The sequence below is a fragment of the Lissotriton helveticus genome, chromosome 8 (assembly GCF_964261635.1).
Source record: "Lissotriton helveticus chromosome 8, aLisHel1.1, whole genome shotgun sequence".
Lineage (NCBI taxonomy): Eukaryota > Metazoa > Chordata > Amphibia > Caudata > Salamandridae > Lissotriton > Lissotriton helveticus.
The window spans coordinates 329,625,107-329,697,195 of record NC_136069.1 but is presented as its reverse complement, the minus strand read 5'-3'; the positions used below and the strand labels follow the sequence as shown (position 1 = coordinate 329,697,195).

The window sequence follows — 72,089 nt, the reverse complement described above, 5'->3', positions numbered from 1 at the left end:
ATTGAAAAACAAATTGGTGGGCTCTTTTATGAATTTCAGACACATCTCAGTTAAGGAGATCATGCAAACCATCATGAAAACCAGACCATCTTCCAATTTCTTGGAACCCATTAACATCTACCTTAAAAGAAATCTAACATTCTACTGCTTCCTATTGGACAAAGTCAAGCAAGGGAAAGTTCCTGACTGCCTCAAAACCAGCCAACAAACGTCTTTACTGAAGAAAATTGGAGTGTTTACAGAGGATCTTAACAACTACAACGAGGTTTCAAATCTACATTTTGTGGGGCTAGTGTTTAAAAGACGTGAGGTGATATAACTCAACCAATATATCAAGGATAACAACTTTCTGACTGATTATCATTCAGGCTTCAGGAGTCGATGCAGAATGGAATCTGCTATTCCAAATATCATACCTGTTGCCCTGAGGATTATGGGCTCCTGTCTGTTCCTTCTTGACCTCAACACAGTGTTTAATATAGTCAACGATCACATGCTTCTGGAAGTCCTGACCATTACCATTTCTAGAGAACAGAGGCCAGATAATAAAATAGGGAACACCCTCTGTGACACTTGCAAGTTAGGACAAAGTTCTCACAAGACTCAGTCCTCTCCCCAGCCCTTATCTTGTACATAGAGCCTCTAATCTCCTGAAAAACACCACTATCTCATTCCACTCCTACGCTGAGGATACTCAGCTTTAGGTGAAAATCTACTCTCTTAGCAATATTTCTTCAGTAGCCACAACACTTAAACAAATTCAAATATGGATGACCTACCATAATCTCAGTCTTAAACCACTTACAACAAAATACCTGCTACACAAGCATGGAACAATGGCACAGAAATGTTGTCCCTCTGGATCACACCCCAGAAATTGTAAACAGTGCAAACTCACTTGACTTTGTACTAGACAAAAATCTAAACCTGAGTCCAGACCAACAGTCACTCTCTAGCAAAGGGGGCACAACCCCAAGTGAAACTAATATGAGGCATTAAGCACCTCATCACACAGACAGATCTCAACTGGTAACTCAGACACTAGAGCTGTTGATACTGGATTATGGAAATTCCATTCTCTGCAGTTTTTACTAAAATCCACATGGCGCATCTCAAAGCAACTCTCCAAGCAGTGGCAAGAAACATCACAGGAGCAAGAAGATATGGCTGCATCACCACTCTATTGGCTTCATTAAAATGTCCACCTATTGAAGCAAGATGCCAGTACAATTTCTCTGGTATTATATACAAGGCCATTCAAACTATAACACCTAGCTAACACAACCAAAAATGAATTCTCTCAAGCAGACATACTTGGGGAAGAGCTGATGCCTTGCTGCTAGAACTTCCAGCCTTCAATAAAGAATACACAAAAAACACAAGCCTTCTCAGGGAATGAGCCCCGGATTTAAATCACCATCCAACCAGCAAACAGAACACTTTCTAGCTTTCAAACATTCAAAAAAGAACTCAGAACCCTATTCTTCCATCCATTTTATATCCACAGAAGTTATCCTACATGTCCCAGTTAATGACATAGTTTTTAATTATTACTTTACTTTCAAAGTAACGCTTTATTGTTCAGTTAATTAAAACTTACAATATTATCAAAATAAAATCACAAGTTAAAAAAAATCTAATAGAAACCATCATTTACATATAAAAATACTGTCATCATTCTTTTTTTATACAAGTTTTTAACTCGCTTAAGTACCCAACCCAGTACCCAAGTAAAAAAGGAGATATTAACATAAACCAGGAATCACGTGCTAATATTTCTAATTCAAATACTTGGTTAGGCCAGAAATCAGAATCGAGTAAAAGATACTTTTCTTTCATCCAGAGCATTGTGCACCTTGTCCATTTCCTATTTTTACAGTGCTCAGCCACCTCAGCGGCCGGTTCTGGGAAGCACGATGGGGTGGGGTGAGTGGGATATTGACAGACAACAGAATAGGGCAAATTATATAAATAAATAACTAAACTTTCATCGTCTGTCGACACCCCATCCCCAGAGCCAAGCCCCACCCGCCCCGGCCCACCATGCTTACCTGCACCGGCCGCTGCTGCTCAGACACCTTATTGGCCTTGTCATTCTTTACAAAACCCCTTAATAAATAAGTTGGTTTTGTATTCGAAAGTGTGATGCAGATAGGGCACCACAGTCACACCATAAGGACGCTAATAGACATGACCGGTACTTATATAGCACCACTCCAACACATGATGAAAATTAGGTCAACATAAAAAAAGTATTTTTGTAGTGACTCTGAAGTCTTCTGGCACTATTGACAGATAACGGATATTTATTTTTATGTAACCTCATGGTACTTGTTTTATGAGTATCAGAAAGATTAAAGCATGAATGGAGCCCCAGCATTTTAAACTATGACCATGAAGTCAAAATCAATTGTCAGACCGGGGTACATTAGTTCACAGATGCACCACACACCCAAACTGTAATGATAAGTTCTTTATTGTTTGGTCAATTAAAACCTTAACAATGTAAACACGTGTAAAAATAGAAGTTAAAACATTACAAAGAGAAAAGTCACTTTACATCAGTTAAAAAAATATAAGAAAATCGTAGAATATCATTGTTTAACAAATTTTCTACCACATTGTTGTCCTTTTTCTTAGATCAGTCCTGATAGCGAACTTTTGTGAGCATGTGCAAAAACTTTGAGAAATTTGATCAATTTACAGTTTAATTGTGTGTCCAATGGATTTAAAAGCTTGCTATTATTGTGGCTCTACAGGACCTGACACCTCTGTCTTTGAAAGTCTGTCTAAGAAGGGTGGTTCGAGCATTGTGTAGTTGGTTACATATACAAATTACGTGAATGAAATCTTCTTTGTGGTAACCGCAGAGTCGACATGATTTTGGCCCTTTATATACCCAAATAGGCTGATCCGCTATTGATGGTAATTTTCCAAAGCGTAAAGCCATTAATTGCTTTTTCAGGTAAATAGAAACTGTCGTGTTTGGATAATGGGCTGGTGCAAGTGTCTTGTAGTTGTTAATCACCACCCAAGCATGCTACCTTGTCCTAAAGATGTTTTTGTCAATTAGTAGTGAATGAGTTTTTGCTACTTTGTTTTTTACTTGTTTAAAGGATTGGTACGGCAGGTTTTTATTCCATAAGTCGTTTGTACAAGTTATAGACAAGGATTTGTTTAGATATTGATTAAAAGATGATTTTCTGTTATTTTTTACTTCGGTCCAGAGGGCTTTATTGATTGGTGATGTGGCCGCATTCAGTTTCAATCTGTACCAGAGCTTTACTGTGGCATTCATTTTCCCTATTGTTTCATTTGTTAGGCCAAATTCAAGACAAACCTGTGCTGGGGACTCTGAACGTTCTACTTGAAAAACTTTTTTATACGTGGAAACTATTAGTTGATTTAGAAGCTCTGTGTCCTTGCCGTGAAAAGTGGCACTAGCATATGTGATCGTAGGGAGCATTTTTGCCGTCATTACCGCTAGTAGTGGTTTATGTGATGGGCCTTTCAGCTTTTTTGCCAGTTGACTGAAGGCGAATATAAGTGTGCTAGTTCTCTGAGTCATGTGCTTTTTAGGTTTCGCCTATTATCATTCGCTTGCGAATGTAATAGGCGAAAATTCAAGTGCTCAATCGACTCGTGAAACCACTGCGGTTTTCTCACAGTGCATGTGACCACAAAAGCGGGTCACGTGACCACACAAGCACGCGCATCTCCCTATTCCGCCTGCCACACTTCTCCTCCCCTCGCTCGCATTCCCGCCCCCCCCAACAGGCTCTCCCGCCCCCATCCGGCTTCTCTCCAAGCGCATCGCGCTTTTGCACACAGGCATTCCGCCTGCCACACTTCTCCTCCCCTCGCTCGCATTCCCGCCCCCCACCAGCCTCTCCCGCCCCCATCCGGCTTCCCTCCGGCCTCTCTCCAGGCCATGTTCCCTCCTCTGCCAGAGTCCACCCCACCCCTAATTTATCTCTCACATCAAAGCCCCCAGGACCCCCTCCCCAGCTCCTGATCATCTCAGACCCCCACTAACCCCCCGTCATCCACATCCTCGCGTTGCAGCACTGTCGTCCCGGGCTGCTCGCCCTCTCCTTCGGCCCTTGCAGACCCCCTTACTGTCCGCCACATCCCCTCACCCCGACCACCACAGAACTCCGCCGTTTCTTCATGGACCCTTCAAATTACCAGATGCCATCACCCTATAACCCTAGGAAACTACCCAGATCCCCCTCTAACTACCCAGACTCAGTCATAACCCTCCCCCCCAGCCCTCACTCACCCCCGCCAGACCTCCAGCTCACGGCACCCCCTCTGCAGACTCCTGCAGTATCTTAAAACCCCCCTCCGCGCATGAACCGAGACCCGATGAGGCTCCGCTCCAGCCTGCCCTCTTACATCCGCCTCCTCTCCCCCTCAGCGCTTGGCGCGCTTCAGGCGCTACACAAATGGTTAACCTAGATATCTTCTCAGAACCCATAAGATCGTTTCCGATCCACTCAGCTCCTCCATACTCCCCCTGTCCGCTCTCTTACAGACTCCTCAGGATAAGTCTATCTACAAACCCTCTCAGGCTCCTTCAAACCAGCTCCAGTCTCACACAGACGCCACGCACCGCAGAGCGCTCAGGTCTCTGAATCCACAAACCAGTCACACAAACCTCCTCACCTAAGACGCTTCGGACAGTCTTAACGTTGACGCCAGACCCCCTCAAACCATATCCGCTCTCATAAACTCCATACAACTCAGACCCCCTCAAACCATATCCACTATACAAACCCCGCCCCAGACCCCCTCAAACCATATCCACTATACAAACCCCGCCCCAGACCCCCTCAAACCATATCCGCTCTCATAAACTCCATACATCTCAGACCCCCTCACTCTTCAGCCCCCTCTATACTAACTTTCACGCCCATCTGTTCCCCTGCTCCAGCACCTCCCCTCTCTCTCCCGGCACACAGCCTTACTTGGATTTCTCCTCCCCCTTCCCAGCCAGATTCCCCCAGGCCATGTTCCCTCCCCTGCCAGAGTCCACCCCGCCCCTAATTTATCTCTCACATCAAAGCCCCCAGGACCCCCTCCCCTGCTCCTCATCATCTCAGACCCCCACCAACCCCCCGTCATCCACATCCTCGCGTTGCAGCTCTCTCGTCCCGGGCTGCTCGCCCTCTCCTTCGGTCCTTGCAGACCCCCTTACTGTCCGCCACATCCCCTCACCCCGACCACCACAGAACTCCGCCGTTTCTTCATGGACCCTTCAAACCACCAGATGCCATCGTCCTATAACCCTAGGAAACTACCCAGATCCCCCTCTAACTACCCAGACTCAGTCATAACCCTTCCCCTCAGCCCTCGCTCACCCCCGCCAGACCTCCAGCTCACGGCGCCCCCCCTGCAGACCCTGCAGTATCTTAAAACCCCCCTCCGTGCATGAACCGAGACCCGATGAGGCTCCGCTCCAGCCTGCCCTCTTACATCCGCCTCCTCTCCCCCTCAGCGCTTGGTGCGCTTCAGGCGCTACACAAATGGTTAACCTAGATATCTTCTCAGAACCCATCAGATCATTTCAGATCTACTCAGCTCCTCCATACTCCCCTGTCCGCTCTCTTACAGACTCCTCAGGATAAGTCTATCTACAAACCCTCTCAGGCTCCTTCAAACCAGCTCCAGTCTCACACAGACGCCAGGCACCGCAGAGCGCTCAGGTCTCTGAATCCACAGACCAGTCACGCAAACCTCCTCACCTAAGACGCTTTGGACAGTCTTAACGTTGACGCCAGACCCCCTCAAACCATATCCGCTCTCATAAACTCCATACAACTCAGACCCCCTCAAACCATATCCACTATACAAACCCCGCCCCAGACCCCCTCAAACCATATCTGCTCTCATAAACTCCTTACAACTCAGACCCCCTCAAACCATATCCACTATACAAACCCCGCCCCAGACCCCCTCAAACCATATCCACTATACAAACCCCGCCCAGACCCCCTCAAACCATATCCACTATACAAACCCCGCCCCAGACCCCCTCAAACCATATCCGCTCTCATAAACTCCATACATCTCAGACCCCCTCACTCTTCTGCCCCCTCCAGACTCTCATGCGTCACAGCTCTCTCTCAGACCCCCTCACCCCACAGAGTCCTAGGCCCTTCCGACTACAAATCCATCTTCGAACCCTCAGAAGTACTTAAACCCATGCCCTCGGGCACTCTTGATCTGCACCCCACCCCATGTACACCTCCACAGACACCCCAAGCTCTCCTTCCCTCCACTCTGCCGGCCGCCCCGGGGCTGGGATCGGGTCATGGGCTCTGCTCCCTCGGAGTCCCCCCTTCACAATCCTGTAACCCCTGTTATTTAGACTGACGCTAATTACACATTGGATTACATATGTGGCAGCAACAGCACAACACTTTCTTTCCCTTGTAGCGCAGCGTAAACTTTTTCGTGCACTTGAGGGGGGCTCTGTACCATCGGATGGTTCTCTAGGTTCGGAATTCAACACATGATAAATGGCACCTATCACAGGTTTTCCATTTCCAAATGGGGGATAGCATGCACATTTGGTGCTTTGGACACCAGAATCTGTATGTCCTGGGGGTAAACGACTTTTTTATTTACAATGACATTACTTGATTAATGCTTCACGAAGGGAAAAAAACCAATAACATTTAAGTATTTAAGTATTAATTATTAAGAAAAATTAAAAGCCATTGTTTATTGTAATATCAATACATCTAAGTCACGTCAATACAAAACATGTGACATTACAAATACAAAAAAGTGTCACATATGCTAAAGTTAAAAGTATTGGCATTGTCAATAACAATATATAAATATAAAATGTCATTTACAAAACCAATAGCTCCAACTTTCCAAATGCGAAACCTATTGGCAACGCCAGTGCTTGTTTGCTCTGTGTGGTTTTGGAGGTTGTCTATATAAAATCCCAGATATTTGTAGTTCTTTACTTCCTCTAGTTGGCTGCCATTAAACCAGATGATTTGTTTACTTATCTGCTGACTTCCAATCGCCATTTTTTTTGTTTTTAATGTGTTAATCTCTAGTTTGTTCTCTGAGATGTAGTTTGGCTTTTCATTTAAGACTCTTTGAAGGCCGATCTTTGTTAGGCTCTTTAACACCACATCGTCTGCATACGAGAGGTGCGTGAGTGCTAGTCCACCTAGTTTCGGTGGATGAGATTTAGTGCAGTCTACCCTATGTGCAAGGTCGGATAAGAACAAATTAAAGAGATGGGGCGCCAATACGCAACCCTGTTTGAGGCCTTTTGTAGTGGTTAGCTTTCTTGATAATCTGGTGCCATCTCCTATCTTGATTCTTATCCATGTATTCGAGTAGAATAATAGTATTCCCTGTAATATCCTTTCGGGAATATTCCAGGTTTGCAACTTTTTCCAAAGGAGGTGTCGGTCTACACTATCAATTGCAGCCTTTAGGTCTATGTAGAAGAGGTAAAGTTGTTGGTTCCTCTGTTTGCATTTGTTTGCCATTAAGGATAGGGCTAAGATGTTTGATATTGTCCCTATAAGAGTAAAACGAAGAGTTCTCCCAATTGCAATTTAAGGTCCAGAGGAGGGAGGATAAATACAAAGCAAAGAAATACCTCTGATCAGACCTATACGTTTTTTCCAGTTACAAATTTTTTTCACAAATTATTTTGAAAAGGATGCTAAATATCTGACAAAAACATTCAAATTATTCAAAAGTGTTATTTTTATTTGTCATTATTTTTCATTTATTTTGCTTTTCTTATAAGAAATACATATCAATTTGTGTACATACAAAGTTGGCACTTTCTGTGAATTACTCCAAGCAACAATTTACAAACGGAAGAAGAACCCCAAAAGACTATTCATACATTCATATCATTCGTTTCAGCATGCATACCATAGCATTCGCTACCCATTCTTAAAAACACTGTTTGGACATATAAAACATAAAAAAACAAATTACATACAATAAGTCCTATTTGAGAGTCCCCTGTGGGTTGCTACAAGAGAATTTTTTTTTTAGGATCTGTACATTTTGCAGCTAGTGCAATTTCACTAAATATTTGTTTCCTTTTCTTTGTCTTTTATCCACAAGTGATTTTCTATATGGGGGTCTCAAAAGCGTACGGCCAACGTACGTTTCGGTGATTGTTATATTTAGTTCACCTTCTTCAGGGCCACAGTAAACTAGACAAAAACATACAACTACATACATATGATATTAAAACCAAGGGGTTCTTGAGTATCTGAAAGAAGAACATATCATAATGCAAATTAATTTCTTTTTATGCATCCTTGTAATAAATCGAACTGTTTATTTGAACATAGTTGTCGTTGTTTTTGCATGCTATAGTATATGGGACAGGTAGAACCTATTGGGGGGACCAAAACTGTAATACAGAGCTTGAATTGGGGGGTGGGGATGATCCAGCGGGCTTTTGGAAATATGTCATAAGCAACGCTACCCAACTCTACTATATACACCATCAATCAATAAACTCTCATAAGGCCCATAAATCTAACATGACATATTATAACCAACTGGATCATGTGACCTAATTAACCTATTCACAAATTATATACATTTATATACAACCATGGTAAATGAATGCATCGTACTTCACAAACCTACAAGCTAATTAAGCCACTGTGGCGATAAGATCTAGCTATGAATAACCTATACCTATGAAAATAACAAGGCCATCTTGTTTTCCAAAGTAAGATTTTTATTAGCTACTCATTTGGAAAATTGTATTAGAAATTTTATTAAAGCATTTTTATTTGAATCATTGCAAATAGTTATGACAATTTTATTATAGATCAAAATTATTTTTGCAAATGAGAATTATCAGTTTGGCATTTTTCAAAACCTAAATCCCTAGCTAATGCTAACTATAAGGAAAAATAAAGAGTAAAGTCTTTAAGGGCTCTTACGTGTTCCAAGAGAAGTCCAATAGCGTAACGCCCTCATCAAAAGGTCTGCAAGGAGAAGCATAACTCTTCCACGGGGCAAGAGTTTTTATACCTTTCTACGCTAAGCTAATCTAAGAAAAATAATTTTTTTCTGCTGAAATTAAAGCCTCATTGGTCCAAAAGTGACAGGCGACGTGTCACCACATTTCAGAATCAAAGTTACGTCATCTTTCTTAGAGACCTTTGTCTCTAGTTTTCGAACAACGCAGTTTCCTCCAGTTCGCAACAATTGCAACAAATGAAGTTTTTAGCTTCCTCGGATGCGTGAATGTCACAAGCCTTTTGCCGGTTCCTGGCCTTGGCCTTGTTCAGCTAAGAGAATGTCATCTCAGCACGACAAACTTTTCAGACCGGAGAAAACTGTTGCCATCATGGACTCACTCTGGCTCCAAGCAGATTTTAGCAAGCACGGAAAATTTCACTAGGCCCAAAACCTTTTTCATGAACTATTGTATAAACAAACACAAGAAAATAATTAATGCGAGTAATATAATTTGTTCTGTTGCCACCCTCCATTGCTAATAATTAACCCATTAGTCTAAATTACCTAGCAGAAGCAAACAAATAAAGCAGCATTTTATATCTACCATTCTTCTTATTATCCAGCAAGGTTCTTTATGCACCTATAGAGAATAGAGTGACACCGCATAGACAGGGAAGCAAAATAAGCACATGCCATTTATTCTAAACAGCTGCAGTTAATTTTTGACATGACAAATAGACACGATTAATTTATTATTTTTCACAAACAAGGAAATGCAACATAATGCACCTTTATGAGCACACATGTTAATATCCCGCGTTTTTCATGTGTAGATGCAACTTAAACTAGGTTGAATTAATACATACACAGCACAACTGTTAAATCATATTATTTTATTTATGGAAGTGTGACTTCACGAGTTGAAATGAAAAACATTTCCGAATCTCGCTCCATCAACTCCCTCATCTGGTGATTAACCAATCACCACCCCACACCCAAAAATGTATTACATTTTTTATTTCAAACGACAATGGTTCAATTTCATTCTGTTAGTATTTTCTAAAGACTTGTCTCAGCAAAATCCTTACAACTTTCATATTGAGCTCTGCGCAACTCCTCAAGCTCTATCTTTTTCTCTTGCTCCTTTTTGATTTTGTAAATTTTTTTCTTTTCCCTCATGTGCTTCTTTCTTTTGTGTAACATGCAACTGATCTTTGTCAAAACTATCACAAAAATGATCACAAACAAAGGTGTTAGAATCTTGCCAAGAACTGATCCACCAATCTCTTGAAACCAGGTTTTGATAGCTCAGAATCTTTTTGAAAGACGTTCTGAAAAATCATCTTCTTCTAAGGGGACTATTTCTGAATGCATCTCTGTGATGTTTCTAATGTACATTTCAATATTCTTACTCTCATCTGGAATGTAAGTACAGCAATGCTGTATATGTAAAATGCCACAGACTCCTCCCTCTTTTGCCAGGAGTATGTCTAAAGCAAGGCGATTTTGCATCGCCATTGATCTGACCGCAATGACCTCCACATCCACTAACTGAAAACCACCTGCTGTGTCAGTGGACAATCTGTCAACAATTGTGGACAATTTTCTGATTCTTCCTGCATTCAGTGTTATACCTACTAAGGGTATCACTGCCTCAAAGATGTCTCCCAAAATTTCTGAGAAACTTTCTCTTCTATACCTGTTTGCATGACCACTGATTTCAAAAGAACCTTCTGCATTTCTGTCAACATGAAAAATCCTGGGGAACACAAGACCAACAAAACATGTCCCGTACCAATGGTCTGGGAGATTATAATAAGCCTTATCTCCACAAACAAAATAGATCCCAGGAAAAATTGGATCTCTGCCACCTTTGAATCCCCAACCCCCCATGATTTGATAAGTGTCCTCACAATTGCTAGCTCCTACAAAATAATTATCAAACAGTGTATTGTCTCTCCTAATGCAAAGCTTGCCACTAATTGGTTTGTCTATGTGAATTGCAACATTATCAAAAGATTTACCATTAAGCTTAGCATCCTCTTTTTGCCAAAACTTGGATTTGGTCTATTTGACCATCTCATTTCTTTTGTAAATCGCCCTTCTCGCCTCAACAAGGTTCAGGAAAGTCTTTTCCTCAGCCCTCAATTTGCAAGTTAAATTGTTTCTATAAGCGTACTCATAAGTCAGTTCATTAGTGACTAAAAAGAATTCCCTCATCTGTTTAGCTTTTTTATGTTTATTTAAAGCATTCTCTATTTTCAGATTAGCAAAAATCTCATCATAGTTGGAATAATAATACTCCAGACGACCAGTCTGGTAAAATAAGCTAGCTATCACACTGCATGTTATGCCATAAGTAAGAGGAAGCATATTGTATGTCACTCCCTCAGAAACAGAAGCAGGCAACTTCACACAGATATAGCAATCTTTGACACCCATTACCTTAACGTACTCTCCCAAAAGCCTTGAAAATGTATTGCTAGAAAAATCACCAACAGACCTGTCCTGATGAACATCTGGTCTGTGATCAATAACCTTGTTAGCCTTGTGTATTGCACTATGTTTGTCTTGACTAACTGAAGCTTTGCTTGTCATATTGACCTTGTACCTCTCCTTATCGATCCCGAAAGGAAAGATGACAGCTAAAACTAACCAGAGCAGAATTAATATGAGCACACACACCAGAGTCATCTTACAGCATTTCTTGAAAATGGAACACTTTGAAGTACCACGCGCCATTACATAAGGCATCTTTTTTTTTATAACTTATTTACAAAAAAGAGAAAACAAAAATTTTCAATTTTTTTTTAAAAAACCTCACCCCCCCTTGTAAATGTTTTTTTTTTTTTTAAACCCTCTAACAATTTTTCTTCGACCTTGCGTCACAAGTTTTTCCTTCAACTAGATACACCTTCTTCGACCTTGTGTCACCTAACACAATTTCTTCAGCCTTACGCCAAAAACAGAAACCTAAACTTAATCCAAAATTCTAACAGGTTAGTACTTCAATCATTGTCACTAATTTCCTCAACTTCTTCTTCCTGACTACTGCTGTTTATTTCAATTACAGGTGGAATTATTAAATAAGCCCACTCAGGAGATTTATATTTCTGGTTCGGTTTTAAAATTCTTTTTGTCTTCCTAGAAATCACTTCTATTTTCTTTCCTTTCTCAGCCTTCCTTTCAGGATCTTCCTGACTCGTTATTTCATTTACCTGCTCCTTCGATCTCTTCACTAGCCTGACCCTCAACCCTCCTTTTTCAGTCGGCCAGGTCTCTCCTTTTCTCAAGATCTTTCTCTTTGGCTCCAACACATTAGATTCTGTTTTCCACGATCTTTTCTTCACTCTTTCCCTCTGACACTCTTCATCACCTACTCCAGAGTCACTGTCAGAAATTTCAATCGTTATTCCAGGATCTTTTCTAATCGGCAGTCTCACTCCGTTAGGAACAGCACTCCTTCTCCCATCACTGGTACTCGGTAATTAGCCTTCCTCCAATTCTTCAATCACCTTTAACTTCCCAGATCCGGACTTCTTGTTCCTGCTTTCAGAGCTTGTCTTCTGCCTTTCGATACTCTCCTGGTCTTGCTTCTGAACTTGATCAGACTCTTCTGTTGTTTCTTTTTCTTTTCTCGGATCCTGATCAGGTTCTTTCACTTCACCTGTTTCTTTGATTGATTCTTCCGCTGATTCTTTGTCTAGCAGATTATCTTCATCTTCAGAATCTATTTCAATAATTTTCAAGTCTTTTCCAATCAAATCTCCATTCACAGATGGTTTTCCCAGATGTCGACCTCCCTGTCGATCTTCAATATCTGGATTTCTTTCTACTTCTTCTTCAGAGTCTGAATCATCTGTCGTATCACTCTCTTCATCAGAGTTTTCAGGTGTAGGTATTGGAATAGTGTGACTTGGATGTATCCACCTCTTCAATCCTCTACACTTCACTGCATTCGATGTAACAAGGATCACCTGCCTCGGTTTTTGCCACCTTGGGATCAAACAGTTCCTTCTTCGGTGAACTTTCGTTCTGACCCAATCTCCAGGTCTCAGATCATGTGTCTGCACTTTGTCTTTTGATTGTGCTTCAGTTCCCACCTGATTAGACACAGAAGTCACTACGTCAGACAGACGCTTACAATACTCCAAAATTGCACTGTCATTAATGCTTAACAGTTTTCCTACTGGTACATAAGCTTGCCTCATGACTCTACCCATAAGGATTTCGTGAGGACTCAGACCTGTCTTTTTATCTGGTGTACTTCTCAAAGTCATCAGAACAAGTGGAAGAGCATCTGTCCACTTTACACCTGTATCAAGACACATTTTCCCAATTCTATTTTTTATTGTTCCATTAATCTGCTCAACTACTCCAGATGCCTCTGGTCTGTATGCACAATGTATTTTCTGCTCAATGTGTAATGCTTCACAGATCAATTTCATCAGTTTGTTATCAAAATGTCCCCCTCCATCACTCTCAATAGTGACTGGGAAACCATACCTTGGTATTATCTCTCTAAGAAGCAACTTTGCCACTGTAATTGAATCACAATGACGTGTGGGAAATGCTTCTACCCATCTTGAAAACAAGCATACAATCACCAAAACATATTTCAAACAGTTGTGTATGGGCATCTCAATGAAATCCATCTGTAATCTGGTAAAAGGACCACCCTCCCGTCCTATGACTCCCGTTCCCACAACTGATTTCCTGTTTGGGTTCATTTGTTGGCAAGTCAAACACCTCTGACAAAGAGATTCTGCAATTGTCCTGAACTTGGTATTAAACCATGTCTCTTTGAAAAGCCTGATCATAGAGTCTCTTCCAATATGACCAGGGCCATGATACATTCTGGCCATGTCAGCAATCATGCAATTTGGTAAGACTACTCTGCCATCTTTGTAGGTCCAAACACCATCCTCATCTCATGGCCTACATTCTGCTCTCAACCATGTGTTTTTCTCATCATCATCAGCTTCATTTTGCAAGTCACTAATTTCTTCCCATGTCTCAACAACAGATGTTAGCATCAATGAAACTGAACCAAAGTCCTTATTCTTTCCCCGATTGAGTGCATAATCATTTTTTGCACACAATTTAGCAATTTCGTCAGCATAATTATTGCCTCTGGTGATAAAATCCTCACCTTTTTGATGTGCTGCGCATTTTACCACAGCAATCTCTCTTGGCATTTGAATGCCATCAATTAACCTTTTGATAAATCCTGCATTTTTGATTGGAGAACCTGCTGATGTCATATAGCCTCTCTGAGACCAGAGCTGTCCATAATCATGCACAACTCCGAATCCGTACTGGCTATCTGTAATTATGGTAACTCTCAAATCTTTTCCTATTTCACAAGCACGAATTAAAGCAATTAATTCAGCCACCTGTGCTGAACGAATTCCTTCAAGACACGAAGCTTCTTCAACATCTGCTACTGTGCAGACCGAGTATGCTGCTTTCAAAACACCTCCCTCTGATCTTAGACAGGAGCCATCCACAAAGAAGACATAATCCGATTCAGGCAATGGTACATCTTTAATGTCCTGCCTTGGCTTGGTACAGTATTCCATGACATCCAAGCACTCATGTTCCACGTTATTTTCATCAATATTCTCAGTGTCAGGTAACAGTGTGGAAGGATTTAAATTCACACACCTTGCAATTGACACATTATCTGATCCCAGAATAATTTTCTCGTATTTGGTCAGTCTGCTGTTTGTCAAGTGCTGAGTTTTACTCCTTGTAAGGAGAATTTCAACTGAGTGAGGAACATAGACTTTTACAGGAAATCCCATAATTATTCCCTCACTTTGCTCCAGGCTAACACTTGTTGCAGCAACTGCTTTTAAGCAACCTGGCAAGGCTTTTGCAACTGGATCAAGAACTGCTGAGAAGTAAGCAATAGGCTTTTTCATGCTACCATGTCTCTGAATTAACACAGACAAAGTACATCCTTCTCTTTCACTACAATACAGTTCAAAACCTTTCTCGTAATCTGGCATGCCCAGAGCTGGAGCTTCACATAAGCTTCTTTTTAATTTTTCAAAAGCTTCCAACTCAATGTCAGTAAGAACAATTGGATCTTTCACATCTGATTTCGTCAGTCTTTGCAGTGGCTTCGCAATTACCGAAAATCCACTAATCCATTGACGACAGTAACCAACCATTCCCAGGAACATTCTCACCTGTCTTTGTGTTTTTGGAGGTTGCATTCCTTGAATCATTTTGATTCTTTCAATTGTCACCTGTCTCATTCCCTTTGCAATTCTATGACCAAGGTATTTTACTTCCTTTTTACAAAACTGCAACTTTGCAGGAGACACTTTATGTCCCTCGTCTGCCAAATGATTCAAAAGTGTTATCGTGTCTGTCACACAATTATCTCTCGTTTTTGCTGCTATTAACAGATCGTCAATATACTGCACTAATGTCGATCTGCCTGGCAGATTCAAATCTTCCAAAGATCTCTTTAACAGTTCATTAAAGATAGAAGGACTTTCTGTATACCCTTGAGGGATTCTGCACCATGCGAGGGTCCTACTCTGGAACCGGAAAGCAAAGATTTCCTGACTCTCTGGATGCAATGGAACAGTAAAGAACGCATTGCAAAGATCAATGACAGTATACCATTCTGCATCATGCGGAATCTGTTAAAGAATGACAGCAGGGTTTGGAACAACTGGGCAACAAGGAACGACAATCTGATTAATTTTTCTCAAATCCTGAACTATTCTGTACGTTCCATTTGGCTTTTTGATCCCCATAATCGGTGAGTTACAAGGACTGCTCTCAATTTCTTTCAAAACACCTTGCTTGATGAATTTTTCAATTACAGGAATAACACCCTCAATCGTTTCTGCCTTCATTTTATATTGAGGAATGTTTGGAAAATCTATTCCCTGCTTCACTGTGATTTTGACTGGATCTACATGTTTCATCAGACCCATCTCATTTCCAGTTAAATCCCAAATTTCAGATTTAACTGTCTCTTTCAGTTCCTCTGGTAAATTTTCTTTATCAAAAGTAGGAAACAATTTCTCTTCTTCTGCCTACATCATTAGCATAGTCAGTCTGTACAACCTATCTTCCTCCATGGTTTGTAATTCAATACCACCAGGTGAGCAATATATTCTGCAATTCATTTTACACAATATATCTCTCCCAAGTAAATTCACTGGACTGCTATTACAAACTACAAATCTGTGTTTGTCTTTGAAATTGCCTATTTCCACATTCACAGGCTCAGTAAGATCAGTCTTCATTTGTTGATTGCTAACTCCGACTACTTGGATGGTATCCCCAGAGAGAGGTAGGTTTTCAATTTCCACTGATCTAACAGTAGAACGGGTAGCACCAGTGTCCACAAGAAAAGTGATCTCTACATCGTTCACCTTCCCATTTACAAATGGACCAGACTGGTTAACCTCAAGAGTGGCTCCAATTACACACTCTTCCCCCTCTCTCGGGCACCGTCAGAAGCAGTCATCAGAATCGCTTCCTTGGTTTCCTGTTAACAAAAATTGTCCTGATGCATTTTGCAAATTTGGTCTTTGATTTCTTATTACCTGATCACATCCGCTGAATCCAATTTCTGGATTGAATTTTTGACCTCCCCCACAGTTAGGGAAAGGAGGCAATGGGATCTGATTCTGCTGCTGGGTCAACTGCTGTTGTAGCTGTCGCTGAAGACTCAGTTCATTCATTTGACGCTGCAGCTGCAACTATTGCTGCAGATCAACATCATTCTGCATCTGTGGGTTAAATGATGCGTTTTTAAACTTTTTGGGTGGGTTTTTGCACTCGTTTCTCCAATGTCCAATCTCCCCGCAGTTAAAGCAAGGCATCGTTTGTTTTAATTCTTCAATTTTTGGATTAAACTTTGGCTTATTTGGATTATTGAAATTATTTTTAAACTTTCCTTGACCCTGATTCTGATTTTGCACGAAATTTCCATGTTGCACAAAATTCCCATTTTTATTTTCAAGGCTTGCAATCTGTTGCTCAGCTACTTTTACCTGTGCCCACATTGCTTTTTCCTTTAATTTCTTTTGTTTAGCCTCCAACTCATCACTGCAGTATTTTGCCTTTCTCAAAATATCATCAACTGAATTTGATTGCCATCCGACAATATTATTCCTGATCATTTCTCCAATTTCTGGTCTGAGACCATATACGAACCTGTAGATAAAATGGCTCATATCCTTTTCATCTAATTTTTCATAACCACTGTATTGTTTGAAAACCAATAATAATCTTTCATAGAAGGAATGAACTGATTCTTTCGGCTCCTGGTTTGTCCTGTCTATTTTAACCCAATCTACTTCCTTTGGGGCAATTTTTTGTTTCAACCAGTAAATCACTTTTTCATAAAATTCCATGACCTCGGGTGCTGGAGCACCTGTATCTTTAACTCGATCTGGTTCAGCTTTTGGCCAACCCACAGCAATTTTACATTCTGTCCAGAGATCTGATGGGACAACAATGTCGAAAAAGCCATCCAGATCAATCCACAGAACTTTTGAAACTTTAATAAATCTGTCTACCTGTCGGTACCATTCCACCGGTTTTTCTCTCAGCCGAGGAAAATCATTAGTAAAGAGTAGAATGTCCTGTCTTGTCCAAGGAACATGTACATACCCTCCACCTGCAATTTCTCTCATCGGAAACTGTTTGGTCAGATTATCCAACCTATCCAACCTTTCATCTTCCTTCTTTTTGGTCCATTTCACTCTCCATTTGCTCAAGTCATCCAATTTCTTGATGTAAACAATCAATTCTTTTATGTGTGTAATTCTCCCTCCTGTATTGAAATTTTCAATGTCTTTTTCTGTAAAATGTAATCTGTAATGCTTTCCCAGGTTTTTCTGTTTATTTAAATCAATTTCTAATTCCTCTGCCAGTTCTTCCAACTGATCATATTTATTTTTTATTTTCCATTGCATACTTTTACTGATGAACAGGAGTTCATCATCTCGGTAATATTTTAAACTGTCAGGACCAATTGTACCAATTATTAATTCTTCTTTTAATTTTGCAACATCAAGTTTTGAATTCGATGCTCTTTTCTCAGGAGACTCAGCATCTGACTCTGCACCCATTGGTGTCTGGTTAAAAGAACCTTGATTAAAAGTCAAGTCAGGGGGCGTGGCTCCGCGAGCGGCAATGGCGGTCGCAGCTTCCTAGAGCTCCCGCTGGCCCGTGATTCATCCGGCTGATTATCCTGGCCCCCGAGCCTACACACCGCAGCCCGAGTGAGGCGACTGTTGCTGAGGGTGCCTGGGATCCTCCGGTGTAGTCCGCGGAACTCCCGATTCCTCGGACCCGGCTGGGCAGCGCTGAGAAGAGTGCGGCCTGGCGCACGGCGAGGACGCAGGGACCTCAATTTTGGCGCCTCCCGGCCGGGAGGTACCCGCATGGCTCGGCTGACCTGCCGATTGTCCGGCGCCTGGACTGCCCTAAGGAACAAGGGACGGCCAACACCATCCTCTGGGAGCCCGGCTGGAGGCTTAGAGGTCCGGGAGGCCGTGGGCCCGCCCGGCTGGACACAGCGGCCTTGTGGATCCAGCGCAGCCGGGGCCTCGAGTTTCGCGATCCTCGCCCGGGGCTCACTGCGGGCCGTGACCACATCTGGGCCTTGACAGTGCCTCAGCGCTGCGTCCGGCGGGAGGCCTCCCTGCTGATCCACTATACGGGGCGGACCGGAGTGTGGCTGGAAGGCAGCCTGTGGGCCATCCCGGTTCTGGCGTTGCCCCGTGACAGACGGCAAACTGCGGGTACCCCCGCCTGGGTCCCCGGACATTTGCAGGAGTAGTAACCGGGCCTGCAGCACAAGGAAGTGAGACACGGTCCGGCCAGCGGAGTGGGGGACGTGCAGGCCGCTGACGACGAGGGAGTGGATCCTGAGACCTGCCTTGACCTACCTGAGCGGCAGCACCGGGTCAGAGGTACAGGGGTCGAGCCCAGTAGCGGGGGGAGAACTGTTGTGTGAGTCCCCATTGGGCTGGACAGACGGAATAGAGGATCCTGTGCTGCCGCGATTGCATAGACTGTCAAGGGCCCACAGGTGGTCTACAACCATGACCAGGGGAGGAGGTGGCGGCCTCACCAAGCAGCCGACCATTGATAAATTTACAGGACCCAATGGGGGCCCCGGACCCTTGGGCGGAGGACAACAACAACAGCAGGGCGGGGGGCCGGACAACGCCGCACTTATGGCAGCCATCACCCAATCCAGGGATATGCTAGATGCCAAAATAGGTGCGGTGGGTGCAGATGTTACCTTATTACGCCAGGATTTGCGGAATGCAGTAGCGCAGATTACGGAAGGTGAATCCAGAATCTCGGTGGTGGAAGACGACGTGGGCTCCCTGAAGAAGAGAATGGCGGTGATGGAATCTCGCAACTTGGCCTTTGCGTTCATGAAAGATTGACGCTGTTGCTGTACGAGCTAGTATAGTCTGGAAAAACATGATCTTTCGTTTCTCATATAGGATAGCTGCCTGGTTCTAGCCTCCTTCCAACTGCTTCCCGGTCGTGAAATCTCAACAGTCTTGCCTATCACTGCCCTGGGCCGTTCACCCTCAGCGGCCTTAACCCAGAGGCCGCTGGAGGGTGAACGGCCCAGGGCAGTGATAGCAAGACTGTTGAATTATCACGACCGGGATGTCATTTTGAAGGAGGCTAGAACCAGGGATGCTATCCTATATGAGAACCGAAAGATCATGATTTTTCCAGACTATACTAAGCTCGTACAGCAACAGCGTCAATCTTTCATGAACGCAAAGGCAAAGTTGCGAGGTTTGAATCTCCAGTACTCTCTGCTGTACCCGGCTCGTCTGAGGGTGATTTTCCAGTCCAAAACGCTGTTTTTTGACTCTCCAGAGGAACTGTTTAAGTGGACTGACGAAACAGTAGCACTCGGGCCGCATGCTCAGCCGGGACTGAACCCGGGCTCTTCGAGGGGTTCATTGCTGGAACGTGGAGACCGTTCGACCAAGAGTAGGAGTAACCGGAGGTCCAAATCACGGAAGCGGTCGGTCTCCGTCTCCGGTATACAAGATAGCGGCAGAACTGAAGACTCGGACCAATCTGGGAAGGACCACTGAAGGTCTCAGGTACTCTGTGCTCCCTGTTTGGTGGTGTAGTTCCGGATGGCTGGAGACGGTGCAGTTGAGGCCCGGCGAACTGGATGCCTTATTGATGCCTCAGCGTCAATTCGCGACTGAGTTATTGACCTTGAGGGGGGTGGTGGAGCGTGGCTCGGGGGCGACCGACTGAGGGCTGCCACTCTCCTACTAAGGTGGGAGTTGTTAGGGGAGGGGGGTAGTGACAACTGGGTTTCGGGGAGTTGGGATCCATTGGCATGGTTGGTCTTAGGCCCTCCGTTTTGGGCTTGGGGTTGCCCATGCCGCGACAGGTACTTCATAGTTTCGTGAGGTATAGGGGGGGATGTGGGGTGTGGGTAGCGGGGAAGGGGACAGTTGAGGAGGGGGGGGTTGGGGGTTGTGGGAGAAAACGGATGTTGCCTATCCTGTGGTGTTCGGGTCTTGGGGTGGGTGGGGGGGACTGCACGTGTTCTTTACAATGATGCTGATGTTGGTGCGCAGTGGGTGGTGTTGGCGCAAAGGGCCTCCTTGGTGGGTCCCACTTGATTATGGCTAATACGTTACATAGACTCCCGGAGGAGTCCCTGCGAGTGATTACTTGGAATGTTAGGGGGATGCTGGACAAGGTTAAACGTGGGGCAGTTTTGCGCTGGGGAAAGAGAGAAGTCGCTGATATGCTCTTGCTCCAAGAAACTCACATGATGGGATCAAAGGTGCTCAGTTTGCAGCGGTTTGGTTATCATCAGGTTTTCCACGCCGGGTTTTCCAGGGGATCCAGAGGGGTGTCCATTTTAATTCATCGTAGGGTGGCCTATGTACATGAGAAGCAGTGGGTGGACCCGCAGGGTTGCTACCTCTTTGTCAAGGGCATGGTGGGTACAGAGCCCGTGGTCTTTGGGAGTGTATATGCCCCCCCCTACAGTGGGCCCTGGCTGAGAGGCTGTTCACGGTGTGGGAGGACATCCCGGAGTCCCTGGCGGTGGTCGGGGGAGACTGGAATGAGGTGATGGACGTATGTATGGACCGTCAGAGGCGTCAGGAGATGCTTGGGCCAACCCCCCCCCCCCCCTACTAGGCTACATGCTATGAGTGAAGGTATGGGTTGGGTGGATACGTGGCGACATATCCACCCTACAGCGCGCGAGTACACGTTTGTATCTGCTGTGCATGGTTCCTTCTCACGATTGGATTATGTGTTTGTGCCCAGGATATGCATGTGCAGGGTGCGAGCGGCAGAGATCTTACCGAGAGGACTGTCTGATCATTCCCCTGTGTCGGTTAGGGTGGAACTCCTTAGCAAACGTCAACCCTTCAGGTGGAGGATGTCCTCGTGGCATCTTCAGCAGCCTGGCTATATCAAACACCTTCGGTAGGCTATTGACCACTATTGGCGGGAAAACCTGGTGGATGATGTTGACACAGTAGTGGTATGGGAGGCCTTGAGGCCCACTGTGCGAGGGGTGGACATTGCGTGGTGTACTGCGGCCCGTCGTGGGCGTCGAGAGGCAATCACGGCGGCGGCCGCGCTGGTAGAAACCTTGGAGCAGCAGAGTCGAGGAGGAGGGGATGAAGTCGGAATACGGCTGCTTCTCCAGGCACAGCAATCCTATGCGTCGGTCTTAATGGACGAGGCCAAACTGGCGTGGCTGGCCACACGGAGTAGAATATACCAGTGGGGGGATAAATCATGCACACTGCTCCATAGACTCTGTCAACGCAGCCTTCAGCCCGTCACACTTCCAGGCCTTACTGCGGACGACAGGGTGGTTATTACTGACCCGAGCGAATTAGCGGCGAGCTTTGCTAGCTACTACACGACACAATATGCCCCATGTGACCGCTTATCTGTAGACGAAGTGGCTAAATTCATAGATGATTTTCCTCCTAAAGCAGTGTCAGATGAGACCAGGAGGGCCCTGGATGCTCCCCTTACGGCGGAGGAACTGGGGGAGGCCCTGGGACAGCTTAATGTAGGTAAGGCCCCCGGGCCGAGCGGCTTCCCATGTGAGTTTTATAAGAAATTCCATGTACAACTAGGATCCCACTATCGTCGTGCACTTGAGACGGCACGCACGCGGGGCAAGCTGCCCCCGGATTGGCGTCATGCCGAAGTTGTGGTCTTTCCGAAACCAGGTAGGCCCCCGGATAAACATGACTCCTATCGCCCCATTTCATTACTTAACGTAGAGGCCAAGATACTGGCCAAGGCCCTGGCTAATCGGTTGCTCCCTTATATAACAGACCTAGTTCACCCGGACCAAGCTGGCTTCATGCCTCGCAGGGCAACACGTCACAATATTCGGCGCGCATGGGCCGCAGTAGATGCCAGTGGGGCCACAGGTGAGCAGGCGGCCTTGTTGCTAGGCGATATCAATAAAGCCTTTGACTCGGTGAGCTGGACTTACCTTTTTGCGCTCTTGCCCCGCCTCAATTTAGGCCAGATTTTTCTGTCATATGTCAAGCTGATCTATACTGATGTCACGGCTGCGGTACGAGTCGCGGGGGCGGTGTCGGAGACCTTTCGCATAGGACGAGGAACCCGGCAGGGGTGTCCTCTATCCCCATACTTGTTCGCTCTCGCCATGGAGCCCCTGGCCGCCTGGGTGCGCATAGATGCACAGATGGGAGGCTTTGTGTGGACCGGAGGCCTATCGGATAGAATCGCGTTGTACGCGGATGATGTCCTCTTCTTTCTAACTGACCTGTGACGCTCAGGGCCGCGGGTGTTGGAAATAATGCGTGTCTTTGGGGAGGTCTCGGGCCTTTACCTAAACCTGCGCAAATCCACCCTGTGGGTCCTTGGAGGTGGTGCTGCGACGGACCCCTGGACATCGGAACTGCAGGTAGCAGCCGGCGGTTTGAAATATTTGGGGGTGTTTCTGTCGGAATCGGTGAGCCTTACATGGGAACGCACCGTACTGCCTGTTTGGGAGCGGGTTCAAGCGGATGTGAAAACGTGGTCTCGGATGCCCCTCAATATCTTTGGTCGGTCCGCGATTTTCAAGATGGTTGCGCTTCCACGCCTTCTATATCAGCTACAGAACTATCCCCACCCCATCCCACCCCAATGGTTTCGGCAGGTAAACTCAGTCTTGGGACGTTTCCTGTGGGCTGGTGGGGCTGCCAGGGTGGCGCTGCGTACGTTCTTCTTATCTACGTATTGCGGAGGACTTGCCACCTCGGACCTCCTGTCCTACTATCAGGCTTCCCACTTGCTCATCCTAAATGACTGGTGGTACAGCGACAGGAGCGATCCGGCCTACGCTCTAGAGCGCGCATTGATGGGCGATAATACGCTCCACACGCTCCTCTACTCAGCCCGGCTGCGGCGGACATTGCCTGGAGTTACGAATACTGTCTTCGTTGTGTGGCGACAAGCGTTACGCCGTATGGGCTGGTGGGGTAGACTAACTGCAGAAACACCGCTGTGGCATAACGGACGACTCCCTGAGCTTGCGTCACTGCCAGGATTTGACGGCTGCGACGCGATTGGGATCTCGTTGCTGGGACATGTGATGTCCGGAGTCACGCTCAAATCGTTCCAGGAGCTCAGTGCAGAATTCCACATGCCCCAGACCCAGTTCTTTCGCTATCTGCAATTTCGACATGCACTGGCACCCAGCATCGCCAATCTAGACTCGCTTCCCGAATTTAGCCCGATTGAGGCGAAGGTGTTCATGGGCGACCTCGGAGATAAAAAGGTATCCCGTGTATACCAAACGTTGGTCACTCACTGCTCCTCTACACTTCTTCCCCTGAGGACGGCCTGGGAGGCTGACATTGGCCCCATGGATGAAGATGATTGGCGGGAGGCCCTGGAGTCCCCGCGAGGGACTGCCATCGCAATACGGTTCAGGTTAATCCAATTCAAAATTCTCCACAGGGCGTACTACACCCGTGAGCGACTGTGGAAGGCAGGGCTGATTGAGTCGCCGAGATGTTTGCGTTGTGGGGCAGAAGTGGGTTCTTTGCTCCATACCGTATGGTTGTGCCCAAGAATAGCTGGTTTCTGGAGGGGTGTGTGGAACTGCCTGTCTGAAGTACTGGATTGGGAACTTCCATGCACTCATCGTCTGGGGCTGCTTCACATCCTTGAGGGGGTTGGGGGGAACATATATAAACGCCACTTATTGCTATTGGGGCTCGTCCTGGCCAAAAGGGATCTGGCACGTGCTTGGAAAGACGAGAAGGCCCCTCCCCTGTGTGCATGGAGAGCTGGATTGGACTTTTGTATGGGTCTGGAACGACCAATATTCGAAGCACGAGGGTGTCCCCGCAAGCACTTCAAGATATGGAAGAGGTGGGCTGACTATAGGGAGTTGCCACTGGATCCCCCGGTGGAACCCGAGGAAGATCCCTAGGCATGCACCTTCATATGGGCCTGTGAAATGCGTCATATCTACCGCACCATGATCAAACAATAATGCTCCTTTACACACGTGCAAAGGGTTAGGGAGGGATAACCGGGAGGGACGGGGAAATGGGTGGTGGGAGTTTGGGGGGTAGGGGGGGGGAGTTCCTATTGTTCATGTTTTACCATATCCTTGATTGGACTCAGGTCCTGTGATGTAAATTGTATCAAAATGCCTGGTGGTGTCTTCTGACTGTGGGGTGCCACATTGATTGCTCTGCCTAATTCAATCAATAAAAAAATTTGTTGTGAAAAAAAAAAAAGTCAAGTCAGGCATCCTTGATTTTTCACGATTTATTTCAGATAAATCTGAATACAATTTTTCAGCTACTTTTTGAATTTCTGCATTTAATGGAATTGTTAAACCAGGCTGTTTAATTTCCTTTTGATCGAAAACAGGCTGAACAGGACCAATCGTTACTGGAACTGTCACTGCTTCCATGCTCTTTGTTATCTGCTGAATTAATTTTTCTTTCGATCGCAAGTATTCTGAAGTATTTTCAACTTCCTCATTCCTGTCAGTTCTCATCTGATTTCTAGGGGCTTCCCTTTCCATTGAAAAACTTCTATTTTCAATATAAACACCAGAATTAGTTCTTGTCTCAAACTGTTCTGGAGTTCCAAAAGATTCACAATTATTTGGGTACAATTTTGGGGAATCATTTACTGGGGGTGCACTAGGAGTGGTTCCAGCAGAAACCGTTGGGGTGGACCAAGAACGAGGCTGTCTCAAAGGGGCATTTTTATTATTTGTCGTAAAAATTTCTTCTAAGACTGGATCCTCTGATTCATTTTCTACAATAACATTATTTTTCTTTTCAGCTCTCTTTTCACCTGGAGACCCTAAAACCATTTCCCTAATTAAATAGAGACCATCACACATATCTCCCTGTCTCCACATACGCATTCTGTCTTCATGCGTTTCTCGTTTGTAACTCGGTGTTTTTAGAGGTCTTTTAATCCCATTTGCTTCTTTCTGAAGTTGAAACATCTCATCCTCCCATTCAACCAAAGCCTCAAATTGTGTCGGTCTAGGCCGTGGTACTAGAGCTGACATTTTCTCTCTCAGATTTCTTAAAACCTTAACATTAAATGAACCATCATCCGGACAAGCCAATACGCCGTCGTCCTTTGTGTAATGCTTCCAAACATCAAACCACAGAACAGTATGGTAACCATATTCACCTTCCATATACCCTGCAGGTGTCTTGTACTTATGAAGTAATTTACCACCTCGCGTTTGAATTTTCTTGTCAGGTGAAATAAAAAATTTTAATTTTTGAAGTATCGAAGTCTTTTTCTCAACATGCTTAAAGTAATAAGTCATTTTTAAATCAAATCTGCTTAATCAGAAATGATCGTAAATCTTTTCCTGGTTGTTCCGTAACACCAGCCAATCCGTGCGCGAAACACACCAACAAGCCAATCAGGTTCGAGCTACGTCACCACCTTGCTCGACCAGTAAAAACAGAGCTTCTCACCAAAGCCAATCAGCGTTCAGCTCAACAAAGTCACGTGAGCCAATCAGAGTAAAGCTTGTGACATATAGTACCCAATCCCTGCGCGGACCATGTGACGTACACAGCCGCTGCGGTTTCTCGCGTCTCACTCTCAGCGCTCACCCCTCCTTCACAAAAACTTCTTACAGCGCCATTTTAAAGACGCTTTTCTCAATGAAAATTCGTTTAATCAACAACAAAAAGAACAAACCATTTGTCTGTTTCTCTAAATAAGGTGATAGTTTTTTCAGACACACAAGAAATTCTTTGCGTGGAATAGACGACGCTATTCTCACAGAATATACATTCGCCGATAAAGTATACTTTTACTCTACCCTTCAAACACGTAATAACGAACGCGCTTCCCTCTGAATGCACATAAAGTAGCAATTCAAAGTTTGACTCGAACGGAATTACAAAATCATTTACGCACTTTCAAACGGAAAGTATCCCTAACCACACACACATGAAATCCTGGCGAGACTCTAACCCTTCACTGATAACACCAATCGTTAGCAAAATAAGCGACGTTACCTTACCCTTCACTCAAGCTCGAATTAATTCTATTACTTTTCCCACAGAGAGTTTTAGAACGGGCACATTGTCCCTATACTCAATGCTTCGATTTCATAGACAATCCTCACTATGCATACATTCTATCTGACACACCTATATCCCTAGCACGTGCTGCGCGACCACAACACTTGTGATACACGACGATATCACAACTCTGAAACAGTTCAAATGCACTGTGTGACTTGTAACTTTACACTCTGGTCACACTACTCTGTACCGGTACAACTAGGATTTTTCACGCCGGAAAAAAAAAAACATTCGACTACACATAACGCAAATGAACAAACTCAACATATGTTAATCATCGATCCTATGCAACTACCATATAACATATCGGTTACCATAGCAACCATCAAATCTGCTACCAGAAAAATTGATCCAGCGGGCTTTTGGAAATATGTCATAAGCAACGCTACCCAACTCTACTATATACACCATCAATCAATAAACTCTCATAAGGCCCATAAATCTAACATGACATATTATAACCAACTGGATCATGTGACCCAATTAACCTATTCACAAATTATATACATTTATATACAACCATGGTAAATGAATGCATCGTACTTCACAAACCTACAAGCTAATTAAGCCACTGTGGCGATAAGATCTAGCTATGAATAACCTATACCTATGAAAATAACAAGACCAGCTTGTTTTCCAAAGTAAGATTTTTATTAGCTACTCATTTGGAAAATTGTATTAGAAATTTTATTAAAGCATTTTTATTTGAATCAATGCAAATAGTTATGACAATTTTATTATAGATCAAAATTATTATTGCAAATGAGAATTATCAGTTTGGCATTTTTCAAAACCTAAATCCCTAGCTAATGCTAACTATAAGGAAAAATAAAGAGTAAAGTCTTTGAGGGCTCTTACGTGTTCCAAGAGAAGTCCAATAGCGTAACGCCCTCATCAAAAGGTCTGCAAGGAGAAGCATAACTCTTCCACGGGGCAAGAGTTTTTATACCTTTCTACGCTAAGCTAATCTAAGAAAAAGTAATTTTTTCTGCTGAAATTAAAGCCTCATTGGTCCAAAAGTGACAGGCGACGTGTCACCACATTTCAGAATCAAAGTTCCGTCATCTTTCTTAGAGACCTTTGTCTCTAGTTTTCGAACAACGCAGTTTCCTCCAGTTCGCAACAATTGCAACAAATGAAGTTTTTAGCTTCCTCGGATGCGTGAATGTCACAAGCCTTTTGCCGGTTCCTGGCCTTGGCCTTGTTCAGCTAAGAGAATGTCATCTCAGCACGACAAACTTTTCAGACCGGAGAAAACTGTTGCCATCATGGACTCACTCTGGCTCCAAGCAGATTTTAGCAAGCACGGAAAATTTCACTAGGCCCAAAACCTTTTTCATTAACTATTGTATAAACAAACACAAGAAAATAATGAATGCGAGTAATATAATTTGTTCTGTTGCCACCCTCCATTGCTAATAATTAACCCATTAGTCTAAATTACCTAGCAGAAGCAAACAAATAAAGCAGCATTTTATATCTACCATTCTTCTTATTATCCAGCAAGGTTCTTTATGCACCTATAGAGAATAGAGTGACACCACCATAGACAGGGAAGCAAAATAAGCACATGCCATTTATTCTATACAGCTGCAGTTAATTTTTGACATGACAAATAGACACGATTAATTTATTATTTTTCACAAACAAGGAAATGCAACATAATGCACGTTTATGAGCACACATGTTAATATCCCGCGTTTTTCATGTGTAGATGCAACTTAAACTAGGTTGAATTAATACATACACAGCACAACTGGTAAATCATATTATTTTATTTATGGAAGTGTGACTTCACGAGTTGAAATGAAAAACATTTCCGAATCTCGCTCCATCAGGGACACCCAGTGTTGTGACTTACATAGTCAATATGGTAAATAGGATAAATAAAGTAAAGCATTTTAAATCTCCTGCTGAAAGTGTGAGGTTGAGAGACCAGAGTAAAAGAACAGACCTTCACCATGTGTTAGATGAGACCTATATCTTCATAGGGTTTATAGAGCCAAAGATTGTTAGTGAGAGTGGCAATAAATTGAGATATAATATAATACCTATGTTTCATGTAGTGGCGGTATGGACCAATCTCCTGCTATTAAATGTGGCGAAATGCTCAGTTCATTTGGATTTAGCTGCAGGAGAATAGATGGTATTCATGAGACATATTGTAGAGACATATTAAGATATATTTGAGCGCCTGTAGCCATACACGTGTGGGCATGAGCCTCTAAAGATGTTACCTGATTCCAAGGTAGGTTCTGCATATATCGAATTCCGGCTGTTACGTCTGAGTGTTTAGTTATTTGAGAGTATTTCCTGTCGGTTGACCTAGGAAATATTGATAACATAAGTATAGGTAAAAGTTTTTTGGATTTTGTCAGCATGGCAGTAAGGTTGGCACAGTCACTGTGTGTACCTGGTTTATTGTGTACCTGTTTCGTTATCTGCCAGTGTAGTAGGTCAAAACGAAGGCAGGCTGCACTTCTTCTCCAAGTTTTATCAGTCTCAATGTGTCACTTTTTGATCTGTGAAAGTAAAGTTAGACCCAGGTATTTTTACTGGTGCTTGTGAAAACGGCTTGTAGTTAAGTCTCATGAATACCATCTATTCTCCTGCAGCTAAATCCGAATGAACTGAGCATTTTGCCACATTTAATAGCAGGAGATTGGTCCATACCACCACTACATGAAACATAGGTATTATATTATATCTCAATTTATTGCCACTCTCACTAACAATCTTTGGCTCTATAAACCCTATGAAGATATAGGTCTCATCTAACACATGGTGAAGGTCTGTTCTTTTACTCTGGTCTCTCAACCTCACACTTTCAGCAGGAGATTTAAAATGCTTTACTTTATTTATCCTATTTACCATATTGACTATGTAAGTCACAACACTGGGTGTCCCCACCCCCCAATTCAAGCTCTGTATTACAGTTTTGGTCCCCCCAATAGGTTCTACCTGTCCCATATACTATAGCATGCAAAAACAACGACAACTATGTTCAAATAAACAGTTCGATTTATTACAAGGATGCATAAAAAGAAATTAATTTGCATTATGATATGTTCTTCTTTCAGATACTCAGGAACCCCTTGGTTTTAATATCATATGTATGTAGTTGTATGTTTTTGTCTAGTTTACTGTGGCCCTGAAGAAGGTGAACTAAATATAACAATCACCGAAACGTACGTTGGCCGTACGCTTTTGAGACCCCCATATAGAAAATCACTTGTGGATAAAAGACAAAGAAAAGGAAACAAATATTTAGTGAAATTGCACTAGCTGCAAAATGTACAGATCTTAAAAAAAAAATTCTCTTGTAGCAACCCACAGGGGACTCTCAAATAGGACTTATTGTATGTAATTTGTTTTTTTATGTTTTATATGTCCAAACAGTGTTTTTAAGAATGGGTAGCGAATGCTATGGTATGCATGCTGAAACGAATGATATGAATGTATGAATAGTCTTTTGGGGTTCTTCTTCCGTTTGTAAATTGTTGCTTGGAGTAATTCACAGAAAGTGCCAACTTTGTATGTACACAAATTGATATGTATTTCTTATAAGAAAAGCAAAATAAATGAAAAATAATGACAAATAAAAATAACACTTTTGAATAATTTGAATGTTTTTGTCAGATATTTAGCATCCTTTTCAAAATAATTTGTGAAAAAAATTTGTCACTGGAAAAAACGTATAGGTCTGATCAGAGGTATTTCTTTGCTTTGATATTGTCCCTATGCCTTGCCTGAAACCGGTCTGATTCACTGGAATAAGATTGTGGCTGTCTGTCCATTCCTTGAGGTCTTCCAAAATGAGTGTGGCATGATATTTGGCTTCGACGTCGAAGAGGGCGATTAGCCTGTAATTTGATGGATTCACTCTGTTTCCACCTTTATAGATGGGTGTCAGTATCGAGCCCTGCCAATTCGACGGAATATAATTTAGGAGCTCTATTTCATTGTATAGCTTGAATAAATGCTTGCTCCAAAATGATGGATCATTTTTAAAAATGGCTTGTGGGATTCCATTAGGTGCTGGCATGCCATCACCTCTGCCCTTCTTTATTATGCGTTTTATTCCATCAAGTAACATGGAAGACTAACTTTTCTTTGCGTTTGGAGAGTTGGTGCCTATTGTTTCTGGAGTTTGGGATTTTGCTTCCATTGGCTTAAGACCTGGGGCCTTTTTTACTCTTCTATAACATTTACTGTCCTCCCCTGCGTTATTTCTATCACTATCTCGTTGTATGTTGGTTTCAGTTGTGTTATTTTCCTCTGAGTGGTCCTTGGTCTATCGCGAGTTGCTGTATCTGTAAACTTTGTGGTTAGAAATTTCGCCCAATCATGTTCTTGAATGTTTGATGATAACTTATTCATGGGTCGTTGTAGTTTGTTTATGATTTCCCAAAATATCTTTAGTTTTTTAGCACTACTGAGCAGTTCGGCCCAGAATTTATCATTGCTTGTTCTTTTTTCTTCCCATTGCTGCTTTTTATAAGTTTTTCTCAACTGCCGAATCTTGTCCCAGGCTATTTGGTCATGACAGGTTCTTTTTAGCCTCCTAATGGCCTTTTTGAGTTCGCTTTTCAAAACTCTTAACCTTTTCAGTGGTTTTTGATATATTTCATTTCTGATTTTTTGTTCTGTTGTTGTCTGATTGTCATTAATGTTGTGAGATCCAAGGTGAATTTTTCCCATGCTTGGATTTCGTTCGAGGCCTCCAGTTCGCTAGCTGTATCATCATCTTTAAATTGGACTGTAGTGTGTCTATCGTTTCGTTTGACCATTTTAAGCGTTTTAGGTCAGTTGTGTGGATACTTCCTTCTATTTTCGTATTCGCTTGGTGTTTGGCGATTTTTAACCTACACTGTATGTGCTGGTAGGAATGATCACTCCTAGTTGTGTACTCTATGGAGAAGTGTGTGAGATATGGCAACAGTGCTACTGAGATAGCTGTACAATCCAGTCTTGATCGAGTCTGTCCTCCATGAAAAGTGTGTTTTGGTGGAAAATCATCTGATGTTCTTCCATTTATCACTCTCAAGCCAAGAAATTCCAGGGTGTTAACTAGTCGCCGACCTTCAGGGTCCGATGTTGTTCTCCTTAGCTGATATTGCTGTGGGACGTTCCAGTATATATTGTCGGCTGATAGCTTATCGTCTTCATCCGGGGTGTGTATTAGATAAGAATTAAAATCCCCTGTCAGTATTATGTCCCATGTGGGGTATGTACACCTTATATCTGTGATTTTAGTGATCAACTGGGCATTATGAGCTATTTTATTCTGTGCTAGTGGATGTGCATATGTATTAATCAGCAAGATGGTTTTTGTTCTGCCGAAGGTCCCTACGGTAAATTTTATCAATTGAATATTTGGGTCTGAGGAGATAATGTGCTCTGATTCCATTTTTAATGCTATGGATATATACTGCAAGTCCTCCTTTAGGTCGTCCAAAATTTTTGGTTTTTATTGCCGGAACTGTGCCGTGTGTGTATTTTGGCAGGGGGAAATCTTCTTGTGCCCATGTCTCCTGCAGAGCAATTATGTCACATTTTTCCCAATTGTTAGGATGACAGCCATTTTCTAGCCATTTTTTTGCCCCCACAGTGTTCCATGAAAGCAGCTGTATATTTCCTAAGCCTTGCTTGTCTGATGTTTCTTCCAATGGTCAAAGTCCTTTTTCTGAATTAAGCGCTCCTGGAAGCCAACTCCATTTGTCCTGGCATGGGTTTGTTTCGGTTATTTGTTCATTCAGCTTTTCTCTCTTCAGCAAAGTTGGAAGGTTGCTGCCTATTGCTCCTTTAAGAACTGTAGTTTTATACTCGTTATTATTATTTTTTTGGTTTTGTCCATACTTCTTGTTGTAATCGGAGTTTATGGTCAAAGGGCCTGGATAACATGGTGCTATTGGCCCTGATAGTTTAATTCCCCATGTTTCAAATTGCAAGTTAGAATTCATGATGAGCTGGGCATCTTCTTCTGATTGCCATGTGGTTAGTGTTTGCTCTGTGTTTTTTTGATTTCCCTTTATTATAAATTCGACAGCCAATAGATTTGACGAATTTATGTGTTTTAAGGCTGGAATGTTTGCAGTTAATTTCAATATGTTCCCCCTGTTTAGCGTGTCATGAAGCCCTTTCGACTCGTATTCCAGTGTCACGAGAATTTGCTGCTCCGGAAGTTGGTGCTGTTGCTCTATTTGTAATATTCGGTCCTCATCCTCCTAAGCGGCTATGATTTGTTTCTTTTCGTCTTTTATGTGGACTCTTAGGTTTACATATCGGATCGTGTTTCCCGTTCTGATGTTATGAGCTGGGATTTCCTATGGTGTTATGTTCTCCTGATTGAACTCTTTGTTGAGATTGGTTGCTGATTCCTGCCCAAAGTTTCCTCGTCGTTCTCACTTCTATTGACCATTTGTAGTTTTAGTTGCCTTTTTTTGTTCAGGTTAATTTCTCCATCGTCGAGATCATGTGCAGCAGAGTATTCTATTTTCTTTCCTGTCGGGATGCTGTTCCTGAGAGCTTCATGTTTTAATTTCTCTATTTCTTCATACTCCTTATTTGATACTCGCCATTCAGCCTCACTGGTTCTTTTTAAATCATGTTTGTTTTCCGGATTTCTTTGTCTATTTGCGGTCTTATTGTCTGCAATTTTTCGAGCAGGAGCATTATGTACCGGTTGGTTCCTCTCTGTTTTTTTTTTATTGTTTGTCGATCTTCCGGTCTCCATTGTTGGGAACAGTTCCTTGCCTACTTTTTTCTGTAGCAGTGTCCTGTTAATTTCCGTTGACTGAATCGGTTGTTTATTCCCTGATTTGTCCTCGATGGGTGTGAGTTTTGTCTCTGATCCATATTTTTTTTTCCTTTTCTGTTTTTGATCTCCTGGAATCCCCCAAGATTGGTATGTAGTACCCGGTTTATATCTATTCCATTTCCTGGTGACTGTTTGGCCTCTGCAGTTTTATCTTTATCAGCCTTTTTGAAGCTTCTAAGGCTAATCGAATCTTCATCTGAACTTGATGTTGGATTAACCTGGCGTGTTACGGCCTTGTTCCTCCCGGCCGAGCAGAAGATTAAATAAACCTTGGTGGTCTGCTGATTCGTTATTGATGTCATTTTATTCCTTGCTTTCCAGTCTCTTTTTTTTGGTTCCGTGACAGCTTCAGCACTCCGGGTTCATTACTTCAATACTTTCCGATGACTCGTCTTGACTTTCTATTTTTCGGTGGGCCTTTCTCGTTTGATCCTGCATTTCTTCTAACTTATGATCAATTTTAATTTGGTTGAATTCTTCTTTTGGTGGAGGCTTACAGAGTTGCCTGGTATTAACTATGTGTTTTTTTTAACTTCAACTTTATTATCTCTCGCTTCTAAGTTTGATTTATTAAAGAATAATATCTGTTCTAGTAGTGCTGGTAAAAGACTCAGTTTATCAATTATTGGGCTGCAAGCAAACTGAACTGAGTATTTGGATTGCGCTCTTATTATAAAGTTGTTCATGTTGTCCAGTTTTGTGTTTATTCCTGCAATTTGTTGAGCTATGATGCTCATTAAATCAATTAGAATGTCCATTTTTTCTGTTTGCATATTAAATGCCTTTGTAGTTGTCAGTAAAGTTTGTAATACTGTTTTGAAGAGCTCTAGGAGGCTGCTTTGATCACTCATTATCTCTCCTTTTTGAGGCTGTGTTTTTTTTCTTGTTTGGGTACTTGATCTTGGATTTCTGAGTGACCAATGTCATTTGTCATCCTAAAGGTATTATTGTTGTTGTTTTTTGAGTGGATTTTTGGGCTTGTGAGTCCAAACAGTTTTGTATGCTATCATTTATCGTTTCTCCGTCGGGACGCTTAAATCGATAACGGACATTTGTGAAGAGTTTTTGATAGATGCAGACCTAGGAGCGTTCTGACTGAGTCAATCTGCTCTTCAAGGTCATATTGGTCTTGGTCCTTCTGATGGATTTTAGCCGATATTTTTAACCTTGTTGTCGTCTCGTTGTTTTTTCCTGACTTTGGAGAGGAGGACATCAAGTTGTCTTGATGTATTATAGAGTTCGTGAAGGGGTAGTCAAATTTTTCCACGCATCCAAACTCTTTTTGGCAGAGCTGTTGTATGTCTGGTATGCCTAATGATGTGTACTTGTGAATCGCTCTCCCTTCCTTGATCTCTCTTAGGTTATCTGGAATTTTTGTGATTTCGCCCAGGAATAGTTCCTTGCTTAAGAGCTTTTTCTCTTTTTTTTTCTTGTCTGCACTGACTTCCGTAGTCACCACTTCTGGGTCTACTGTTTTTAAGCTTAGCTTATTTATTTCCTCATTCGGTTTTTTGCGGGCTCAATGGCTTGATTGATTCAATTGTATCTTGTATGGCTTCATTTTGTAAGTCTGTTTTTTTGGTTGAAACTATGGTAGTTTTCTGAAGTGCTAATGGTGTTATAAGACCTTGCACCTCTGCTGATGTTGAATAAATTACTGATCCGGGATCTTTAAGGAGTGAGAATCTTGCGTCCAAAGCTAACTTCCTTTTATTTTCATCTTTTTTTTTCTGAACATTGTTATTATAGGGGATATTAGTGGGCTATTTTCCTTAATTTCCAAACCTTCAGTTTCAGTTTTTTTTATTAGCTTTTTTTGTTTACTTTGTTTTTCACTCTTAGCCTTCTGAGTTGGGGTTTGCCTGACCTTACCTGATCTCATTTCTTTGTACTTTTTTTATTATGACTGATGTAGTCCAGTGCAGTCCTGTGAAGGGGGTGTGGTTGTGTGTCTGAGATGTTTTACGTTTTACGTTTTTCTATACCAGCCCTCTTCCTCTCCTTCACCTCTTTTTCACCACTTTTCCTCCGTTTCAATCTTTTCTCCTCTTTTCCTCGCTCGTTTCCGTATCCCCCTCTCCTACTGGTCACAACTCCCTCTTAATGGGACCTTCCGGACCCCCCCCTGGCGACAGGGGGCTCGGGGCATGGGCCTTTGGATTTCTATCTGCATGCAACATTTGCCCTTCTGCATGGTCTTTCCTGGTAGGTCTGCATCTTCTGACTACTCCATTGTGTGTCCATATCATGGGGCACTGACTGTGCCTCTTTGTCGAGACTTTCTGTTACCAGGCACTAAAACTTTTTGAGACTATTATTGTATTTGAACATTACCAGAAAAACCTTGATCACGACAACATCGTTTAACATCCATGGTAACACAGATGTCAAAGAGACTTGAATAAAGATAATGGTGGAGACTCCTAAATGTTATGTTTATTTTATTATGTCGTTAGAAAAATTTACTTAGACGCTAAACTTTTTAAACTGCTTTGACACAAGGTTTCAGAGGACTCAAGAAATCGTAACTGAAGTTGGAAAATATGGAAGTGCATCTTGAGTATAAAGATAAGAATTGAAACTACTGTATTAATGAGAGAACAGCAGCCTAAGCAGGTAGTGAGTCTGCCGCTAAAGACTTAAGACTTAAAGAATACAATTACGTCACCCTTCCATCCTGATGAAATCCATTTTCTCCCCTTGCCAGGTCACACCATCTTCAAAATCAGTGGCATCATTTACAAAGCCATCATGATTAGCACCTCTGCTTATCTTACAGACAAGCTCACCCTCTCCTGTGGCTCTTAGCACACTTGCAACCAGGACACCATCAAACTGGGATAGGTGGACTGGTAAGAAAAAATAAAATATTTTCAAAACAGCTAAGACTTGTAAAAAGCACTAGAATTAGTGGCAATTAGTGCATTACTGGAGACTACAACTACATGCATGATCTACAATAGCTGAGGAAATTGCCTAGATGCCCATAAGGGGATCTTTATAAGATATCACTTTCGAGGAAGTCTGACAAATCTAGAACATGTAGGAGTATGTCTGATAACCAGCTTGCTTCAGTCTTATATTGTACATTGCTCTCTCTGTTGATATATATGTATGCTTGGGCTCTTATGATGCAGAAAGACCATGTGCTGCTACTATATAAAACAGCTGAACAAGTGTGAGAAAAGAAGGGCTTTAAATGGAGTAGGTCCCAGACCTGGGCTGTAATTGAAACCCGACGATGAAACGGGTCCCCATCAGATCCCATATTCATGCCCTTATATTTAAAAGAAAAAAACACCAATAGATTTCTGCACAATTAAAAACTGTTGAGGTAATCCATGTCTGCAATGTAGTTCCTGTTTAAATTTCTCATGTTTTACTTAATCTTGCATTCCGAGAGAGTGTTTGCTTTCTCCAGGATTGTGTGCTTCTTTAATTTGTTTGATGCAGCATATTACTCTTGTATACTGGTGACTGTGAACTGAGTTGCCTCTAAGTATCAGTTTGAGTTCAGGTTGTGAGTGTGTGTTTTTAATAGGTGAGGATCGAGACCTCTGTATTTGAGGCTTTAGATAATGAATGTTTCCCACAGTGCATGTCAGTGTGTCATAAAAGTGTTCTGAACACATGTTCATCCAACCCATGGCCTCTGCAGAGCACACAGAGAAATAGTCATGTGTACCAATGGTAAGTGTATTTTTGTGTTAAAGTGAATGAAGAAAGGACACAACTGTCGAAATAATGAAAGGGTGAAAGTAAAACAAACGGCAGTGCTTACAGGAGAGAGGGTGTAATGTGTGTATCAGGAGATTATTCACTGAAGAAGATGCAAGGAAGTACATGCAGGAGAGAGAAGATCTGCCAACTCACACGAATGCCACAGTGGGTCACACAATATCTGCTCTCTTCACACGGTCACACAGTGAGGAGCCAATATCACATCGTGGTTGGGAAAATGAGCTGCAAACCACAGCAAAGAGCGGAGTTCCAGCTTGTCTTCAAGGCTTTGACTAGCTAATGTTCATTAAGGGGTGTGAAAACAAACCCTGACCTTGTGGACCCCCATCACCAGCATCGTAAACACCATTTCCACGAAGATCATCCCATTTGTGGCCTCATTTGACCCCTGCCCCCCCCCCCATTCCTTCATTGAATGACTCCTACCAATCAGTGAAGCACCAACACCAATCCTCAATCTTTCCATCAACTCAGCCACATTCCCAGATGCCTGTAAACCTGCCACAATCACACCCCAACTCAGGAAACCATTGGTTGACCATGCCAGGCATGCCAGTTACAGACCCATCTCCCTCCTTCTAAACCCAGCAAAGGTATTAGCGAAATTGATCAGTGCCTCACCAACCACCAGCTCCTTGATGCCATGCACTCCGGATTCAGGCCCAGCTCCAGTAAAGAAACAGCACTCATTGCTGCCACAGACAACATCAGCATGATCCTTGTCAGAGGAAACACGTCAGCCCCCATTCTCCTGGAACTCTGCAGCATTTGACTCGGTCTCAAACCCCACCCTCATCCGACGCCTGCCTGAGACTGGCATCCAATGACCCGCTCTTTGCAGGATCTGCTCCTTCTTAATGGATAGAATACAAGCTGTCAGTCTGCCACCTTATTCTTCTGAAACCTGCAAACTCATCTGCAGATTGCCTCAAGGTTCATCGCTAAGCCTCACACTCTTCAACGCATACATGATCCCTCCGGCCAATGTCATCTGCACACAGTACATCTTGTCCTACACCGACGACACATAATTTATACATTCCCTCTAGGAAAAGATCCCCAACACAAGTTCACTGCCTGCATGTCTGAATTCACTAACTGGGTGAAAGCCAACATCTACAAGGCCGAAGTAGTGATCTTCAGCAAGAACACCTCACTGTGGGACTCCAACTGGTGGCCGGCTGAACTTAGAAATAACAAACAGACCCAACACCCAAGCAAAGAACCTCAGAATCAAAATCGATAGAAACTGGACAAGACCATACACATGAACGTCGTCACTGCATCCTCAAGCCACACCCTGAAAATGATGAGGAAGATCTTTTAATGGCTCCTTAGCAACACCAGAAAAACCGTCACTCACGCCCTAGACACCAGCAAGTTGGACTATGAGAACACCTTCTATGCCGGGATTACCAAACAACTCACCAGAAGACTTCAAACCATACAGACCTCAGCAGCCAGACTCATCCTCAAACTCCCTCACAGAACTCACATCACACCACTCCTCAGGGAGAAGCTCTGGCTCCCAATACACCAACACACTCATGTCAAACTCCTCATACACACATTCAAGGAACCACACAACTTAGGCCCCACCAACCTGAGTCGCATTTCCTTCCACCAACCACCCAGACACCTCCACTCCACAGCACATCCACTAGCACACATCCTATGCATACACCGAACTAGATCAGGAGAATGGGTGATGTCTTTTGTTGCTCCTAAAGCATGGAACGACCTACCCCTCCACATCAGAGCCTCCTCCTCACTTCTTGAATTCCACAAGAAGCTGAAGATCTGGCTTTTGAATTATCAACTTATCATAGGCAGGGTTAGGCACACACACCTGCTCAGCATTACGATACCCTTGCGGGTGAGAGTGCGTTTTACAAATGCACATAACCTAACAAAACACCCCAAGACATTGGGGTTTAGTAATGGGAAGGCAAAGGTGCCTAAGGTACTTCTTGGAGCAAGACTCTTCCCTGACCCCTCCCCCTCCCTTTCTCCCCACCCAGGCCATGCCCCTCATCACACAGTAACTTGTTTTTTTGGTTCACAGTGCCTGGGGGAGGATGAAAGAGTGTGCATAAGAGCAGATAGGTGAGATATACAGATGGAAGATCTGAGAAAGATGTGTGGAGAAAAAGGGTGTGTCTAACAGACTGAGAAACTGCAGAGGAAAGTAGTGTACAACAAAGAACGGACGTGACTGAGGCACTCTGTAGGACAATACCCCTTCCACAGATCTTAGTAATGTTTAATTCACATTCTCTTATTTTGAATGGAAACATTTTTCATTCACATTCTTCACAACAACATCCTCGTTACTCATTTATCTGATACTGCTAATAAGCATGGATAAAACCAATAGGTGAGGCTTGTTTTAGATGCATGCCCAATATTGAGTAATATATCTGGAAAAATAATAGAAAGCTCACAGAGAGGCACCAACATATTGGTGGCGCTGCATGCTATGGGATGTACAGGATTTTAGTTTACATGTTGTAAGTCACACCCTTATTTACATAGGCCACCCACCCCTCTTAGAATCATAGTTGCTTTTCTTAGCCCATGCCAATTTTAGAGGCACCCATGCCCACTTTTTCCATTCTGCTTAAAGCCCTGAAGAAAAGTACGTTGTAGAAATGACTGATATGTAGCACGTATTCAAGAGTAAGCAGAAGCTCTTTGAGATATATGGCTGTTGTTAGAAATAGAGTCTTTGGTTGGAAGAGGTATGTACCCTGTCCAAGTAGGGACCATAATCCTAGTCAGGGTAAGTCACAACACAATACCAAATTATCCTGTGCTCACCCCCGGTAGCTTGGCACAGAGCAGGCAGGCTTAACTTAAAGGTCAATGTGGAAAGTATTTGATGCAGTAACCCATACAAAAAGACTCTACAGCAGTTTAGAAAAATAAAGAATATTTATATGGGTAAAACAAGACCAAAACGGTAAAAGTCCATCAAGTAGAAGTCAAGATATTGAACTTTGTAGAAATAAATGCAATGAAGCGCTAATAAGCAGGTAACGTTAAAAAGGTTACTTCAGGTCGTGAGGAACCCGGTGCAAATCCTAAGTTCAGGCCAACTGCGATGGAGTGCAGGCCGGCTTCAGGGACCCAGTTGGGCCCGCTGTACACAGTACCTTGGATCTAGCGGCGTAGTCTGGGCTGCAAGGCTTTGCGTCGTTCGGCGTGGATTCCGAGAGGCTGTGCAGCGACGTTTAGTGGCTTGAGGTTATGTGAGGATTTGCATTGTCTTGCGTAAGTTTCCAGAGCGGTGTGTGGCGAGGCCTTGTGGGGCTTCGTGCTGAGTTGCGTCAGATTTAGCAGATCTCAGCTGCAGAACCCACTTCTGAGGCCCAGAACTTTATGGGGGCATCTCAGGCAAGGGTAAGACTCACAGAAGGCAGAGTCCAGCAGCACCAGCAGATCTGCAGGAAGTCTTTTGTGTCCCTGAGATTTCAGAAACAGGAGGCAAGCTAACAAGCCCTTGGTGATCACTTTGGTGGGAAGACAGAGTCCGGCTCTCAATTTAGAAGATTCAGAGAGCAGCAGGCAGCAGGGCAACAAGCAGGAAAGTAGTCCTTTCAGAAAAACAGTTCAGTTGAGTCCTTTGAGCAACACCGCAGTTCTTCTGACAGAGATTCAGTGTAGATCCAGAAGTATCTGAGTTGGGAGGGTTAGAGACCCAGTACTTATACCCAAATGTGCCATTGATGTAGGGGAAACTTCAAAGAGTGGTTTTGAAGTGCACTAGCACCCCTATAAAGCCAGTCCTGTCTTCCAGGTTCTCTACGGGGATCACCAGCCATGTATGTTGGGTCAGGTCATTACTCCTTGATGTCCCGGTGTGAGTCCTCTTTCCTTCTGTCTGCCCAGGCCGGTCATCAGAATGCCGATTTTTGCTGAGGAGTGTTTAGCCACCCCTGGCCTTCCTGGGTTTATCGCTGTCTGGGAGGAGTGCACAAATGGGATCCGTCGCCTCATCCAGATGGGTATTGGCGACAGGCAGGATGTCACATGGAGCAAAGTTAAGAGCAGAAAAATGCCCTCCTGTCTGAAAGTGGCATTTCTGCACTAGTAGTTTTAAATCCAACCTTACCAGCAAAGCACATTTATCACTACTATTTCAATCACATCAAGCAGGATAAAGTTACTCCCTGGGGATGGGGAATCAACACTTAGAAGCATGTAAGGGAATTCTCAATGCTAGCCTATGAGGGGAGTAGGCCTCACCGTAGAGAAAAATGAAATAGACTGTTTTTCACCACCATGACATGTAAAGCAAACAAGCACATGTCCTTCCTGGTCTTACATAGCACCCTGCCCTCTGGGTTCCAAGGGCCTCCCTTAGGTGTGACATATGTAATAATGGGGGAGTTCAGGGCCAGGCAAGTAGTCTTGACTGCCAAGTCACAGTGAGTAAAAATTGCACGCGCAGTCACAGAGACATGATTAGGGCGACATGGGCGACACAATCAGTGCTGCAGGCCCACTAACAGCACTTCATTTACTGGCCCTGGGCACCTGTAGTGTGTCGTGAAGCAATACTCTGAGAGGGAGTATTTTAGGTTCACTTTATTGAAGACTTGAACCCAGAAACAGAGTTGAGGAAACATGAGAGAGACCTCCTCACAGCCCAGAGCTCTCTCTTCTGGTGACCTCATAGCATTCCACAGCCTGGGAAAGACCCAAGCCCTAGAACCCCATGAGCTCACCAGCAGGCTCAAACTCACAAACACAACACTTCCCCTTCCCCTTCCCTACAAAACATAAAAAAAGTAAGCAAAAGAACACAATAATTACAAAGAGGTGTAGGACCACTCTATACTTTTGATGCATAAGGTAAAGGAAAAAAACAACTATGTCAGGAACTGCCGGAGAAGTTACACAATCTCATATGTGATAAAGCGTAATATAACAGACTTTTAAACTTGACATATGTGCGTGATATAATCATCCAAATGTTTTGGTTTGACACAGGTTCTACCAGCTATAGTGACCTTGATACAACTCATCTGTCCATCGCCCACACAACTCCACCCTTCTGTAACATTCGAGTTGGCTCCTTGAAAAACAGGAAGTGGGCGTGCACAGGCCCCAGAACTTTGAGGTGAACAGACATGTAGTGGGACATTGTCGTTGGAACCTAAAGGTGGGTCATTATAACTGGCTACTAAAGACGCCATTTGGTGAAACAGATTTTCTGAAGAGACAACATCCTCAATCCAATCATACTTTAAAGGACAAGCATCAACTTCCGGGCCAAAGCCAGCATCTCTGTCGTTCACAACTGCTTCTGGTACTGCACTGCTATTACCTTTCAACAATGCTATTCTATTGGCATGCTACACTTTGCCATCGCTGAGCAGAGCAGAATTGCACAAAATTCTAATTACCTTAAGAGGAGCTAAAAATGTACGGTCCCCTTTGCGTTTCAACGTCCCCTTCTTGACTTTGACAATATCACCAACACGCAAACACACCTTCTTAGCTACATGTGACTGGTCATACCTGTTGTTGTACTTGGTCTGCCTAATCACACGGGAATCTCTCACTTTCTTGGCAGAAACAGAACCTTGTCAGGTTTTGTATCATTCAACCACCCCATGTTGCCCTACGTACGTGGGGATCTCCCTCTCATCAGCTCAAAAGGAGAATGTCCAGTAGATTTCCATCGTTTAACCCTGTATGCACTTACAATTTTCCTTAACTCATCCTCCCAATCCATGCGATTGTTGATAGCCTACTCAATAATGCCCTTTATGACTCTGTTAAAGGCATCAATGCTTCTATTCCCTTCTGGGTGATAACGGGAAGTAGTTCTATGAACTATCCCTGCTTCCCTAACAAACGTATTAAACATATTGCTAACAAATTGTCCTCCAGTGTCTGAAATCAGATCCTTAGGTAAGCCATCGCGTCCCAAAACCTCAGCCAAGAAATGCAACAAGTTTTCAGAATCAGCCCTCTCAACAACCTTGACTGCTGGCCACTTAGAGAAGTGATCAACTAAGACCAGAGTGTACTTCTGTAAACCACTGACATCTCTCACAGGGCCAAAGATATCAATTCCCACTCTCTCCAACGGCATGTCAGGGATGACAATAGGGTGTAAGGGTGATCTGTGACTAAACTCTTATCGGAATTGGCACACTTCACACAAACCCTGACAACTCTTTCGATGTCCTTGTCCACGCCAAGCCGCCGGTAAGACTGCTTGATCCTGCTTTTACTTTTCACAATGCCCAGGTGACCCTCGAGGCAAAGACTGATTACCTTGTCCCCAGGGGTGGAATCAACCTGCCACTCCTGAGTAGAATACCATCTTCAACAGACAATTCATTCCTGACCTCCCAAAAAGGAAGCAAGGCACTACTTAAATGGGCTTTCTCTGGCCACCCTACATGAATGTAGTCAATGAGAGTAACTAAATTCACATCTTGAGAAAGACACTTGATCCGCTCATTGTGAGAAATACTATGCAATGCTTCACCAAAAATTGTAGCTACAAGCCAATCATCCCATTCATTCTTAGCTTCATCAATGACTGGTAACGGATATCTGCTCAGGAAATCAACAATTCTATTACGAACACAGGGCACATACTTGATCTCGTACACAAAGTCCAAAAGTTGCACAGACATGCGTGAAATCCTAGGAGACACATTGCTAAGCCCCTTCGATGTGAGCACTTTCGTGAGAGGCTTGTGGTCTGCTCTTACAGTGACACATTTGCCCCATAGGTACTGTCTAAAATTTTTGAGGTCCCAAACACACCCCAGAGCCTCCCTCTCAATAATGGAGTACTTTTCCCCTGTTGGAGTGAGGGCTCTGGAAGCAAACGTAACCACACCCTCCGTGCCATCCTCCTGCACTTGGGATAAGACTACACCTAAACCCCTCCAGCTGGCATCTGTGCTGATGAAACTCTTGACACTAGGTTCAAAGCCTTTAAGCGCTGGAGCTGAGCACATATCTTTCTTGATGCCATCAAAACTGAGTTGGCATTCCTCACGCCAAACAAATTTCTACTTTTTTTGCAGCTGCCTAATGCAAAACATTTTGTCAGAGAAATTGTAGACAAACTTAGAATAAAATTCGGCCAGACCTAAGAAGGCTCTGACCTCCTCTTTGTTCTGAGGAACAGGCGCTTTTCTGATGGCATCCACCGATTCTGACTTTGGACAAATCCCTAACAAACTGATCTCATACCCCCAAGTACGGTATGCTCTTCCTTGCAAACTTGCATTTTGACTCCTCCGCAGTGAAACCATTCAGCTCCAGAGACTGAAGCACCTCAAACAGAACCTTGTCATGTTCAGCCCTATTTGATCCCATGACTAGAATGTCATCCTGGAAGAAGACAACATTCTTCATGTTTTTATAAATTAGGTACATAAGGCGTTGGAACATGGCGGTGGCAGATGCCAACCCAAATGGGACCCGTTTGAACTGAAAGATGCCAATGGGGGTGACGAAAGCAGTGAGGTGTCTGCTCCTCTGAAGCAGAGGCACCTGATGGTAAGCAGAGGTCAGGTCTATTGTAGAGAACCATTGCATGTCCCTTGTAACGGACAACAATTCTGACATCCTGGGATGAGAGAATACATCTACAAAGATGTTTTTATTGAGCTCTCTCAAGTCCACACATAAACGGATTCGGCATTTAGCCTTGCAGGTGAGCGACCCAATCCGAGGACTCAACACGCTCAATTAGCTCTTGTCCACCAATTTCTGAATTTCACCAATCACCTCTTCCTTGATACCGATACGAATATTTTATCACCTTGTGGATTCAAGGACAAGTGTCCTTTTTCAGAATTATCTTGTGTGAGAAACCTTTCAGCTCACCCACACACCCAGAGAATACCTTGGGAAACGTAGTTACCACCTCACTAAAGGCATCCTCCTTCCTTTCTCCCACGCTTAGAACAGGATCGGGCAGTTGGGATCAAGTAGAATACCCAACTTTCCTTGGTCCCACCAACCCACGACACAAGGTCCTGAAGCAGACACGTAAAGTTTGCATTCTGCGTGCCTTCCTTTAAATTAAAAAGGAAGCTTGTGAAAACCCAATAAATCAATGGGCTTGCCCGTGTAGCTCACAGATGGACATGAGGGGTTTCTAACTTCTCACCACTTTTCTCCTTGAAGGAATAAACCCAGGTATTATTATTGATGATGGTGTAGGGTGAGCCAGAGTCAGCCATAAGGGTTACCAGCACGCCACCTACAACAATTTCGCATACAGGCTTTTTCCATTGTCGGCCCTCTGCTCCGTAAGACCCCGCATGTAAACACAGAACATGTGAGTCTTCGACATCAGATTCCAAGCTCTCCTCCTCCAGCTCATCCACCATACATTTCACAGACTTGGTTTTATGACAAACATGTGCATAATGTCCAGTTAACCTGCACTTGGCACACTTCTGCCCTAACGCAGGACACCATTTATCATGTACCAAATGTGACGAGCTGCCACACCTGTAACATTTGCCTTTTAAGTCAAAAAAACTCATCGTTCTGGCTTTGTTTGTACCCTCCTTTCTCCTTTACAAGATCGTTTTCATTTTTCTTCTTCGCCTGTCTGTTGACCGGTGAATGGCTCCCTTTTACTGGTCTGACCATCTCTTCGCTATTATCAACTTTGCTGGACGCCACAACAGCATTGGCACACCTAGAAGTAAGTTCAGAGTTGGTGATGATAGCAGTAATTTCACGTAGACGTGCATCCCCATTTACCCAAAGTTTGTCCTGAAGATGAGGGTTGTTACAATGCATAACTACCTGGTCACCTATTAACTTCTCTTCTTTAATTCCAAACTAAGAGGATAAAGCTAATTTCCTTAAAACAGCCACATAATCCTCTATTTTCTTGCTAGGACCTTGTTTATGGTGGTAAAAATTATAGCGATGCACTGCTTTGCGTACAGTGGGCACAGAATAAGCGTCTAAATCTGCTATGGCCTGTGTAAAAAAAACATTGCCTTCATCAACTGCCCTAGGCCTCTTTTCAATGCTATTGTAAACCCGTAACCCACCTGGACCCAAACAATGCAAGAGAATTTTTTTCTTCCTTTCAAGAGACAGTTCTTTACTTTCAAAAGTGTCAATATAATTAATAAGGTAATCTTTCCACTCTTCCCATTGAAGGCTACTAACGTCATCATCCCTCACCATAAAGGGTTGTGGAGCAGGAAGATTCATTGTGGCCAAAACTACCAACTACAAGAGAACTGAAGAAAGTATGAGGAAGGTATTCTGCCCTAACAGAACAGACAGATATGCTTATTGGAGAAAAAAACACAGATAAAAAAAAGATGAAAGTACCTTGTATCAGTGCACCCAACCACTTCAAGTAAAACACGTAGCTAATGTCTGTAAAAAAAAAAACGCTCATGAAATTAGTGTGACACACAAGGTGTGTGGTTACCGTGTCAATAAGAACTCGGCCCTCCTTAAACCTCCACCGGAGGTGCAGTCATCATGTGACGTGCAGTGTGTGCGTATCACCGTGACAGAAAATGTTCTGGTACCTTTTAAACGTCTGCGGGAGGTGTAGATATGTGACACGCAAGGTGTGCGCGTCACTGTGACCGAAAGTGAGAACAGCTTCCCTTGTGCCTCCGCCGGAGGTGTAAAAACGTGACACGCAAGGTGTGCACTTCACCGTGACTGGAAGCGAGGACTGCTTCCCTGTGCCTCTGCCAGCTTCTCCGCAGGTTCTGCGTCCTTTGTTAAAGATGCACGCACAGGCTTGCGCGTATCCTTTAATCGCCCCACTCAAGATGGCCGCCTTGACGTCCATGTTGCACGCGTAGCGTGCGTGAAGACGTTGCACGTTCTTGGTGTCGTCAGAAAGGGAACTGGGTAGTGCGTTGTTCTTCCACTGAACAAAAATGTCACACTAGGTATGACGAAGGGGGGCCACGCACAAACCACCAGAAGTTCTTTGCGAGCCCAACTGTCAACAGACCATTAGTAAAGGAAATAAATGAAGGTACTTTACTTTTAAGTTCCAATGCAGAGAGAAGTTCCCAAAGTTTGGAGGCTTTTGATTTCTCCTCACGCTGTCATGAATAAAATTCATTTAATTCCTGGGGTGGGAATCGACGACGGCAGTCACTGACGGGTGTGTTCGTCAGGGTTCACGTTGCCATTGTCGTGAAGCAATACACTAAGACAAGAGTATTTTAGGTTCACTTTATTGAAGTCTTGAACCCAGAAACAGCGTTGAAGAGACACGTACAGAGACCTCGTCACAGCCCGGTACTCTCTCCTCTGGTGACCTCATAGCATTCCACAGCCCAAGGAAGACCCGAGTCCCCGGACCCCCATGAGCTCACCAGGAAGCTCGAGCTCACAAACAACATACTGCACGTTCCTAGGGACATATAAGTACATTAAATATGCCAATTGGGTATAATCCAATATTATCATGTTTTTGGGGAGAGAGCACAAGCACTTTAGCACTGATTACCAGCGCAAAAGTGTTCAGAATTCTAGAGCCAGCACAAATGGGTACAGAAAATGGAGAGAGGAAGGTGAAAAAAGTTAGGGGAAGCCCCTCCCAAGTCCGTGAGAGCTAACAGCTGTGCTTTTTGAGAAAACAAATAACACAGGAGTGGTACAGAATGCCCAGCCCCTATTCATCTAATTGAGTGATGATACGCACAAATTCAAGAATAAAGGCCCATTAAATGGAAGTTGAGTTAAGCGCAGCCGACTCAAATGTATATCACAGTCATGGACGTTTTTAATGAAGAATTTAAATGCACGCAATTGGGTTTCTGTCATTCACAAACTGTTGTCGGAACTCGTGTAATACTCAATGAGCTAGTTATCTCAGACGTAAAACACCTGTTAAAAAAAAACCTGCTAATTAACCTACAATTAATTATACTTAATAGATGTGTACTACGGTGGAAGTAAATCTGCTTTTGAACGGTAGAAATGGTCTAACTTATTACATAGTGTACGCTACCGCATGAAACTAGTCTCGTCGCTCTGAACAGGCTTTGGTTAATTTTTATTGAAAAACGTGAGCTAAATGTTGCAAGAGATGTGAATAACGAATAGTAAACTCACTGAGCTATCTTGCCAGTTGAAGCAGTCAGATCGAATTGAAATGTGCAATTCCGTGTTGCAGGGCATGTGTCAGGTGTGCAGAAGATGTCTCATCCTGATGCAGGCAGTCGGTAACCATGATGGCTTCTTTCTTGGAAGAGCCATGCTCCACAACAAAGACAATTTTGAGAGGGGCAGGTCGGAATCATAATTCATCTTCTCATAAATTCACCACTTTACGTGTTTTGCTTTTTGTACCATTACCCTTTAATAAACAGTGATTGGGGTTCACACTCGCGACTAAGGAGAGGGAAGGCTGCAATCTCTCCCTGCATAAACCATATTTTCGAGGGCACCTGACGTGCAACGCGCTGCATGCTGTGGAGGCAACCCTCCCCGCAGGGTGGGAGATACGCCACAAATGGCAGGCAACGGCCGGCTGCTTCTGTTATATAATCTCTTTAGTGGGAGGGGAGAGGGTGCTGCGTGATATCACGGGGCAGAGGGGCGTACGTGTGTTGTTTGTTAGCCGGGGTGTGCGTTTGGAGCGGCTGACAGGACCCTTTTCCTGACGAAAGCACGCGCGCCCTTTCTGGTTTCCATGGAGACGCCCAGGAGCTCGCGCTGCAGCTTCCATTGAGCCGAGGAGCATCATCAGCACCACCAGCAGCTGCAGCAGTAGGGCGAGCCGTCCGCGCGCCGCTTCAACGGCCGCGCTAGGCGGCAAATAACGGCAGCTGCGCAAGGCGCTGGCCATGGATCTGCAGGACTGCGGCCCTGAGAACTCGGAGGCGCCAACAGGCAAAATGAACCGCACCGCTTTCAAGCTCTTCGTCAAGCGCAAGTCGGGCAGCGCTATGCCGAGCATCTTCGGGGTGCGCAGCAAAGGCGAGGCGGCCAAAGAGAAAGGTCTGCCCAGAAGCCAAACGCACGACGGGCTGGCCGCGGAGGCCGCAGCGGTTTTGGAGAGCAGTAAAAAGGAGGAGAGCGCCCAAACCGAGGCGCCTCCTGGCGTTAGCGACGACCCCAAGCCCGTCCCCGCACCCAAGACTCTTGGCTTTTTCTCCCTGCTTCGGAAGGGCGGCGGCGGGGGAAAGGGTGAGCCGGGCCCCCAGCAGCCGCCGCCATCGCAGAGTAAGGCCGGTAAACAAAGGCGTGGAGGGTTGCGGGGGCTTCTAAGCGGCATGCAGCGCTGGCGGCGGGGCTCCGAGCCGCCCCCGGTGGAGCCGCTCAGCGCTTCTCTGACCGCCAGTATGGAACGTATTCCCGAGGAGCCCCCTCCGCCGCCCCCCGAGGAAGAGCCCCGGGAGGGTGAGGACGACGAGTCCCCGCTCTCTTCGCTGCACATTGAGGACATTATCCAGGAGGCGGAGGGCCGCGCAGGCGAGGAGGAGGAAGATGAGACGCTTTGCCAGGGCCCCGAGGACGAGGAGGCGCCGCTGGAGGAGCTACCGGGCCCCACGGAGGATGAGTGTGTACTGGAGGAGCTCCCCGCGGAAGAACCTCCGCCTCCTCCAGTGCATACCCTGGTGCCCCTGGCCGCCCTGGAGCCGCCTCACGCCGAGCTGACGGTAGAGCGCGCGGGGCTGCTGTTCACAGACGCGGCGTCGCTCAAAAGCTTCGACTCGCTGACTGGCTGCGGGGACATCACTGCGGAGCCCGAGGAGGAGCGGCCGGGAGAGCCCGAGGTGGAGGTCGTAGAGGAAGAAGAGCCCCCACCACAGGAGCCCGCTGCCCCTGAGCCTGCTCCGGTCGAGCGGGCGCTGCCCCCGCTCATCTACCAGGGCGGCGGCGAGGAGATGGCCAGTCCCGAGGGCGTCGACGACCCCGAGTTGCAGGACTTTTGGGAGGGGCTGCCCCGGCCAGAAGAGCACGAGGCACCTGTCATTGACAGCCCCCCTCTTTCAACCGAGGACAGGCCGTCCCCTAAGGGCTCCCCTAGCCCTACAGAGGATCCGCCAACCCCAGAGCTGGTTAGCCCCAGTCGCCTGGAGGAGGAGAGGGTGTCGAGGGGGAGCTGCAGCGGGGAGGCCCTTTATGAGCTCTCCCCGGAGCCCAGGGAACAACGGGCGCTGCCTGAGCATACCTCTGCCCCCGTGACCCTCACCAAACCCCTGTCACCGGTTACAGCCACTTGCCCCCAAAAATCCACAACCGGAGGGGGTGCCAAAGACTCCAGGATCCCCATCAGCCGCAAACACCTGCCCGTGCAGTGCCCGCAGCCCGGCCAGCAGCCAACCAGTAAAAGTGAGATCCCCAGAACAAAAATCCCCGTATCCAAGGTGCTGGTGCGTAGGGTCAGTAATAAAGTCATAACTGGCACCACGTATAAGACTTCAACTCTCCAGGACACTGGTAAAAAGTAGACCTAAGGTCAAATGTGACTGCTGTGCAGAACCATCAAATAAGAAAGAGCTACACTTGAAAAGTGTGCTCCACGTAGGGTCTGGTAACTAAAACGGAAAGCATGTTTTGGGACCCACAGATTTTTTTTTGTCCTAAACTTAAATATGAGCAGCTAAGCACTTTTCTTTCTGAAAGCACTGAACCTTTTGAGATCACATTCACAGACCTATGCCAGAATGACAAATATGCTGGTTTGCCTAGAACTCACCAATTGTATTCTAGTTTAAAGTTACAACAGGTCAATTGCATAGACTTGTTCTGTTTTTTTGTTTGTTGAACCTTAACTGAGTACAGGCTCTAACAAACTCTAAAACAAGATTGTCCAGCGGACAACTGTCAAGTGTTTGCACTCTGCAAAGAGAGGTGGGGTTATCTAACTGTAGGATGTTTTTTGAGCAGGGAATAGTTGGCAAAGATTCAGATCCATAAGTTTTAATGTTTGTCCAGACTTCCTAATCCGGGTCAGGGAAGCATTATTACTTTAACGTATTTCTTCAGTAGTTTTATACAGACACTTTTCCAGCATAATTTGCAGTAGAAGCACTGTTTACATGTTGCCACTTTTTATGGAAAAAATATAACATTGTATGACTGGAATCCAAATCACTTTTAAATGGTGTTCTTAAAGCTGTTTACAAATTCGTTATAGTGTGACATCACTAATGCACTCCTCTGCCACACGATTTTTGTTAATTTTTTACACGTTCTTTTGTAGAGAATTGTGATCAGACCCACTCATGTATTTTGTTACAGTAATAATAATTAAAACACTTAATATGCAAGAAGGATTTTAATAAGAACAATAAACTAAGTCTGATTCATTGCTTATGGACCACAGCAGATGTCAGCTATACTTGATAACCATTTTAATAATTTAATTTGCACTTCAGTTTAAAGGTATCCTGTATAAAGGTACATGCATGTTGTGACGGAAAGAGTATGTGACGTAAGAGGTGAGAGTTGAAGTGAACGTTTATTAGATCTTCTCTACTGTTCATGTCCAATATCCATAGTCTACACAAAATTATCACGTTTTCTGAGGACACGGGTTGCATGGTGTATAGTGAGCCACATAGTTTTAAATCCTTGTGCAACACAATTTTTCACATTACAACCTTTTTTTATACATGTTTCCCTTTGTTGTGATAGATGGCTTGTAACCCCACTTTTTGTACTTCTAAAATGGGTTATATTTGTGTAACCTGCTTAATGACGTGCAACAATCAATCACCTACCAACAACTTCTTAACTGAATGTACATCAAATGGAAGGGGCACCTCAGTAGGGTAAATTGAATGAGACCCAATTTTTACTTGTATCAACAGTCCAAAGGAAAAAAACAATTACTGTGAAGTCTTGGTAGTGTCAAATTAGAACATCTTTATTCACTTTCCTCATAAACAAGTTTTTCATCAAAAATGTATTTTTAAACTAATTTATCCAAAGATTATTAAATATTGGAAAGAAACTGCCAGTGTATTTTGTTAATTCTTGCAGAACTTCTTCACGGCTGTAAACCAGAATAATGTAAAATGTATACATTTAAAATCAAATTACATTAAAACATTTATTCATTACATGATAAAACACAATGTGCCGTAACATATGGTGACATAAAGCTCACCATAGGTTATGATACATTGTGGCTTATGTAGTGAATACATGTTTTTGATGTATATTTTTCTATATTTGATTTTAAAATGATCAATTTTGTAGTATTATGGTTTACAGCTCTGAAGAGGTTGAACGTTTAGCAAGCAGGAACGAAACTCACCTGCTGTTCTCCCCCCCCCCCCCCCCCCCTCGATATTTAACAATCTATAAGTGACGGTTGGTGTAGTTGAATTCATTCTACAGAAGCTGCTGGTTCATAGGTGTGGGCACTGTTTTATACACCTACTGTAGACCTAGGAAATGCTGAATTTAACCCACAACTGTCACTGTAAATTCTCTACTTAACCCATCCTTTGTCGGTTTACCTTCATGTAGGTATCGGGTATCATTTCATTTGTGTACAGTTAGACTCTTCATTGTACTATGAGAAATATGTAGGATTTGTAAGAGATAATTCATTGTTATGGCATAGGTAGACAGTTGGCTCTTTTCCTCAGGAAACGCAACCAAGCAGCACTATTTCTCATCTAGGTTGAAGCTTGGGGTTTGTATACCGGAATATCCTTTTAGAAAGGGAATGTGTGTGCATTTACAGGACAGGCCAATAATTCTTACAAAGTATTGTCCTATTTTGTATTTCGGATTGCATGTTCATATATATTTTGGTAGTCCTGCTGCATTTGATTGAGGAAACAAGATAAAATATTAATTCTGATTCATATAGCTTACTGCAACCAGTTGAGGAACCATGTTTTTTTTTCGTTGTGAAGTCTTTGGTGACAGTGTGCTGGAATACAACTATATTTCTCATTGGGATGCTATTTTGACCTAGGTCTATCAGCCATTCTTTCAGTGTTGTTTCACATCTGCAGCCCTACTTGCGTTCCTGTGCTGTAATTGAATATAGGGGTGTGGCGCATAGTTTCACAATTTAAAGTTATGAGAACTGTGGTATTACTGAAAGTGGTGGCACACAGAAAATGCTCTTGATAGCTAATAATTTGATTTGTCGAATTTTAACGCATAAACGCACATAGCATCTGACCGAATTGAAAAATAATAATTTGATGAAACTCTGTTTCAAGTGCTTATACTCATGCAAACATGTAGAAATGTCTACGAGCTTATTAGTCGTGTATATATGGCAGGCCTTGGCTATGCCACTTGCTAATGGCTTTTCTTTATTCATAGTGCTTTGGGCTGGGGCTCATTTCACTTCAAGCCTACCATAAAAGTGATTGGGCAGATGCACACGGAGCAGACATTCCTATTTTGTCCGAAGCCAAGCCTGCCTATTAATTTGTCATGTTATATGTATTTTCCTGGCAGTTGCTGCTCTAAAACTCGATACTCCATGTTTTGTTCCATGTAAAATGTGAATATTTTAGGCAAATGGGTGTCTTTGAGGACATTGCCTTGGACAGAGACTTGATACTGGTAATCATCCAGTGTATTACATATTTCTTTTCAGTTCTTGTAACACTTCATGCTGTTGGACTTTGCTTTTAACTATGATTTGATATGAACTGCGTTCATTTAGTTCACATTTTAATTTCGCAGTATTTCTGTTACTTTTTCAAGGTGTAAGATTTATTCTTTGACGATTTGCATTTGTCAGTACAGTGTAACACTGCCACTTTTTTCACTTTTGGACTGGAAAAATAGCATTTACTGCAAAAGACGTGGTGTGCGGTCGGAGATCCAAGGTATGTTTGTGTTAGAGGCACATAATATTCCTGTGCCTTATGAGCAACTACATAAGAGGAAACCATGATGTGAACAGAACTAGTAAAATGTTTTTATAATATTTCAGACAAGATATCCCCTGTATGAGTAACGATTTATCAAGGATCATTAAATAATCTAGGCTGCAAAACTTTGAATCAAACCAATTATTATTACAGATTGATGTGATCTATCCTAGTAACAATCTGACATACCCTACTACAGCTTTTGTAACTAACCATGTAACTCTTTACATATTTATACAATTGTGAATAGTATCATGAACAATACAATATGTTTTTATTGTGATGATCATTTAACCCTGAATGTTTTCTTTCACCACTTAATTGAGAACAATGGAAACAATAAATGGTCCGCTCTTGAAGAGCAACTTGTAGGATAAGCAGTGATATTGTTACAATTTCCCAATGAAGTCCAGAATTTGGTTCTCATGAAACATACAGTTGTCCTTTTGTCAGTGATATGATTTTTTATGTTCCTTAATTGGAACATCTTACTCATCTATATCTAATGTTTGACTTAGATGTAATGTCTGAGATGATACAGATTAACCATGCATAGAATACATGATTTTGTGTATGCATACTGTGCACACCCGTGCATGTATATTTGTGTATGTCTTTGTACATATGTTTTATATTTATGCATGCATGTGTGCATATTTCTGTATATAGTGTTAAAAACTATTCTTGTAGCACAGATTGCAAAATATTGCTTCTATAAAATGAGGAATTCCTAGCCGAACATCAGCTCCCCTACATTTGAACTTAAGTCGGAGAAGATGGAATTGAAGAGATATAAGCATGTACAATGTTCTAATGTATTTAGGGACCTTTAAGTTGGTTAAATCCAGACTGTGCTGCCTGCCTCTTGAGCAGTGGATTGGAACAATTATAAAGTACTGATCTAAAGATAATTGAATTTTAATTATGTGCCTGGCGAGACTTCTGAAAGGCATTTTGTATGGTTAATGGCTGAACAGATGTATGTAGAGTGGCAGCACTTGTCAATAATTAAATTGTTAAGTTCAAAGGCAGAACTCCTGACTGCTTTTGATTTAGTGGTAGCCTAAAATCTTTGTTTTCGTCCTACTTCCGTTTCTCCAGTACAAGGTCTCAAATCCAGAAAGCAATTTTTCTTTAACTTTTTTTTCTTTATCTACATCTATTTTCTTTAAAAATTGGTCTATCCAAGAGATGAGGTATTGATGGCTTCTCCATGGCATATTTATGTATGTCGAGTAAGACTAAACATTTCCTGCATAGATTGACTAACCAACTGCCAGATCACATTAAAATGCTATGGTTGACTGAAATTACCCAAAGTGGTTTCGCTCTTTGTATCATACATTGGGGCTGATTCATCAAATCGTACAAGTAAGGGTTACACTGTTAAAGTACTGTTTTATATACACTTGCATGCCATTTGAGACTTGGACCCAAAATGTCCAACTCCCCACTAGTAAAACAGTTTTAGTCCTTTTCTGTTTGTACTAAATGTATATTAATATTCCCTGTATTTGTTTTGGATCCAATTCACAAGGGCATGTAAAGGTCGTACAGTGGTACTACTTTATGTACTCTAAAATGCCTTTGTGAAAGGGCCCCTTTTTTGCTCTACTATTTTTCAGTATACAATATTCAAGCTTAAGTGCTACATGTATTTTCTGCTGAGAATAGGATTGTCCATCATGTTGCTCCGTTTGCATTCTGTAGGGTTGGTTATGAGTGACGCCATAAATTATGACCCCTCTGCAAGCACCTGTTTACGCATGGATCGCAGTTATGAATGTCGCGATATGTTATGCCTGGTAGTTACCGAGTGCTATAGTCCACATGCTTAAACACGGGCAGGCCAATCCTGCCAGCTTCTCAAGAGTTAAAAATAAAAAAGAGACCTGGAAAATACAGGAAGCTGTAAGCACCAAAAGCTGCATGTTCTGGTCCATTTCCAGTGCAAAATTCGAAATAAGCGATCGGTATCGCACTTGATAAAATTATATTTAGAGTGTTATCTGATTTCATAATTATCTTGTTCAACCCTGGGATATCCTTAATCGAGAACTGACCTTTCAGTTGCAGAGAATATGCAAACTACTTTCACAAAGAGCTGTGACATGTGATGGAGGCAGGAGCAAAGGAGTATATGAGGTGACCCCTTTAGTACTGTAATGTGCTAGTTCATTATTAATCTTTTGAGCCGATCAGTAATAAAACATTTTGTCCCTTTGCTTTTCCTGTACCCTAGTCTACTGCTCTGCCCATAAGTCACATAAGGGCCAATCACTAGGACTATTGACTAGCTACTCTGTAATAATGCCTTATTACAGAAATATATAGTTTGGCACACCATCATATATAGCAAATGTGAAAAATCGTGATTAAATCAGTTTGCTATGTGTAATTAAACATATGATTATCGGAATGGGTCAGGGTAAATATATATCACTCACAAAGACAACCTTAAAGTTGCAGCACCGTCTATAGATTTTAAAGCATTGCTAGAACTCGTCTTTGCAAGGGCATGTGGCCTTTTTTCTGAAGAGTGGGAAGTAAAAAATAAAACTGCTTCATTAAAAAAATAAAGTGCCACTCAGATAACTGCATCTTATTTTAAGATGGACAACCCTGAGTGATATATGTAACATCTTTGTCCTCCCTGCTCGTATTTGTAGTGACTTGGCAGATGTCACCGTTTGGGATCACAAAGAAGCATATTAGGAATAGCCGTTTTAGAAGGCTAGTTGCATTAACCCCCCAAATGACAACTTTAGAATTTACACATAGGACACAGTGAAGAGAGTTCTTGGAAATGACATGCATGATTCCAAGAGTATATGTCTCTTTAATATGATGTTACAAACCACTATGAGGGCAAATTATTCCCTTGCATTACAAAATTAAAATATTTAGTTTCCTAAACCAACTGCAATAAATGTGCAAATGCACTCCCATCCAAGCAACACAAAGACTGACACGCCATCACAGCCTACAGTTCCCGCTAAATATACAACAAAGTTATGTAACTCAAATGGGTAAATACAAATGGTAATGTGGAAAAAAATCAGCATAGTACATCATTTTGAAATCCCAAAGGAGGATTGCACTTGTTGTATAACTACCTACAGAGTCCAGCAAGTCCTATTCTCAACAACCTCTCATTGGTTGCCAACATACTACCACCACAACCCCAGGCTGCTGCCTTCCGAATCTTCAATCTGCTTTCTTTCTGAGACATCTTGTACCATTTAACAGACTTTGACCCGTTTTTAATACACCTTGATTAATGCCTAGGGGGGCAATTGGCTCCACCATTACTAGTCTAGCAGCCAAAATAATTTGCGTTCTACTTGTATGGAGAAATAATATTTAAAGAGCAGACTTTGTTGAACTTAGGCACGGTATTCATCGCCTCAGTTTAAGACCATTGACGCCTCAATGTCAGATAAGATTAGAACTGGAGCTTTCTCGCTTACAATAATTAAATCTAATTAATTATTTCTGTGACTGTTTCGCGGGAAATACAAATACTTTGAAATGTATAATAAAAGATCTAATTTTATCACTAGGCAAAGGACACATGATGACCTACAAGCAGCTGAAAAATTTGCTAATACGTAGTAACCTCCCATTAATATTGACACTTGCAACAACTATGAAGCAGGCTTAGAAATCCTTGGCAAAGAAAAATACAAAATTGTAATTCTATATTCTGGATTTAAAAATCTAATTATATACAAAAAACACATTATAGGGGAAGTTTGTATAAACTAAATAACACAACTTTTTTGATTCGACCATTGATCCTAAACTTCAAAAAGCATTTCTTAGGGTGTGACTGTTTTATAAACCACTTTTGCAATTTGAAGGATGCTGGGTGCAACCCAATAGAAGGGGTAGAAAGTGTAGTCTGTGTAAAATTAAGGAGGAGTCTATTGAGCACATTCTATGTCTGTGCCTTCAACTGCTGGATCGTGAGAGAAAGTATTTCAGACCAATATTGTGGGAAAAGGGAGTATGGACAGTTAAATAAGCCACCCTCTTGTGTTTTAGTTGCCTGACAAACAAGTTTATTGTTTGTTCAGTAAAATGTTTAGCATTAGCTGCCAGTTGTTGACAGAACAATTGATGTAGATATGTTAATCAGGCCAGGACTACAGGGTTAGGTATATATAATGTGTTTTCAAACAATCAACCAGATGGTTTTTTTTCTCTCAAAGTTTTAATACTTATTTTTATTAATTTATTATTTTTTGATATGAGCATTATTCTACTACTGTACTTGGTTTCAGTTTACCTACACAATAATCTATTACTTGTATATCTGTCTATACAACAATAACTAGTACCCCTTGCTTCTTCACTATCACAATGCCTACCCAGTTGAACCTTTGACGAATCATCTGATCCTCACCCAGCGTTTCTAATCCAAAATCTGAACTCCCCCTTTACAGTCACTTGGTGATTTAAACTCCTCAATCCTTTTGAAAGTTATACATTACATTCTTGTCTACGCGTTAAATAACTTCTCTTCACTGCTTACTTCACGTCGGTCTTCCTGTCAACCTCTTCTTGATTAGCCCCATTAACCAACATATTTGTTCTCTGTTTGGCATTAGACTGAGGATTATCTAGCAATGTAAATACATGCCTAATGTCATGCTTTGCCAAAAACCTTTCATCATTTGCAACACCTAATGTACCCTGTCGCAATTTGCTACCTGCTTAGGATACCCCTTTTTAGAAACTACACTTTCAACTCCACAAGCAATACTTGTATTCACCTTCACAAAATTCATATTTAAACCTACTTTGTCCCGTACACTTTCTGGTGTTTCCCAGTGTTGTGCTTTGCCACCTCCAAACCAGGACCTCTTCTTTAATACGCAGAGTATTTCTCTACCCCATGTGTTTCCACCGAATTTTGTTTCTGCAGTTAGTCAATATTTAACATAAAAATCCTTTATGTGTTAATTGTACTAGCTTGTTTCGACTCATATTGGGGTAACAAACCACAGAAGACTCCTCAGCTGTCGACCCTAAAAACAGCTATACACTATCGCTCTACATACCTGCTCTAATGCAATCTTCCTTCACATTGGTATTACCTTTTACAAAGTCTAATCTAATCCTCTTCAGTTGCTATCTCCTATTCTTCTTCCCTCACAATTCGAAGCTATCCTATACTTCATCCACATTTTCTACTACATACTTACCATCACGTCTCTTTCATGTCAGCTAGTCTTGACAGTTTGTTTTCTTGTATGCCAGCATTGGAATTGTAGAAAATGTGCACCAATAGGCAACCCAGCACACACATTCTGAACTAGTCAAGTTGCCCTTACTATAGCAATCCATCATTTTTAGTTACTTAGTAATTGAATTCCTCAGTACTGAAAAAACTAAAGACCCCTTCCTTCTTCCATCTCCACATTAGTGTGATAATAATACTTCATAAGCAGTAATGTGTACATTCACATTAATTGTTGCCTTGTTAAATCAAACATTTTAAGAATTGACACTCCAACAATGGGACTTCTTTCACTTGCTTAAAGCTTTCCTTATGCTGGTCCTCCACAATAAACTAACACTTTCTTTCAGGAGATGTTATCTCTGAGACTCTCGTATGTTATTTGTCAACAAATGTGGCATAGTATTCGATCAGGCCCAGAAAAGAACACAATTGGTTTACGTGGACTATGTTACTTTGATTGCTCTTACTTGGTCTTCCTTCACTTTTATTCCCTCTTTCAAGCAGAATTATTTGGAAAAATCCTCTCAATAAAAACCTGCTTTTTTATTTTCTTAAAGTAAGGACTACTTCATTCGGTGTCTTCATGGCTGTGCATAACATGTGTTCTTCTTTACCAATTTGTTACCATCTCTGGATACTATCTGAATGTGCCCATTGTTCTAAAAACAGCAGCATTCCTATGTAACTTGCTCCCACACATACAATATCCATTGTAACTTTCTTTCACATTTGTTTTCTTCAATCAACCAACTTGATTCTTTTCCCCATTTATTACTACCAATTTCTTTTTTCCCCTTTGGTTTTACTGGTGCCTTCCACCATACTGACCTCACACTAATGTATACTGTCTTCCTCTTCATCGTGTCCTTACATCTATTGAATTAATTTAATGCTTTTGCAATAGCAGCCACCCCACAGAAGTAGGATTTCAGCTTGTAAATAACATTTCCAGTTCTGTTTATGGTCATTTATAACACTGAGTGATGGATTATCTGAGTTTTGTTTTTACCCCCCTCCCCCCGAAACAGTTTGTTTTAAAATGTGTGCCTCCTATATATATATATTTATATACCAAAAACGCCATACCACCTGCTGTCGCTCCTTACACCGCGGGTTACCCAATGCAAGGTTGTCTTGCGAAATGAATGCCTGCACCGCTACCCTCCTGTCCTCGGAATTGCTTTCACAAAAGGGCGCACTCTGTAGCCAATACTTTTTGAAAATTAATTGAATCCTGAGTCGGACTGACAACAAACGCGTTTTGGCGTTTCCGCCTACCTCAGTGAAGAAGGGAGGGTTGCGGTGCATGTATGTGTAAGTGTGTGTGTGTGTGTGTGTATATGTATATATATTTATTCATGCAAAAGCAAGCAGAGAACTCTGGGTATTTCCCAAGTTTAGGTGGAGAGCAGCTCCTGTATAGAGCATACTCCAACATTAGCGACACTGAATCTGCCCACTTCAAATGTTGCTTTTCTTCATTCCAGGTTGGCTTTGGTGGTATCTTACCAATCCAACGCTGTAATAGTGTGCCTGGAGTGGTAAATGACTTTTGCCATTTTACAGCTCGGCTTGGATAGCACTGTGCTAATCTTATTTCCAAATAAAGGAAAGAGCAGACAGCGATCACTACCCTCATTCCTTCAGATTAACTATCATGCCAGTAAAAACACAGCCAGCAAGTACGCTCTCACTAGCAACCCATATACTCTAAAACGGCTAATGTGGAATAAAAACAATGTAGATGCAATCATGGAGTCATGATGTTTTTCTCTACTGACTCCTCATGATACAAAATCCTTAGGGACAGAAGCCTGGGAGACTTTCGTCAAAAGATTAAACATAACATTTTCAAACAAATCTGAAAGCCAAAAATAGTCCGAACCACCGGGGCAGCTTGGTACACACACACACCTTAACGGCGGCGGTTTTTCTGCCGTGGTGTGGGCGTACTACTGAGTGGGTAGGGCTCTGTTGGCTGACGGCCGCACCCGTTGGCCAACGGGAGCACGGAACGGGTTAAGGACAAAAAAATGACAATACATTTCGTAGACTTTTGAGAACTCAGGGCCCCCAACACGCCCGAGAGACCTTGATAACAATTAAGCAGATGAAAAGAGACCTGAAGAAAGATTAGAGCGGCAAAGCGATCCTACCAGGAGAAATTCTGGACAAAAATGCTTTGTCAACCAACCAACAAAATTCAAAACCGTTCTGGGCACTCCTTTATCTCCTAACTAATGGGAAGAATAGGCACTTCAATCCAGAAAAAAACAGAACACACGTGGAGAGTGCACATAGAGGCCACATTCAACAATCAGACCCCGGCGTCAAAAACAAAACATTGAAGGAGACAAGGATCAATAAGACCACTCTAAACAAAGGGATGCGAACGACCATCGCTCTGGGATTGAACTTTCAGGCACTATCATCAAGAAGTAATCAAAGACTAGAACCTATGATCTACACACCAAAACTGATAACTCACCCCCACCTTCAAATCAACCAGCCAGAAGGCAATTCTCTTCTATACTCACTTGAAATATCAAGGCCTGACTCCCAAGACTACCATCTACAGATCACACAAAAACAGGTTTTGTACGCAATAAAAAAAATCAAAGATCTGATGGGGCCCCGGAACGAAATGGTCTGCCCAACGCTTTATTTAAAAAAAACTCAGCATTCTGGCCTGTGCGCTTAACCTCGCACTTTGCATATACACTAGAGACCGGCACCATTCCAGATTCATGGCGAGGAAGTATCCTGCAACCAATACATAAATCAGGGGCTGGTTCTGATCCTTCCAACCTCAGATTAATCGCCCTTATTGATGTTAAGGCTAAAATCTACTCAACAAATCTGCTGAAAGATCTAGAGGACTGGGCCAATCACACAAAACAGAACCCTAACTTCCACACAGGTTTTTGAGCAGGGATGGGCACCCTAACAAACTTAACAGCTGTCACGCTCTTGGCCAACCAAGCAATAGTTAATTGAAAAGATTTGTATACCTGCTTTCTAGATCTCAAAGCAGCTTTTGATAAGGTCTCTAGATCCATGCTATGGGCTAAAATGAAGTCTTGCGAAGCCCCCACAAAACTGTTAGACGCAATCATTAATCTTTACTCGAAAACATGGGTCCAAATAAAAATGGGGGATGGTCCAAGTTAACAAACAAAATCCCGACTGTAAATGGCTTAAAACAGGGGTGTGTTTTGGCCCCCTGTTTGTTCGACATCTATACAGTCGACCTAGACAATTACCTTCGCCTAGCACAAGGGGATCCCCCAAATAGGGCAATGTTTGAACAACAAGCCTCCAATACGCTGACGACATAGTGCTGCTATCTCAAATGCCCAGAGGTCTACAGCGCTTGATAAATCAACTAGCACTATATACAGCTTCAGTCCAACTAATCATACATTTTCGGAAAACAAAGGTTATGTGTTTTTCAAACTCGCTTAAAAGCAACAAAAATTTACCTGGACGATAAACAGCAACCCCCTGCATCAGGAGGGAACATACAAATATCTGGGGGTATTATTAGACCGACGCCTCAGTTTCAAGCAACATCTAGAACTAGGGAAAGGCAAAGCAAAACAGCTACTATTCGTGTTAAAAATTTTGCAAAAAAACCGAGGGACATTTCAACAACACATTTATTACCAGTCGTGGCTGCAAAAGTTTTTCCATCAATCACGTATGGTTCTGAACTTCTAAACACAAAGGATGCAACAACTTTAAATACTACTTAAACCAGTCTCTTCAAGAATCTTTTTCTAATTCCGCGCCATATTCCACAAGCCTTGATCAGACTGGAATTTGGGTTAAAAAATCAGATTCCAACAAGACCAGGGATACTTGTCAAATTTTATTGGAGAATGAGGGCAGCAGAGGAAGATTCTTTAACACACAATTGCTGGCTGGAAATTGAAAAGCAATCCAGATCGACTAACGGAGTTTACTTTTCCCTAAAACAATCCATTGCAGCTCTAAAACTAGAGGACGCTTGGAATCCAATATCGTCTTACCCTGAATTTAAACAAGTAGTCAACAAAACCATCAAGCTTAAATCTCAGGTAATAGACAAAGCCTCCTTGACTTCTAAAACCAACACCTGGATGGTATTGCCAACATATAAAAAGCTAAAACCCCAACCATACCTGACAGAACATTTTGCAAATCATAAAAAGCAGAAATTGATTTTACTGAGACTGGGTGTGTATTAATCAAAAGATCTTACTCCAAAATGGAAACTGGCTTGGCCCACAATTGATTGCCCCCTCTGTGGCCAAGGAGAAGAGTCAGTACTCCACCTACTATGTATTTGTCCGGCATTATTACACATACAGAAAGCCCTTCTATGGCCATTATTGAAAAAAGAACAAATAAGGACTTGCAGAACCGCTGTAATCAAATGCCTAAGAGGTTCGACAGTACAACTGGCTTGTAAGGCAATAACGTTTCTAACTATAGCAGCAAAGGAACTAGAAAAGAGGGTCAGCCAGTTAGAACCAACTGGGGACACAAGGTGACAAATTGCAATTAAGATTTAGAAGTATTTAGTTACAGCCCCCCATACTTCACCTTGGTGAAACAATAGGAAATTACCAACGGTACTAGTTTCCACCTTAGATAAAGTGCAAATTAACACTTTTTTTTCTCCTCTCGCAGACTGTTAGTTTACAGCACCAAGCACTTTATTCTGGAAAATTACTGGATTGGATCTTCAGTACTAGTCTTCTTTTAGATCACCAACTCATTTCTATAATTTTTAACTTGTTTTAATGTAAATTTTTAATGAGATTCATGTTAATTAATGCATTGATATAATCGCTCTTGTATATTGTGCATATTGGTAGATGTGCCGCCCTTTTATGATTTAAACTAAATCAAAAGTGAATTTCACTGCTAATCATATGGTTAAAAACTTGCTAGAAAAACAGACCAGTGAGGTGAGCACAATCCCATGTGCCGCTGATGTTGTACGGTGCTCTATACTGGAGCTGCTCTCCACCTAAACTTGGAAACTACCCAGAGTTCTCTGCTTCATTTTTGCGTAATGTATTCAGCACTCTAAGCATGGAAGGGTATTGTTTTGAGATATATATATATATATATATTAGGCTTTAAACATGCCGTTCTGAACATGTCACTGCTTCCTGGTACACTTCTACTATAAAAACATGCGGTATGTCTGTCTCAGCAAAAAATGCTGTGGAATATCAACCCATATTTCACAGGGACTTTTGAAGCATGGGTTTCATCATCATGAACGTACTAAACCTCTGCAGAGCTTTAACATTGTCAGGGCCACTAGGAATTTGCAGCAGCAGAGGACCAAAGTATGCAGCAGGATTATCTAAATTATGCTTCAAATTATGTGGAGAATTCTGTGGCAGTATTATTTTGATATATTTGAGCTTGCACCTTTTATTCTTTAAAATTTGCCAATTATGTACCAAGTATACCAAATCCTTCTTTAAGCAGTAAGTGCCCCAGTCACATAATTTGCATTATTTCAACAACAATATATTAATGAAATATAAAATCTTTATCATTGCCCGTTGTTAGCTGAATATGGACAGACCAGCATCCCAATCATGAACTGTGGGAGTCCCTGCCAGCACCCCACATGGTCTTCCAACCACATCATTAACCCGCCGTAGCTGTCACGCCAGAATCTATTAACATCCCTGCTGATTTTACCGGTCATCAGCCCACTTAATCAGACATTCAAAAGTAAACTCCTCTGTCACATCATTTTGGGGAAAGAGGGTAGACTGACCAATTCAATGTGACTCCAGAGTGCCCTCCAAATCTAGTGAGCTCCCTGATTATTCGCGTACATTGAAACCATGATTCTTCAAGGTGTAAAGGCAAAGCCACGCTGTGTGTGATGTTGTTGCAGGCAGGCTGCAAATATTGCAAATAATATTGGCTAAAGTTGGCATCCTTGTTGGGTCCACCTTTGAAACAAATTTTTAGGGTGACAATCACAGATTGCTCCATTTCCACCATCAGCGTGACGGACCTAGCTTACAAACGTACCACTAGCAATTATGCCACAACTGCCATCCTTCTAAGGTGTTTCAAAAATATTACCAATGAAAACTTTGTTTCATTTTCAGTGATGAGGAAGATCCAGAAATGTCATTATTATCAGGCCTTGAAACCACGCCAGTCTTTGTATGCTAGTATATATCGAGCATCAGCGTTCTTGTTTGGGCCAATCCTCAAAAAAGTAAACAAGCTATCAAGGATTCCATTAAGTGGTTCAGACGAGAAATAGCTGAGTTGTGATACATTAACCAAAAAGAGGCCTGAAGAAGACCAAACTGGATGCTCAGCAAAGGCTGCAGAGCTAAAAAGAATGATTACACCAAGCGTAACAACGAAACATAAAGATGCAGCTAAGGAAATACTTAACATCTGCTATGAATGCCCTAGAATCAACCCTTGTGCTTCTGAACAACACTGCAAAAACATTAGTTCGGATCTAAAATTGCTAAAATTTGGCAGTTGATTTCTATCTCTTCATAACTCCTCACACCATTTCTCAACACTAAGAAACCTGCTTTTTCTTTTAAACCTCTAAATAACTGCCACACTGAAAAGCCTGGGACCCAAGGCCAAGCATCAAACCCACAATGCACTCCTACTTGGTCTCCTGCATCTATCAAATCCTCCCTCCTTGCAGCAGATAGTACCAATGTGATTAATAACTCCATCCAGACAAGTCTGTCTAAAACTATTCTTCATCACTACATCAAAAAACAAAAACACATTTGATGAAACTAAGATCTGTTGAAACTACAACTGGATCGACAACCACCCATTTCTTATCATGATCATGGAAAGGAAGATGATAAGACTGCTTCAAAGGTACATTGAACTAAATGGGCTCCTTCATGACCATCATTCCATATTTACACCCACCTGGCACCCTAAATCCATGCAGGACAAAATAAGAGGGAGAGCCAGAGCTCATCATTTCCTTGGACGAAGACAAACAGCCCCTGGACTCTTTGATGGCGCTATATCCTACAACACTGTTGTTGGCACAGTACTGGTGGAAACTATAATAATGATTAGGAATATCTAGATCCGTACTGTTTTGGATACAGTATTTTCTTTTCCAACTATATCCCAAAATTCAGGAAAGGATCCAGTTGAGTCCACTTGCCCAGCGTCCTGTGGTGTCCCACAGGAGCATTTCTCTCCTGCCGATTCAGTATTTATGTTCACCCCATGGCCCAGCTCCTCGACCAACACAGCAGATCATCTTCCAAATGTACACTGATGACCCTCAGATTAATCTCTGGCCAGCCAAACACCCAGATAACCTCATGTTCTACTTCGATTGTGTATTTTACTGAAGGAAGAAGAGCAACGTATGCCTAAACAAAGTGAGATCTTTGTAATGGGAAGAACTGAGCCTGGCCCTCTACCCTTGAATAGTACCCTAATCAACTACCTAAAAAGCCATGAACATACCAATGCTTGTTCATTTCTCGCCTGCTCAATCAACACAGTAGTCAAAGGCATCAGCCTTCAGATTTCCATTCTCCATACCACTTCTTCAAACTGATCACAGAGTGGAGCTGACTAGGGCCCTTGAAATGGCACCCTGGCACTATAGCAATGTCCTCTATGTGGACCTTTAAGAAATGTATTGCAGATCTACAAAGGTTATAGAGGAGCGCAGCCAGACTGCCTACTCTCCTCAAGAGAGACCACCTCTTGTCTGCCCTTAAGGCGCTCTATTGGAAACCTCTGAGCATCTTATGCCCATCGGATCCTGCTACAATCATTTAAGTGAAAGCAATATAAGGGAAGAAACCTAGCAGTCCAAGCCCCAGACTGGAATGCCATCAACCCTTTCATGTGATCCGAACCCAACTATTCACAATGCAAGAAACTCCTGAAGATCTAACGATTATGACTTGGTTTCCAAGAGAACATATCACATTTCAATTGTTACAATCAAAGGACATAGGCCTTGCCCCTTTGTTTAGACTTTATTCTCCCCTTAATTTTTGCTTCTGTATTCACCTGTGTATTGTCAGTTCTGATGACTGTCTGAAACAGCCGAAAGATAACACACAATATACAGAACTCGTGAATAAGTGGGAAAGCCAAAAACAAGCAATTTGTTAACATACAGTGGTAACATGGGCAGATACATCATACTATTAGTTTGGATTGCAGCCAAGAAACTTTCCATATATTAGGACACAAAGATGAAGGCTAAGATGCAAGAGAATCCATCAAAATGGAAAAACTATGGATATTAATACTTTAGCAAATTTAGGCAAGGGAAAGGCACTCCCATGTAGTTACATTGCCTGCTATGGAGTCAGTCCACCCCAAGTAATAGCTACCTAGGAACATTGCAGGAAACGAGGGGGGTCTAGTTAGACCTGGATTTGGTAGCTGTTTTTGTGTTGGATCAGGGTTCTGGGCTGGCAACAATGAAAAATGCTGAATGTGTCCCAATGTAATCCCAATGTAATCACAACACAGGGACACATTCAGCTGTGCCTGTACATTGTCTGATTTCTGTTCCCAGAAGCAACCTGCAGGTGGTGAAGGAGCTTTCAGATTTTCATTTCCTTATGGCCTGAAAACAAAGGACTGATAACCAGGCCATCGGTCTGCCCATTGTTAGAGTATCATGTTGGCTGGTTGATATCTGGAGCCTAGCACATAGTTGCAAGTGCAATGGTGGAAAACAAAATCATGAAGCTTCTCATCACTTTGCAAGTACTTAAGAGAACCTATGATATGAAGACAGGGTTTTTACTTTGTTCAATCCCTGTATGTAAGAAATATGCATGCACTGTACGAATGTCAGCTGTAGCTGTATGAGTCATTAAACAAACCTTTGAATAGAGCTTACCAATTCTTTTTTTATTCAATTCTAAAATACATGAGATTCTGCGGTCCCTGTATAGAAACCCATCTCAAATTTCTTTATAATTCACGTCTTGTGACTCATCCATTCACCAATTATAAGGAAAAGACAGAAAAACTCAACTGTAATGAGTTATTGCAGTCAAGTTCTGACATCAAAATGCCTGCTGTTACAGCCAGCAGTCCAGGTGAAAGGTAGGTTAGTCAAGGTGAAAGGCAGGTAGTAGCTGTTCTAAGCAATGAAAATGAACATTGCTTTTCTTTCTTTCTAGCTTACAGTGACAAGCAGAAAGGACATGTTTATTTTTTGCACTTGTTAGATAATTATAGAAAAGTTAGAATTTTTCAATATGTTTCTACACTTTCCGAGCTACTGCAGCTTTTTTTTTAAACTGACTTGTATTGAACAGCTTCTAATATTGTTTTGCAGCAAATGTCTAAAAGGTTTTCGATGTGTTTAATTTTGCATTAGTTTCTGTTTTTATTCTTTGTTTCCAAACATGCTCACTTTCATATGAAAGAGCTACCTACTAAGGCTTTAAGTATTTTGTGTGAAAGGTGTTAGTGTGACCATGTATTATATGGGCTAAAGTACCCTCTACCGTACATGATAAGGATATTACAAGTCACCTTGTAGTTTGATAATCTCATAAAGAAACTCGACCTTTGGTTTTGTTCCACTATATGGTTATGGAATTCCTCAGTGACATACAATATCCTTATCATCTACTGCAGGGTGTACTTCATCCCTTGTGTAGCACTACTCCTCCCAGTGTAGTGTCAGTGTGCTTAACATCACACATACATAAATCATTCAGTTGTGTAAATCAATGTACAGAAAATGTTACATATGCTAATGAACAACTAGGATGTTAACCTTCTGTATTGATGACCAAATGGATGCCATGTTTCCAGAATCATAGCTGCTGAGTTTAAAATCTGTCCTAGAAAGCAGGCTGAAGTAAATGAACACTGAGAAAATAATGCAGATATGAAACCACATTGTTAGAACCTGAGATGCCAGGTCACCTAGGGTAGCCTGGCCTAGGGGTAAGACAAGCAATTCTAGAGGCACAGTGTGAAGGTTGCAGACCACCCAATAATACATCCACGCAATAACACACAAAAACAACACTACACCAAAGTATAGGAAAATAAGTACTGCTTTATAAAAATAATATCTTTGTTCTTTTGTTTTCAGAATACATCACTTTTTACACTTCAGATTGTCTTGGAATTAGCAAGTACTTTTTAAACTGCGAAGCAATTTACCAGCTATTTTCAACATCACAGTACATCTGTCATTAAATCAGCAATAACACTCTCAGATTTGTTAACTTGAATCAATAATCAATATCGATAGTACATTTCATTACATCAGATTCAACTTTACTGGCTTTGACTTCTCTACAGTGTTTAAACCTCTACCTCCCTTATCTGCACCTTTATTCACAAAGTGAGTACACATCCAATGAGAGGTGAGGGAAATACTCAAGTTCTATGTTAACCTCAACAACCCTTATGAGGGTCTTATATTCTTCCCTAAGCGACAGGTACCTTCAACATTCCCTTTCCCAGTTCGTTTCATTCAGCTCCTCCCCACCTCATGCATCACAGTTGAGGAGAAAAACAACAATAATCCATGTTTAAGGGACTTGTTTACAGGCTCTAGCGCCACCTTCCCACTTCAGATCACCTCCTTACTTGTGGGCGAATGGTCGGGTGAAGCCTTGCAGCGCCAGAGGGTGGGGGAAAATTACCCGGTAGGCCAAAGGTGCCCCAGCGTTGGCAAAGCTCATCAGCCTCTCAGGCCCCTCCGCTCCCCACCCCGCTCGAGCAAGCTCCTTGTGTAACGCTCGAACGGGTAAAGGCAGTTACCACAGATCTCCCCTCCCGCTCACGCCAGCTACCGTGTGGCGCTCGAGCAGGGGAGAGAAAAAGGGAGGAAGCTTACAAGTTGTTGTGGGATTCCTGGCCCTCCTCCTCAGCGTCGGACGGACGAGCACACTACTTCCCCTGACATGCGCGGTTCACTCACGCTGGCGCCGCCTCTCACGTGAGCCTCCGGGCACTTCTTCCAGGTTCGCCTTCACTGCGCAGCCACCGCGGAGCGACGCTGCTCCCTCTTCCTCACTCAGAAGCAGCCCAGAGACACTACCGCTCGTCGGCCTCACAGAGTCTCTCTACTGCTTCAAATTAGCGTCGCACACCAAGCGCCAATACAGGGGCGGAACAGCCCGACTTCTCTCGGTCTCCGCTCCCTCTTCGACCGCTGCTCTCCTAAGTCAGCGCTCAGCCACTAATCCAGCACAGCTCATCAGGCGCTGGCTTGGGGGATAGACAGGCTCCGCTTCACCCCGCTTCTGCCCCTTCCACGGTTGGCTCCTGTCCACAGCCAGAAACCGTCCACTACAGGTAATGGATGACTCTCTGTGGGATTTTTGTAGCTGGGGGTCCGTCACAGCAACCGGGGGCAGGATTCAGTGAATGTCTGAACAAGGGGGGGGGCACAAGGTTAGCTCTATTCCTTCTCAGCACTTGTTCAGTTAAAGTCTCTCACAAGTCTCTCTACTGGGCAGAGGACTGCGCTCTGCAGCATGGCAGTCTCCTTCTCCTTTGACACCCCGCTATTCCTAAGCTAGGGGTTAGTCAGGCGCCCAGGATCTCCCTTATCTTCCACAGCGGGGACAAGACAAGAAACCCACAGGAGGGATAGAGAAGTGGTATTATTAGGCTGCTTCTCAGTCCAAGAGTTTAACCCTTACACTAGTCTCCTCCCACCTGCCAGGATAGCCTGTCCTCCAGCTGACTCTCACAGGTAGACAAAATGGCTGCCCCGCATTCCGCCTTTTATAGGCTGCCCCTCAGTGGTCCAGAATGGACCAGAAGGTTCTGGAATGCCCTATGCTGGTCTATGGGTAAGTTCTGGACTTGGCAGTTAGGGCAGTTGGTAGCCACCATTTTGTGGTTCCAACTTTCCCTGTCAGAACAGGCCTCTGGGCCTGAGGTAAAAGATTATGAGGGGAAAAAGAACACCTATCCCCTTGACCAATACCTATAAAAAGTAGTAGACACAAAAATTATTAAGGGGATGAGGGCAAAAAGGGGACAAAATAAATAATAATGAGGAGGGACTACGCAAAAAAATCCAGACAGGTCTAACACGCGTCCCCCCCAGCTGAAAGTGGGGAGAACTACCCAACCCCTTGGGAGTCCTCATCACTAAGGCGGAAATACCTGGAGAGACCGTCTGCATTGGCGTGGTCCACTCCAGGCCGATGTTCCACCCGGAAGTCCATTCCCTGTAGGGAGATGGACCACCTCAACAGCTTAGGATTTTCCCCCTTCATTTGCATCAGCCAACGAAGGGGGCGGTGGTCAGTCTGAACCAGGAAGTGCGAGCCAAAGAGGTATGGCCACAGCTTCTTCAGAGCCCACACCACCGCAAAAGCTTCCCTCTCAATTGCACTCCACTTCTGTTCTCGGGGAAGCAGTCTCCTGGATAAGAAGACTACAGGCTGATCCAGGCCGTCTTCATTTAGTTGCGATAACACTGCCCCAATGCCATGTTCTGATGCATCTGTTTGGACAATGAACTCCTTGGAGAAATCGGGAGCCTTCAGGACCGGTGCTACACACATGGCCTGCTTCAACTTTTCAAAGGCTTGCTGACAAGCCTTTGTCCAAACTACCCGTCGAGGTTGTTTCCTGGAGGTGAGCTCTGTGAGGGGCGCTACAATAGTGCCATACCCCTTCACAAAGCGACGGTAGTAACCTGTGAGGCCCAGGAAAGCTCGGACCTCAGTCTGTGTCTTGGGGGGTTCCCAGGCCATGATTGCCTCAATCTTCGCCTGTAGGGGCTGCACTGACCCCCTACCCACCAAGTGTCCAAGGTACACGAC

The 72,089-nt window shown here is 43.0% G+C and overlaps 1 protein-coding gene across 1 annotated transcript; it reads left to right on the top strand.

The window, feature by feature from the left end:
• The first annotated feature begins 48,748 nt into the window (after positions 1 to 48,748).
• AMER2 (APC membrane recruitment protein 2) lies at positions 48,749 to 55,333 on the top strand. Its single transcript, XM_078657105.1, has one exon. The coding sequence runs from the start codon at positions 49,008 to 49,010 to the stop codon at positions 50,616 to 50,618; it is 1,611 nt and encodes a 536-aa protein (XP_078513231.1). The 5' UTR covers positions 48,749 to 49,007; the 3' UTR covers positions 50,619 to 55,333.
• The last annotated feature ends 16,756 nt before the right edge of the window (positions 55,334 to 72,089 follow it).

Excerpts from the sequence above, each read along its gene's own strand:
- AMER2 (XM_078657105.1), top strand. The coding sequence starts at position 49,008 with ATGGATCTGCAGGACTGCGGCCCTGAGAACTCGGAGGCGCCAACAGGC.